Here is a 71287-nt window from a genome sequence, read left to right as displayed (position 1 = left end):
CAATTTACCCAACGTCAGATAGACGGTTATGTATAATAAGAAATCTATTTCAAGATATACTTGCTCAATGCTCCAAGCAAATTACCTTCTGCATTGGGACCCTCTGAGGCCTTTAGCAGCTCCTCTGCCTGGAGGATCCACCGCTGCTCCAAACAGCTTGGCCCAGCGCAGTCCACCGTGGGTGGGTCCTTCCGCCCGGATGTGAGGGTCTGTGGAACTCCTTCTGGAGGGTCCGGTCATGGCGTCCTCTCCGTCCAGAGCCCCCTCCAGTCCCGGGGCATGGTACTGCTGAGACCAAGCAGAGTATTTCTCTGCAGATCTGCAGTCCTCTTCCTCGATCACACCGTCCACGATGACGGGCTGTCTGATCCACCAGCCGGGGTGAGGGCGAGGCTGGGGGCTGTCGTCCCTGGCCTTGGTGTGACTCCCTCTCCCCCACTGCGGGGGGAAACTCTGGGGCTCCTGGGACAAGCCTGGGAGATGCAGATCGGTTTGATACAAGCTCCCGGTCTGCTGGCTTCTTGTACCGGTTCCTCTGGGTATTTCAGCCTGTAGTTTTGGCCATGTGGTCATCAGTAGAGTGGAGCAAGGTGTAATGGGGGAGGGGTTGGAACACGGCTCTCCGTGTCGGGACTCCAGCAGCAGGTTGAGGTCAAAGGGCAGCACGGACAGGGGCTGTAGCAGCAGGAGCAGCTCCTGGAACAGCGGTTGACACTGGCTCTGAGTGGTGGTCATGAACGCCCAGGAATGGTAGTAGGCTGATACCACATCTGGGAGAGAGGTAGGGAGGGTAAGTCGGGGAGATTGCATGATCAATTAATTGATGTTGAGATGTTTGCCAGCTATACAGCTGTTTATAAGCTCTTTGTCAAATGTTACGGCAAATCAAAATCCATTTCAATTCTCCACTCACCATTTTGGCTCTGAAGGTGACTCAACCAAAATTCCAGTGACCGCAGACTGAAAGAGAGAATGAAGGTCAATCATTATTCTAGCTTACTCTTATTCAACACTTATTCATAGACGGTATTATCGTCTGTCGACCGACTAGGTTCTTACTTGAGAAGGCCCATGAGGAAGGCTCTGAGCTTCATGCAGGAGTTGGTGAGCTGAGAACACTGAGTGATCTTGGACACCAGGTTGAGGAGCATGCGGCTGGCACGACCTGCAGAGGAGGTAAACAAACTACGATTTATCCACAATCCTCCAGTCTTGTGTATCTCAATGAACTATAATAACCTCAACCATAATGGATGTTGATCTGCTCAATTTGCATATTTAACAAAAAACATGCTGACTGAGAAATACAAAAAAAAGTTTAATGTAAACTAATCCAACCAAATCTATATGGCATTTAAATAAATGAATACATTACATTAAGCTCAAAACCTTTTATAATCATTTCATCTGTCTTCCGTTGTGTTCTAGGCGTACCTCTCTGTGTGGAGGCGTCCACCACTCTCCAGGAGTGGTTGCGTTGTTGACCGATGACCACATCTAGTTTGTGATGCCTGAGGCCGTCCTCCAGAATGTTCTGGATGGCAGGACACAAGTGTTCAAGGACGAGACCGGCTATGGTAGGACTGCTCCGGCTATTACCCAACCGCATCTGTGGGAACCAGAGGTCATGTCTTTGAAAATATTCCACACCAGACATCGTCATTGAAATCTATTTCAATTGAGTCATGCAGCTAAAAATAAATCAAGCACTATGTGATCGCGATTTGTGTGTTTTAACGTCCTTGCGATGCTCCGACTCTCTGGCCGCCTCATACCTTTTCCTCGGGGTCTCTGCTGCTTCCAAAATGAGCCATAATCAAATCCATGGCTGAGCTCACAGATCTGAGCAGACCTGATGAAACAATTGAACCAAGGACAGCGGGTCAGATAAGGTGAGAAGGCTAACTCCTTTAGATATCCACACTGCAATCGATAACGCCCCCTCTCCCCTCTCCCTGTAAGAGGACACCACACATAGCTAACATTTGGAAAACACATCCATTATGAATGAGGAGGCCATGGAGCTGGATCACACTTCTGTATAAAGGCCCTCATCATATGGCTAATGTTAATACGCATTGCAAGCACTTTCACCATCGATTGCGTTTTTCCCTCTCGTCTGTGCGCAGAGGGCCCCTTCCAGCGCCACGGTGGATTCGGGGCCCCGCCCCTCCGGGGGTCCACCTCATGATGCTTTCCACTCATTATCCTGTCTACATCTGAAGTTGTACACGGATAACCACATGGCTCCCTCATAATTAGCTACAATCATGAATTATGAGCACTGTATCCACGGTGCCTTGCTCTCTCTATCTCTCTCTCTCTCTCTCTCTCTCTCTCTCTCTCTCTCTCTCTCTCTCTCTCTCTCTTGCTCTCTCTGTATCTCTATCTTTCTCTCTCTCTTTCTCGCCCTCTATGGTTCTCTCTCGATGGTTCTCCTTCTCTTCCCCTCTCCCTCATTTCTGTCTTATTGGACCGAACACAGGCACGCTCACATTGGCCACGGAGAGAAGGGCTTAGCCAATCGTGTGCAGGGAGAGTTAAAAATAGGTCATGTTAGAGAGGAAGCCCCTTCAGGGTATTGCAGGCTCTGCTACAGCACTGAACGTCCCTGCTGCTGCTCTGTACCACTCACTAGGAGCTAGGCCAGGTAGCTAGGGGTCCAACTAGGTAACTAGGAGCCCCACTAGGTAACTAGGTGCCCCACTAGGTAACTAGGAGTCAATTAGGTAACAAGTAGCCCATCTAGGTAAGCAGGAGCTTAACCAGGTAGCGAGGAGCTCAACAAGGTAGCTAGGAGCCAAACTAGTTAACTAGGAGCTCAACCAGGTAACTAGGAGCCCCACTAGGCAACTAGGAGCTCAACTATGTAACTAGGAGCCCATCTAGGTAACTAAGAGGCTAATTAGGTAACTAGGAGCCTAGCTAGGTAACCAGGAGCCCAACTAGATGACAAGGAGCCCAACTAGGTAACTAGGAGCCAAACCAGGTAACCAGGAGTCCAACTAGGTAACTAGGAGGCCACCTAGGTGACTAGGAGTCAAACTAAGCCCCCATCTATCAATCTATCTGTTGATATAGTATATGTCAGGATAATCATATATTTAGCCAACAGTTAGCTGTAATGCTATTCATCACCTTTGCCGGTGGCCTTGCCTACGATTACCCTTGGTCGGCATTGCCTATACATCAAACGCGGTCAGCATTACGTATGCATTCATCTGGTCACATGACCCTCACCTCTCCTCTGAAGGTGGCTGATGGACAGCGACTCGTAGGACGCCTCCGAGGGGGAGAGGCAGAACTCTGCGGGGGGCCTGTCACTCAGCATCAGAGGCTCACAGGGCCCGCTCTGGTTCTGCTCCTGGCGCTCCTCCCGGCCTCCAGGCCCGGTCACAGAGACCTCCCACTGTGAGGAGGAGGTGGTCCGAGGGATCGAGGAGGAGAAGGGCTCCGAGAAGGGGCTGCAGGGGAACCGAATCCCCGATGGCTTTAACCGCGGGGCCCTCTGGGGGGGTGCCGAGAGGGACGACAGCAGACCGCTCTGCTGGGTGAGACTGGTGCAGGCCAGGGTGGGCGGGGTGCTGTGAGTCGACCCCGGCTGGGTGAAACCGGGGGTCTCGGGCTTCATGGCAGAACGCCGTCGTACCCCCGGGGTGGGCTCGGGGGTGAGGTCGATGAGGTAGTGGGAGGTGGGGGTCTCCACCAGGAGGCTTGGCTGGGTCTGCGGTGTGATGAAGGACCTCGGACTGTGCAGTCTAAACATAAAGTCGGATGGGGCCGCGCCCGAGTACGGCCCCTGTGAGCCTTGAGATCTACAGGGGCCGACCGCGCCCCTTCCGGAGTGGCCCCACGCCTGCCTCAGGCCGCAGCGGTCGGGACTGGGGCTGCAGGTGGAGCAGGTGTCCGAGCTGGAGGGAGCCTCCAGCAGGATGCGCCCGTAGCCGCTGGAGGGCGAGGGCTGGAAGCGGGGGAGGAGCTGGTGGGCTGCGGCTTTACACCCCGACCCCGGACGGGAGCCGCCGCCGCCGCTGCACCCGCTGCACCCGCTGCCGCAGCTGCCTCGCTGGGAGACGTACTGGTCCAACAGGGAGCCCAGGTGCTGGGCCTGGGGCTTGGATGGGGGCAGTAGGATGAAGGGTTGGATGGGTAAGGAGGTGGGTCTCTGGGCCTTGGTGTAGCGCAGCACCGGGGGAGCCCAGGAACATGCCCCTGAGGAAGAAGAACAAAGGAATACAAGTTGTGTCTGTGAGCTAGCTCAACGACCGCCACGTCCACCTGTTGTACTTGGTTCTACAGCAAGTATGTTCAGGACCGCAGAGTCGCTCACTATCTTCCGAAAAAGACTCAAGACTCACCTGTTCAGAGTCCACCTCGACACTGCATAAACACCCTCCCCCTTCTGGCCACCATTGTACACTGTATTGTGTTGTGTTGTATTGTATTGTATTGTATTATAGTACTTAACTGTGTAGCAACTGCAGTAGCTGCTATCATTGCTGTAACACGGGGAATGGGTTAGCCTAGCGATTGTTGTACTTGCACTTGGTTCTATGACCATCCTTTCTGTACCGACAGCGATATATTGATGCACTTCTTATGACAAATGTACTTATTGTAAGTCACTTTGGATAAAAGCGCTGCTAAATGCCCAAAATGTAAATGTAAATGTATATTTGTGTTTTTCTGCTTGTTACCGCCTCCAAAGCTGAAGCGAAACAAATGGTAAATGGACTAAATTCATGTAGCGCTTTTCTAACCAGTGGCCACTCAAATTGCTTTAAAATTATTGCCTAACACTCACCCATTCATACACACATTCACACAGCAACGGCGGTGTCAACCACGCAAGGCGACAGCCAGCTTGTCGGGAGCAGTTAGGGTACGATTGAACCGGCCCCCTTCTGATAGCCGGTCAACCCGCTCTACCTCCTGAGCCAAGGCCGAAACAAAAGCTGAGCACTGGTAGCTGCATCAGATGAATCCTCCTTACCGTTCTCCTGGGGCCCACTCCTCTCACCGGGCTGTGGCGTCCCAGAGGGCTGTGTGGGTACGGCCTTGACCTCACGGCCTCTAGCGACCGCAGCCGACGGACCCAGGGAGAAAGCAGACTGGACGGGGCACGCCCCAGAGGAAGCGCTGTCCGGGCTCTGGGTGTAATCCCAACGTGTTGTTGTCTTGCAGAGAGGACAATCATCCTGGTAATTATAGCACTCACACTTGGTGCAGCCAACACCGCTCCGAGAATATCTGCTGCTGTCGTCACTTTCCTGGTGGAAAGTACAGAAACAAACAAGATTGAGGTTTGTTGTGTTATTCATGTTGTTCTGCACGATTTGCACTCCAAAATAGAAACCCAGTAGAAATTGTAAATTATAAAATGGGTTTCTTTAATAAAATATATCATATTCAACAAATTTGGTTTGATGCCAAATCATGATGCATGATTTGGTAGTTGTATGTGTTACCCTTGGAAGTAAAATGGTGGTAAGCGCTTATGCACACCTTCCTGTCCCTCTGCAGTCCCCCCTCCCCTACCGGGACATAACCAGATGAAAGGACCGGGCCGGCTGCGTGCGGCCCCCCAGGGAAGCTCCTCCCCAGGCCGGGCCAGGCCGGGCTGGGCGTCTTGGAGGGCGGCTCGCAGCTCACCAGCTTGTAGTACTTCTGATTGGTCCCCATGGCGAGCGTCAGCCGGCCCTGGAGGCAGGCGGTGAGGTCCGACAGCTCCAGAGAGGACCAGGGCTCTAGTGAGTACAGGTTACAGTTGGAGTCCAGCGCCTGAGGGGACCAGCATGGGGCCGAGGGCACCACCGCCTCCACCACCACCTCCCGCTGCTCCGGTGGGGAGGGGGCCTCATGCTCGGGCCGACGGCTCGGGGAGCGCGGTCGGACCGGCTGGAGGTTCAGGAAGACCGAGCCGTCGTGGAGGGGCGCGGGCTGCGGGGGGGCGGGGCAGCCCCCCGGGTCCTGGGGCGTGGCGGGGTTGTTGCTCTTGCTGTAGATGGTGCAGAAGTTGACCAGGACGCCGTCGGAGCTGTTGCACGACGAGTCGCTGGCGGACTCGGTGGGATTAACGGGGAATGAGTCCCCACGTCTGAGCTGGCCGAAGTTGAAACCGGTTTTACTGTTCAAGTCTTGGACACGGGTGTATGAAGAGAGTGCGGCCGATTCTGTGACTCCCGGTTGATCTGTCGGAGGTGAATCTAGACGTCCTGTTTGGCTAGGGAGTCGATCAGCGCTGCTCTCTGTAGCCGACACGAGCGGCCTCTTCCCCTGCGCGCTGCCTGAGTGTCTGATGCCGTGGCTCACCGCCCAGTTGAAATTGCCATGCAACACGAAGGAGGAGTCCTCGCAGTATCTGTGTAGATTATCCCCATCGCCGTCCTCCTCTTCCTCCTCCTCCTCTTCATCCAGCGAGGAAGGAAGGAACACGTTGCGGGACCTGGGTCGGGCTGCGGACGTGGGCTGGCCGCCGCCGGGCTTCGGCACCTGCGGCGGCCCCTCCTCCACAGAGCAGCTGGAGTCCAACCTACCGCTGCTGTCGCTGGCTTCCTCCTCCTCCTCTTCCTCCTCCTCCTCCTCCTCCTCCTCCTCCGCCCGGTCCTCTTTGAGACTCCAGTAGCTGCAGGAGTCGAGTCGCTTCTGGTTGCCCGGGGCGACGGGCAGCTCTCTGCGGAGGACGTCCTGCTCGGGCAGGGAGACGGCCCGGATCAGCTGACCCGCGGAGCACGCGCCGGGCCGCCCGGGGGGCGACGGCCCTGGGGGGCACAGGGTCTGGACCGGGGGCTGCCAGGCGGGGAGCTGCACCCGGGGGTAGCGGTAGGAGAGCCAGGTGTCTCCCGAGAAACTAGACGTCCGGATCATCCTCTCTGCGGGACTCTGGCTTCATGGTCTGATGGAGACCCCTGGAGCCGGGAGGAGATAGCTCATAAACAGCAGAACACAGGAGGCTCATGACGTATCTGTAGGCTCACATTTAAAGTACCAACCATAATCATGATTCCTTCCTCATTTGCCACATTGAAGCGTTTAAGTGCTTAGCAGGTACCATTCCATGCAATGCATTATTCAGCCTTCTAAAGGGGATTTGTATTTGAATAACGAAGCAGAGATTTATAAAAGGCACCGTGAGTAGCCTGTTTCCCCCATGCATCATGCAGAAGCGCAGGCTTCTCCTCTAGTCTGTAGTCCTGTTGTCTGCTCCCAGGGTTCCGTCTGTCCTATCTGCCATGATTCAGTGAACCTTCCCCCTCTCTCTACCTAGGCCCAACACACACACACACACACACACACACACACACACACACACACACACACACACACACACACACACACACACACACACACACACACACACACACAGCAACACATGAGCACACACACACATACGCACACGCACACACACTCACAGACAGACATACACAAACACACACAAGCACACATTCCCACAGACACACACAGACACACACAAACGCACAACGTTATTCAACTGTCTGCACTGCAACTAGGGCAACCCCACTGCAAAGACACTCAGAGAGAAAATGTGTTGCAGCATCCATGTATTTGCTACCACGTTTTAAAAATGACTTCTTATACTGCGGCCTCTTATAAATGTTTATGTTAATTCTGCCGGCATAGGTTTAAAAATTACTAGAATTAATTTGTTTCAAATCTTAAATTAAGCTGACATTTCTAAGCCAGTTTCTGGTTCCATTAAACAGGCCACTGAAAAAAAAGAACACTAAAAGATGCATCAGAGGGAATTTTATGTGTGTTATGAAATCAGCAATGCAGTACATAAGCAGTGTATGAACTGCTGATGCAGTATTGCAGACAGATAGAAATATATGCTTTTCATGCATACTCATACACTTTTACATACATACAGTATGGAAAACCTCAACATAATTTCCAATGACTTCTATGTCTTTAAACAACATCTGCTGCTGATGTCCAATGCCATCCATGATTCTTTATACTTCTTTTACATCTTTTAATGTTTCAAACTATTGCATTGTGTTGGTATTTGCCTTTATTGTGTTGCTAACGGCAGAGGACAAACAACAATGCTAAGAATTCTACAGGCGAAGATAAGAAGTGTTGCTGGTATTATGTAATTGGGTTTCAGACCTACTGAGCGGCTGAAGACAGACGGGCTGAACACGCAGCTATGTAGAACGGATGCAGAGGAAACGAGAGTGCATTGGCTGAGACAGAATGGACGTGATTGGTCCAACTATTGGGCCTTTCTGCCACGTCAAATCAGTGTCCCCGAGCAAGTTAGCCTTCTTCTAAGGCTACTTGACTCTAGTATGAAGGGAAGATGGATTGTAAGCATGAGACACTCAGAGCCTCATCCTTGTAAGGAAAACCCTTTTAGTATCGATGCATATAAACATCTTACATTTAGAAGTTTGATTTGTATAGCCCTTAATCACAGGTACAGTCTCAAAGGAGCTGAACAGGCCATACATTTATGACAACCCCCTGACCCTAGCCCCCGAGAGGGAAAGAAAAAACTCCCTTAATTAGTAAAAAGGAAGAAATCTTGAGAAGGGACGCAGAGTGGTGGATCCCTCCCAGCAATGTTCAGCTACGTAAAAACATGTGATGTTGTTACTAGAAATCATGATAGATGTTAATGGCCTGGAGAACATGATGGTTGCTACTGGGCTGGAGAACATGTTACTGGAGAACATGAAGATGTGACTGGAGAACATGGTCGATGTTACTCGACTGGAGAACATGATAGATGTTACTGGTGACATGATAGATGTTACTGGAGAACAAGAAGATGTTACTGGAGAATATGTTACTGGATAACATGATAGATGCTACTGGATACCATGGTAAATGTTACTGGACTGGAGAACATGATAGATGTTGCGGACCATGAAGATGTTACTGGAGAACATGAAGACGTTACTGGAGAACATGAAGATGTTACTGGAGAATATGTTACTGGATAACATGATACATGCTACTGGATACCATGGTAAATGTTACTGGACTGGAGAACATGATAGATGTTACTGGGGACCATGAAGATGTTACTGGAGAACATGAAGACGTTACTGGAGAACTTGAAGATGTTACTGGAGAATATGTTACTGGATAACATGATAGATGCTACTGGATACCATGGTAAATGTTACTGTACTGGAGAACATGATAGATGTTACTGGGGACCATGAAGATGTTACTGGAGAACATGAAGACGTTACTGGAGAACATGCAGATGTTACTGGAGAACATGAAGATGTTACTGGAGAATATGAAGATGTTATTGTAAAACATGAATGTTACTGGAGAACATTGGTAGATGGGAGAACAAGGTTAAGATGACTTTCATAAGTGTATGGCCGAATGAGAACACCTTCACATTTATGCACAAGCAATGCATTTTGTCAGGGAAGGGGCAAACGTTAAAAACGTTAAGAACCAACAGCATGTCCAGAAAAACAAGAGCACGGGACAGCCATAGTAACGGATAATTAGCATATCAAAATAGCACAATGTAGCCTCACATGTAAAAAAACGCACAGAGCAGCATATAACAACTTACTTAAGAAGAGCGGTCGTTCAGCAGCATCTCTACATCCCTCCGTGAGACTTGCTTTAGAAGACACATCCTTACAAATGCAAGATTTCTGTAAAGTGCTGATCCCTGAATTCACATTGCAGAATGCGCGAGTCAATAGAGGAGGGTTAAATCCGTCCTATGAAAGCCCCTGACTTTAGAGCAAGGCATTGCGGCGCTGTGAACTGAGTGCCTCTACTAGGCACCAGTGGTCGGTTCGGGCTCGGAGGCGCACCGTGACAGCGGTGCTGCACGCGCCGCTCACAGCACCGGGATGCCTCGAGTGGTCGGCTGGAGTTAATGCGTCATGAATGCTTAGACCAATGATAGGGCTTCATTTATAGCAAATGTGTGTCAGTATGGGACAGCAGGATTCAACTATTGGTCATTCCAAGATATATTCACGTGACTAAGTAACTAGACAGCCACGGTATGTGGAGATTCCGTTATATGTGTGTGTGTGTGTGTGTGTGTGTGTGTGTGTGTGTGTTTGTGTGTGTGTGTGTGTGTGTGTGTGTGTGTGTGTGTGCGCGTGTGTGCGTGTGTGCGTGTGTGCGTGTGTGCGTGTGTGTGTGTGTGTGTGTGTGTGTGTGTGTGTGTGTGTGTGTGTGTGTTTTTGTGTGAAAACGTGTGCGCACACACACACACACTGACACACACGCACCCACATGCTATTACACACTTAATCGAGTTGTTTCAGAAAACGGCATTTGCTTCATTAACAAGATTCCTGATTTTGGTTAATGAAGAAACCATGTTCTTTAACACCATGTTCATTCAAACATCATTAATGTTCTTTAAATTAGGCAATGGAATTGATTAATGAATTATTAGTTATAGTTATAGTAATAGTTTAAACCCACTTAAGAACTGAATGGACTCCGGACTCCTGTAGCCAGAATGGGCTGTCCTACTGAGATAAGCAGAGACATCCCTTTATCATAGACACACTCCAATGATACGTGGTCATCTTGTTTTTTTATGATGCCTCAAATTCTGTCTTTAATTATTAAATGAGTAGCCTATTCATTATTAATTATGGTAATTAAGTGTAGTACATTTCTTTATGTACTTTAGGTTTAGATAAAGTAAATTGAGAAATTCTTCAATGGAATTAATTAAAACCATGGACATATAGTTGGGATATAAAACATATTATTTATATTATTATATACATATTATTATTTGCTGCCATGTTTTTAATAGGTTTCTTATATATGTGTTAATACTGCCGGCATATATTTGAAAATAAACAGAATAAATTAGCTCCACATCCTAACTTAGGCTGACATTTCTAAGCCAGTTTCTGGTTCCATTAAAGAGGCCATGTTAAAAAAGAACACTAAAAGATGTATCAGAGAGAATTTTAAGAGTGTAATGAAATCAGCAATGCAGTCCATAAGCAGTGTATGAACTGCTGATGCAGTATTGCAGACAGATATTTATACGTTTTTCGTACTCGCTATTACATGTATGGAAAACCTTGACAATCATTTCCAATGACTTTTGCGTCTGTAAACAACATCTACTGCTGATGTCCAATGCTATCCATAATTCTTTATGCTTCTTTATATATTTTAATGTTTCAAACTACTTAATTGTGTTGGTATTTGCCTTTTTTGTGTTGGTAATCACAAACAGGCAAAGGACAAACTAATAATGTTTTATTATTGAGCAGCAATAATATGCTCTCAGTCTTAGTTTTTCTGTTGTTTAAGTTTAAGTTGATGAAAACAGGGACAAAAGGTGTGCAGTAGCACTTATAGAAAATTGTATATTTAAATATTTACATTTTGTAAAAATACAGAAATATAATAAACATTATATACAAGGGAACATGGTTCGGTCACATATTCATCACATGAACATCCATTTCCGCTTATAATAAAAAAATATACTCATAAGACTTAACATGATGAACATTTGTATTTCCTTCAGCTTCCAATATTTTCCTTCATAATTGTTCTTTGTTAGGAAACAATACAACACATTTAAAGATTTTTAACATTGCTGCTGTTACAACTATTGAAATGGTTTTCAGAGGTCATGACCAGCATGTGAACCTCTCCATAACTTCATATTTACAGCTTTGTTTTGCTTAATGCCAAATCATAAAACTTATCATAAGATTGATGAGTTATATATTTACTCAGGGGTCAGCAGAGTCAGAAAATCAATTGAAATGTCTCTGAGTCAAGCAAGGTTATGAGACATTGTAAGATAAATCTGTATCCTCCATATTTTAGTGCTTATGAATTACACTGAATTGGTTTCAAATTATTATGTGTCTCATTGTGGTCAACATTGATGTAGTTCAGGAATGTTCTGAGTGGAACAGGAATGTTCTGATAGAGTGGAACCACAATGTTCTGGTTGAGTGGAATTAGTATATTCTGTTAAAGTCAAACCAGTATGTTCTGGTGGATTGAAACCAGAATGTTCTGGAGAGTGGAACCAAAATGCTCAGGGAGAGTTGAACCAGAAGGTACAGATGTTGTTTCTGCAAAGATAAGAATCATAGTTCAATATCATAACAGAAAAAATATTGATAAATGTTCACAAATTTTAAGCATTTCATTTTATACTTTGGGATTAGCAAAAAAATAAACAGTGATTGTAGACATTCTATCTTTGCAATGTGGTCAGATGATCATGCCACATTGAAAAACTTCTTCCAAGAATAAATGGTTAACTTTGACAAGAAGGATGATAACATGTGCAACTCTTCATACCCTCAGCCTTTCACCAAAAATAAAATCAAATTGTATAAATTGCATATTCAAACATGCTATTCCAACCCGGGATTGATTCTGTTCTCTGGTACAGCCCTATTGGTTGTACCATCTCTCTGTGATTCAGCCCAAGAAAAGATCATCTATGTAGACTACATCTGCAAACAAGGTAAGGATAGGCACCTGCTGCAGTAGTTGGTGCCACACTCTGTGTGAGCCCGACAGCTGCCCCCTACTGGTTTGAGTGTGTTCCAGCGCCACAGCAGGGAGCGTCTGGTCCTCTGGAGCAGACCATCGAGCTCAGTGGGCAGCGGCAGTCCCTGGACCTGCAGAGCAAAGAGGGATGCATGCCTGGTTAGAGTTATGTTGAAAACTCACGGTTCTGGTGTTCAATACGGTTCAATATGTTCTGCATTAAATGTAAAAATGAAGGCGAAAAAATTCCATACCTGAATGTGCTAACATGAAACCGTCAGTACACATGTGGACTATAGGGCCTACCCTGCTTAGTTGAACTCACACCATGTTGGAATTTTAGAATCACATAAATGCCAAAGCCCTAAAAGTTGTATGTTTAATAATCCTCTGCTTAATTGTGATATCACTAGCAAACCCAATGCTTCTTCTTTCAACATTAAGGATTGCTCTTCAAACCACAATTTAGCAAACCAGAATTAAAACCACACACATACACAACCACCACCTCCGACCAGAGATATCTTACCTGGAAGTCCGGCACCACCGACAGCAAAAGAAAAACAACTGTGATCTTGAACACCAGGGCCTGCATTCTGAAAACACTGAATGCCTGACTCAAAGTAAGTCTGACTTGTTGTTTTCAGCCTGTCCGTTATAAGGAACATTACAATCAGGGATTAGGGGCGGAGCAGTCACCGCCATCGCCAACCTGCCTCCAATAACATTTTACACCTAATAATTAGGGGGAAGTGTTTTCAAACCGTTAAAAAAAAAACTCTTCCTTCTGTTTATCAGTTTGATAATACCTGGCAGTGAGGTCAAAGGTTGAGTCTGTGAAAACTTTAGCCTTTGAAATGAGGACAGATCCACATCTTCACTTGGCTTGCTACAGCTCATAATACTAAAGTAGAATGAATACATGGATAACATGAATGTTAGCTCATGATTCATTTGTATATCTGTCCAACTTTCTGAAGTGTTAGTTATTATATGCATGAGCTCCCTTAACATGTCATCTTTCAGTTGTTGAAATATTTCAATTAATTCCATGACCTGTTCATCACTATGAAATGTTATTTTCTGACTAATCTAGTGTCTATTCGTTCCTTAATCTTTAATGCAGTCAAAAAATATAGACAATGTAGTTTATATCATTAATTTTTTATTATTGACATTATTAACAGTAGTGCACAGCTCAGTATGAGACATTGTAATAAGACATTTTTGAATATTTTGTTGAATGCTATCTTGTGTTCAGCTATAGAATACGTATGTTTTTTTTTTAAAGTGGTGCTCCACTTCTTTGTGATATAAAATAAGGACAAAACACAAAACAAGGAAAACGCATTGACACTTGATATTGATACTAAAAATATAAAGCACACAGCAATCCCATAATATCTGTATTAGTAGTGCAAAAAGCTTAAGAATGGCATGGAGACACATTTGATTTTGAAGTTCATAATTGTATTAGTTAGTGTGGTTGGTGTGGATGCATGCACAATGTTAAGGTTAACAGATGCTATATGTTCCTGCTATATAATCAGTTAGGTATTAGGAAAAATGAACTGCTGCATTCTCCAACTTCTTTTTTTTATCATGACCTAGCCAGCTTTGAAGGCTCATGTAACAATACCCAAAAGGGCGGGAAAATGGCTTCCTCAGTGGAACTGTCAACTACTTAATCAGTAAAAGCTTGTCTTGCATGACTACCATCAACCACCACTTCTCCTGTAAAGGTATATGGACATTTGAATGTGTAGTGTGGAGAAAGGAGTGGCTTGGATACCACATACTTGGTAATCAGAACATATTGCACAACTTTAAACAGTACATTTTAAAACATGTAACATTATAGTTTTGTCTTGAATTAAACCAGTTCCAGAAGTTAGTGCCACCAGCATCTTTCTCAAGTAACATTCATGAATTATTTCTCAAAAACGACAACAAAACATGTACCATCTCAGAGAGTCGGACCTCCCTGTTTAAGCAACTCACTGCTGTTCCTGTTTCGGCTTATAGACTCAACACATTAATATAATGGGATTTCTATTCGATTGGACTTTAATAAAGTGGCGATATAATAACTTCAATTTTGTCAAGTAAAAAAGTTGAATAATGCAAGTATGTTTCAAACTATAAAAAAAAAATAAGAGAAGAGAAAATATATTAAACTTCCATTTCAAATCGACCGAGTGGTTAAAGACACACGATAAAAGAGAAGATGCCATTTCCACTTCCACTAAAACAGTGTGTTAAAAGTCATATTAAAAGGGTGAGCTATGGGGTCGATGCAACCTTTAGGGGATCCGGGTGGCTGTGATGTTGGGTGTGGTCAGGTCGTTTCTTGGCCGTGCTCTCCTCTGCCGCTGCATGGGCTCCAGGGCTGGACTACGAGTTCAGCAGGGGCTGTCGCTCTGCCGCTGAGCTCTGAACAAACCACAAGTAGTAGATCAGACTGTTATACCAAGTACTGAATCTGATCAACGCTGTCCTCCCAGCCCTCAAACGCACTCTGATCTAATCTCATCATTTTGCCTTTTAGCAGCAGACGCTTCAATCCAAATTTGACTTTTGAAATTCGACTTTGAAGTGATTTTTTGGACAATCTAACTGGGAGAAATGGATGCAATGGAGCAATGGAGTATTACGAATGCCACGATTCTTAGCATCTGTAGCATTCTTAGCATGTGTATTTTATCAAGGTTACACTCAACTACCAGAGCTGAACCAGGGGAAGTTTGCTCTGGCCAGTGAGGAATGTATCTGCTTTCCAACAACCTGAAAACCTGCATCTAAAACACGTGCAGAGATAGGAATTCCACCGTCTTCCTCCAGGTCTCACCTCTATGCCCTTCTGACGACAGATGACACACATGAAGACCAAGCCTATGAGGATGCCCAGACCAATGAGCATGAACGGAATGTTCACCACCACGTTCCTCAAGGCGATGACAGCCTGGAGTTTTTGGGCCGACTCATCGTCAATGAGAACGCTCTGGAAAAGGAACCAGGCACACAATGTGGAATCAAAACATTATTATCACAGCATTAAAGTGATTAAAGTGTGTGTGTATGTTTGTCTCTCTGTGTGTCTGTGTATGCGTGTGTGTCTCTGTGTGTATTGTGTGTGTGTGTGTGTGTCTCTGTGTGTGTATGTGTGTGTGTTCGTGTATGTGTGTGTGCGTGTCTGTGTGTGATGCGTACCTCATTTAGATACGCGACTGGAATAATCACTGTCCTTACATTTCCCGTTTGCCTGGAAGTGAAAGGCAGATACAGGATACTGTCAGATACGTGGCAGCAGAAATGGCTAGGAAGTATGTCATAAATTTATCCTGAGATTAGCAGGACATTTATGCAACTATAAAACTCATGGGGTCAGGGCGTGCTGTCCAAAGTTCCAGACGCAACGCTGATGAGACAACAGTACTCTGTAGGTGACAGTCCCTGACAAATGACTGGATGAACATGTTTCATCCTTCATTCTAATGATCGATCTAGTGACCTAGTTAGTTATTCTAGAGGTCACACCTAGTGACCTAGTTAGTTATTCTAGAGGTCAGACCTAGTGACCTAGTTTGTTATTCTAAGGGGCAGACCTAGAACATTAATTCAGCCAGAAATACAATCTGTTGAATACTGTGACTGATTGGTATCCTGTAGTATATAAATCCTAACTATGTTTAATTAAGGTCAAGCTGAAGGTAGTGAGGTATATAAATATTAAAGTGTGTTTAGGTGTAGTTGACCTGAAGGTAGTTTAGTATATGCATTAAAAGTAGAGGTGGTTTACCTGAAGGCAGAGAGCTTCTCCACCATCACGTTGATCTGTAGCCTCTTAGCCGCCCGCATGACAATCCCAGTAAACTGAAAAACAAAATTCAGAACATATTCGATATAATGAATATAAACATTACACCTAACTAACTTATAATCCCCTGTAGTGTTTTAGTCGTGGAATTGAGCGAGAAAACACACATTTTCCTGCTTTTCGTGCACAATAACAACTTCATTACCGGACTTTGATATGATCGTCATAACATTCTCAGGGAGAAGGTTAAACTGACCTTTGACCTCATGCCCCTGGACGTCTGAAGTCCAGGTCGAATCAAAGATTTGTGATGAGGCCAATCGTGCCGCGATGTGGTTTCAGAACGTATTCATGGTATTTATTTACCCAGTCGGGTATTTAAACATGGTGATAACGGACCATAACGCCGTTCACTGTTATTTCAGACAGTTTGTGATATTAGTCTTAGTACCAGGCCTTTCACGTCTAACCACTTTGGCAGCAGATACGAGCAACAATGGTGTTAACGGTCTGAATACAGGGGTGCCATCACCCAGGAGCACTGGACACAGGGGGAGGAGGGAAGAAGCCGGGTCATACCGGGTTGATGTCGATAGTGGTCTGGTGCTGCTCTTTGTCCGGTTTCATCCCGAACACGTCATTCACGTACTGCTCATCCGCCTGGTAGAAGTGTGGTGAGGACATGATGATGGGAGCACCTGCGTAGACAAAGAGACAACATGACCGTATTCGTCATACTTTGCCTTCTGTAGTACTTCCTGCTTTAACCTATCTTCTACGAAACACAGTCCTATGAATAGGTGAATATCGGGCAAGTTGTTGTTCATTGAAGCTTATTGCCATAAAGGGAAGTCTTAACAACCCCAGACATCACCGTGGCCACCTCATAAACATGAGTCACCAACCCCACAGACCCGAGCGCTGTGGGGGCACAGCTCTCTCTCACTCCCTGATAACACAGGAGGGATCGTCATCTGTAGTAAGAGGACACGCGTTCCATTCAAGAATACAGGCTACTGCACCGCTCTAAGAACGCGGTCAATCCACTACCAAGCTGTCCTGCCACAAGAGGGCCGGAATACGCTGGGAATGACAACAACAGAGGATTGTCAAGGTGTGCCCGCCCTCATCTACGTAATGCAGAGCAAGCAACTATCCTACCATATGAAACAACAGGTCCCCTTCTGGGCAGCGATGCCATTGATGAAATAATGTCTACGTGGATAACTGACACTTCCCACACATATCCAGAAAGCTTCAAATAATACAAGCCCACCCAGGCTGATTCTTCTTACCCCAATTCACAAGAGTTGCGATTCAGATATCCGAATTAGATGCTCAGTGAAACCTTTGTGGTTTACATAACTTTGAATGACCCGCCCAAGTAAATCAGCCCAAAAAATGTGGAACTTTGAGTTATCATGCTTGCATAGAGTTGTGTGAATGAGGCGCTCAGACTCAACCATCGGGTGGGAATGACGGATGGGGCAGATTGTTTGACAGGAAATATGGAAAAGAAAACTAAGGGGGCGTAATGTTTTAGCTGAGGGGGCAACGCACCGTTTAGCCGCCTCTCGGCTCCGGGCCCCGGACCCTGAACCCGGTACAGAACCGGAGGTCCACACTCACCTTGTTTACACGCGCTGACGTTGAGCACCCCGGATCCCAGGCAGTTCCCCTTAGGGACACAGAACCCTGCGTTGTCCGGGTTCACCGTCAGGTTAGCGAACACACTGCTGGGCGGCGAGAAGCGGTACCCGGGGAGCTCCTTCACAGTTACGTCCTCAACGTACGTGGCATACATGGACCTGGGGAGGACAACGGGATTTTTGGTATAAACACAGCTATGTTGTGGTGTGATTATTTTTGTGATGCTTACACAGACTGAGGCTTAATTGGTCGTGGCTGTATTTTTAATGGGAAATATGATTGAAGGATTGCAAATGCAAGTCCACACTTGGACTGATTTGAACTGATTGCTCCATGTCCTTCCCAACACTGCCTCCTCCTGGTAGGAGAGTGGAACTGAATGGAGCAATGGGGCCACAATGTCTACAGACTAAAACCAAGCGAGTCACAAGACTTAAAAATGACCTTATTACATTGAAATGCATTCTTATTAAAAGTCTTGGCAGTAATTATTTTGTTGGTATTATCATTTCATTTCACCCTCACCTGATCTTGGCGTTGAGCAGGTTTTTAGGTTAAAGGTGAATAGATCGGGTGTGAGCTAAGAGCCAACATTTGCTTTGTACAAGAGATAGGCAAGCAGAGGCCAGCTGACTGAAGGGATTCAGGGCAACACTGGCCGGCACAACGAGCAGCGGGGCTAAATCTGGGTCCCTAATCCTGACGGCCAGACCTGAACCACGCTGAAGAAAAGGCTTATTCAGACTTTGGACATTCTTAAGATGACTATGGGAGAGGTGGGAGTAGCCGAACAAAGCTATGCTTACAGCGGCCGCATAAAAGGGCAAGAATCAGTGAAACCTAGTCATTCAATCTTGTGAGAATCTTGTGAGGATAAAGCAAAGTGAGAAAAAGGCAAAAATAAACTAATCCCTCCACAATGTCAGTCCCAAACAAACAATCAATCAAACCCCTTTGACAAGCACCATATCAACCCATTCGGATACATATGCTAAGCATCAGCCCATGGGTCTGTGTATTGCATTTAGTCATCTGAGACCCTCACGTGGGGAGCAGTGTTAGCTCCAGCACTAGCAGCTAGCGCTGAAGCTACGTCTAATCGGTCCCTGGCCCACCTGCAGAGATCGGAGGAGAACATGTAGAGCGTCTCGTCCTTGGTGACCAAGGGGTGGAAGAAGGCCCCGTTGGTGCCGTTGATCATGTTGCACTGGGGCGACGTCCACCAGTCCAGCTGCCTGCGGGCGGAGCAGGAAGCAGGCCCACACTCATTATGGGCTTCACTTGCAAACATAATACAATTGGTCTGATGAGGGGAAACAGTAGTCCAGTGGTTCAGGGGGTAAGACTCCCAGTTGAAATGTACTGGGCCTGATCCCAAATGTCCTTGGTTATTATCTAGATATTATCAAGCGTCTTAGAGTACCATATTAAGCGCTATATAAATTTCATTTATTATTATTATTATTATTATTATTATAGGCCTGTGTGTATGATTGATTGTGTATGTTCTATATTGTTTATAGGTCTGTGTGTATGATTGATATGTCATATTGTTTATAGGTCTGTACATCATTGATACAGAATGTTCTAATATTGTCTATAGGCCTGTGTGAATGATTGACATGTATGTTGTGATAGGGTCTATAGGCCTGTGTGTATGAATGATCTGTATGAGGTCTTCACTTTGTATTATCTTAAACCGGCCATCTTAAATGGACCAATGAGGGACAAATAACATATTTTTTATTTGATTGTCAACCTGTTTTACGACGACTTGAACAAGATGTGCACACACCAGCTGCACTTTAATGACATCCAGAAAACCAAATAGACTTAGAGTAACGTCCACGCTAGCTCCTGCCCATGATTATGGATGGGAAAACAAGGGATTTGACTCTGAATGAGGTAACCAATCAGGCTTCATCAACTTCTACTCTGAAACAGTGATGATATTAAGACCTAATCTGCTTCCATCCCTAGGTTTCCATCATTATCTTAAAGGTTTCCATAACATCAACAACTCAATCAGCACCACTGATTAAAAAAAAAAAAAAAATCCTCTCTCTTATCACCAATTCCTAAAAGGAAAATAATCTGATTAAATTTACCTTTCATTCTTCCACGCATCGACTCTAGCAAAGTCAGTGTAGTTTGTTTCACCAGTGAAGAAAACATATTGTCCATCATCAGTAGCATTGGCCTGTGGGAACAGAATTGCACACTTTAAAACAAAAAAGACGGTTGAGTAATTTACTGCAAAAACGTATCTAAAAAATATATACATAAAACTCTCAGAATGTTCCCTTGCTACATTTAAATCATAGTGATCGTTTCTGTTATTAATAAGGGACGAACCTTTCAGCTAAGGGTCAAACACTCTTACCACTCCATTATTCTGTCCAGGCATATTAGGAGTTCATATCAAAAGAATATGAAAGGAGGAGTCAAAAGACTCGTCCTTCATCAAGATCAGTGGATCCAACAAAAATGTGTAGATGAATATATTTCATGATAAAATAATATTTACATGAATATATTTCATGTTCAAATAATATCCTCTATGAATACAAATCATGACAGAACAACATTACACATGACTATAACTCATGATGAAATAACATAACACATTACTATAACTCATGATAAAACATCATTACACACGACTATAATCCATGATCTGGTCCTCTACCTTGTAGAAGAGACCGAACATGTCGTCCAACTCGGGTACGATGGACTTGGCGGCCTTGAGGAAGGCGTCCTCGTAGCCCCACAGCAGCTCCCCCACCGTGCGCGTGGTGAAGAGGCCCTCGCCGCTCGAGACCATGAATGCCGAGATCAGGTTCGCCAATAGGCTGTGCTTGAACTTCTCCATTACCGTCTGTGTGTGGGCGGGAGGAGAGAAAGCGAACAGGAGATGAAGACACTCAGGAGACTATGAACACACATGTCTGGACGTTGGGTCGTGGTTCTCCCATCGTACCACGGCCGGGATGTTCACCGTCCGGATGAGGTCGCTCTCCGGGCCTATGGACATGTTCGCCTGGAAGATGTAGGTCTTGGGGTTGACCGCGGACACCTTGGTGCCGTTCTCCAAAAAAAACACTTCCTCCATGGGCCGGTACTCTCTGTGTGAAAAGAGATGATTTACTACTGACATTTAGCAGCTTTTATTATAGTTCTCTGCAGTTGTCAAATATTAACCACATAACCCCTGAATAGTCTACGTTCAAAAGGTCTACACACACACAATCCAGTGAGACCCTGATTATCCTCCTGATTGCGGGTTTGTTGCCCCAGAACGCAAATGAAAGTTCAGGCAGTGGAATAGTTACAAGAGGTCCCTGCATGGTAGGGGAAGTTAATGAGTAATAGGAACAACTGCTAAACAATAGGTGTGAAGTGGGCCTGATGTAAGAGTGCAAAATGTGATGTTATCCATAGCAGTCGGGATAACCTTAATGCTGAGTACTACGGCGGCAGGCTTACTGTTTGTAGGGTTTTACATGGTTGGAGAAGTGATCAAGTGATACGAGCGAAACTGACTGACCGAGGAAGTAGGATCAGTGAGCACATGACTGACATTGCTAAATGATGTTAACGACTGTTCACACACTCTAAAAAGACACAACCAGCAGATAAATCACATGGCAATGTCTGGGCGGAACTCAGCATCATATTTGTTGTAAAAACCTAAACAAATAGATATATAGGACGATTTTACATTGTATTTCCAAACACCTCCAACATAACTGCGACGGCTTATTTTTAGTTGAACAATTACAGTTGAACATTACTGGAAACCAAACTTCTGCAAATAGAATAAAATGTTATACTTGGAAGAAGAATCATTAAATTCAAATAACACTTAAAATGGAGGCATTTATGTGGGATGACGCAACGATTCTAGCTGACTTAAAGTGATTTTCTCTACATCACAAACCATATTGTGAGTTGGTATATTGGCATCACAGCCATATATACCCACATCCATAATGACATGAAGCATTTATGAAATAACAATGTGGATTATATGCAGACCAGTAATTCAAACAGACACAAAATCCTTATTTTTCTTTGTGCAAATGTGTACATGTGTATATAATATGTATGTATATCTGTAATTGTATGCTTGTGGTCTGTATAAATATATGTATATCTATACCTGTATGTGTATGGTCTGTTTGTTTAATATCTGTACGTATTGTCTGTCCAAGTGTATGGTCTGTGCTATTGTTTATCTATACCTGTATAAATGTATATAATTACGTTACCTGTATGTGTATGGCCCCCTCTCAATAACAGCTGGCCTGTCCCCATCCAAAACTTCGAGGGGATTTGTCAGATTAAAGAAATAGAACTGCATGTAAACAGGAGGCGGTGGATTCTTCCAGGCTTCAAATGAGTCAGTTCCATTCTTCAACACCACTTCCTGTGGGGAGAGATTATCCTTATAGATTACTCATGAACCATCAACAAGACATACTGCTGGAGATGAAATTATTGGTCGTTATTGTGATGACGTAAATATAACGTTAATCGCATACTTTGTATCATTCTTAACTGATCATTTGATATCGTTGTGACGTGCGCAAATAAATCACAAACAAAGCATGCCTTAAGTCTTCACAAACTACACAAAATCGCTTGTTGTTTTACATCGTGGAACATGACTTATAAAGCTACCATCAATTATGAAGACACGATCGTTAAACGAGTCCACCAACTCAGTATTTTTATACAAATAATATATGACATCAGCCTCATATCAGAGGATTGTTTACCTTCTTCACCATCGAGTTGAGGACGTTTGGAAACACACTGGACAAAACCAGAGAGATCCCTGCAATCAGGATAAGAATGGAGAACAAGCCCAGGCTGTAGGCACAGCAAGACCTCAGCATTTTGTCGATAAAGTAAGTGTGACACCGAGAGATTAGGGCTAGCTCGCTTAGCAGCAGCAGCAGCAGCAGCCTTGCTGATGTAAAGTATCGAGGCTTTTTGTTTTGCTGCTCTGACAGCAGGCACCGCCTCATCATCTAGCCCCGCCCACTCTTTTCCGGTTGACGTCATGCTGGACCGTTGCCGCATGGCCGCTCCTAGAGTGGGCGGGGTTAAACGGGGCCTCGACGTTGATAGGATTGTTCAGCTGCAGATCGATTTTAAATCATTTAAATATTTTTCGATTGATTTGCTATAGCTAATATGTGCTGTATATGCCCAACGCCAAGTATGGCTTTATTTTACACATTATTCCCTGAACGCTAATTGTAAAAACTCAAATTATAAATGTGTGCTGCAACTAAACGGTTGAATCGTGTCTGACAGACATACTGTTAAACACAACGTATTTACATTTGTACATAATATTTACAAATTGTGGCAACCCCGATCCAATTGGAGGGGTCGAATCACACCAGCACCGGGGGCAGCGCCCTCTCCGCGGACATGTCGTCCGAGGAAGATATGTGCCGTTCAGCGCGGCGGCGCGGGAGCGCGCATCAAGCGCACCCGGGCAATCACCGACATTGGGATCACCTGGGGGCAGGGGCGGCCCCAGCACATTTGGCGCTCTAGGCGAGATTGTTGACGGGGGGGGGGAGAGGTATGGAGCGATTGTTGACGGGGGGGGGGGGGGGGGTACATAAATGTACATAAATGTAACAACATCCAAATACATTTTTGAGGAAAATTGCAAATCTTTTTTAAATTAATATATTTATGGATTTATATTACCTTTATTTAAAACAAGACATATTTGTGTGTGGATCAGAAATATGTTTGTGAAACTTATTTTTGTTTATGGATTTATTTTACATTTATACATGCCGATATCCATTTGTGTGTGCATTGAAATGTATTTGTGAGAAGAGAGTAATTTATGTATAAATCACAAAATACATTTGTGAATCCTTCTCTGTGCATTCATTAATAATGAGACTGTTCTGACTCCATACTTTTTACCCCATAAGAGGAAGAACTTGTTTGAGCGTCTCCTTTGAAAAACTCAGCCGCCGACGATCGGGGTTGCCACAAAATGTAAATACGTTGTGTTAACAACGTATTTCCATTGTTATGGCGAAGTCACGCCCCTTCCCGTAGAGCCTATGAGATCGAAAAATATGAATGGGTTTCAATGGAGAGAACGTAATTATTTTTCTGGTCCCAGCCTTATTTATGCCCTGGATTACACACAATGTTGTTTGTGGATTTAAATGATAATTTTTCATGCAAAGAAAACTTTCGGAAGAAGTTTGACGATGCTCGGTTTTGTGTGAGGCCGCTTTGTGAACTACAGCTCTTCGCTGCTCTCGACGTGAATGATATAGGCTTCGTCACCACCCGCACTTGGAACTCATGTCGATCTCTCTGCTCCACTTTTCCAAGGGGAGGATAAAAGCATCGAAAGAGGTGAAAATCATTATAAGTCGGGGCATGTGGAGAGTTTCAGATAGGCAGATGGGAAGATTGTCGGTCTTGTCCATGCCAGTCGCAGGGAGCGTGACGTCACATACAAGACATGTAGTCTTTCTCATTGGGTTTTCTCTACAGCCTTTAACTGAACAATTGCACAATACACGGTCAAACTCTTGGCAAGAAAGAATTATCATTTAAATCCACAAACAACATATGTGTAATCCGGGGCATATAAAGACTGGGGCCAGTCCATAACAATAAAAATATGAATGGGTGTCAATGGAGAGAAAATAATTATTTTCTGGTCCCAGTCTTTAGATGCCCTGGATTACACATATGTTGTTTGTGGATTTAAATGATAATTTTTCATGCAAAGAAAACTAAAAATTTTCGTGAAGAAGTTTGATAATTTTAGGTTTTATGTGAGGCCGCTTTATGAACTACAGCTCTTCGCTGCTCTCGACGCATATGATATACGTCACCACACCCGCACTTGGAACTCGGCACAGAGATGGCACATAGAGATGGCACATAACTAAAACTCTCCACATGCCCCGACTTATAGTGGTTTTCACCTCTTTCTATGCTTTTATCCTCGCCTTGAAAAAAAGTGGTGAAGTGGAGCAGAGAGCTCGCCATCTCTGTGCCGAGTTCCAAGTGCGGGTGTGGTGACGTATATCATATGCGTCGAGAGCAGCGAAGAGCTGTAGTTCACAAAGCGGCCTCACATAAAACCTAAAATTATCAAACTTCTTCACGAATATGTTTAGTTTTCTTTGCATGGAAAAATTATCATTTAAGTCCACAAACAACATATGTGTAATCCAGGGCATATAAAGACTGGGAACAGAAAATAATTATTTTCTCTCCATTGACACCCATTCATATTTTTCGATCTCATAGGTCCCATGAGCTCTACCGGAAGGGGCGTGACTTCGCAACTCTATTTAGAGTTTTTAATACCGCGGTCATGTCCTCGGTATTATTTTTCCTTAAGTTTCGTTCCTGCAATAGCGGCTCATAGGGTAATTAAAACGTGTTAATCCGCTGGTCCACCACTAGGTGGCATACTGCTATTGACAAAACTACTTCAGTCTCCAGATGTGGATATCATTTGTGGTTATGATGAAGGAAGGAAAGTGGCTGAAGTGACTGCCATGTATAAACAAGCACTGGAGACTGCCAGCACCATTTTTGTTACCCCAAAAAAGAAGAGGATTACCGTGAAGCAGCAACATAGAGGCAATTTTATCCTTATATTAAATTCATCCTTTGCATTTACCTCACATTGCCAGTGACCCCATGCTCGTGTGAGAGGTATTTTTCGGCTCTATGCCGCCTAAAAACATGATTAAGGTTATTATTATTATTACATTATTGCGGGTGAGAAGCTTTCTGGCCTTGCTCTAATGAATGTGCGTAGAAGATTTCCCCTGCATCCCATGGGGGTCCTCCAGAGATGGGCTGCATCTGGCCAAAGAAGAATTGTCACTTAGATAAGAGGTAAGACTTATTGTAAGCTATGGTATTACTTATTGTTACCTATTTGCATTCTTTATTTATCTACAGTTTTGAGAATTGACATGGGTTAAATGCGTATTCAATGAATTCTTTATATCATTGCAGAACATTGAAGAAGCCTGAGCAGGATCTCCACCTTTCTAATCTCTTTGTCTCACTCACTCATTCACCAAAGTCTACCAACACTTAATGTGTATAGAAACAGATCATCTTAGTTGCAGTTTTTTGTGACACACACACACACACACACACACACACACACACACACACACACACACACACACACACACACACACACACACACACACACACACACAGTTATACTTCAGTTATTGTTTTATATATATTTATTTTATGATTACAATCAACACACTCATATAAAGACACACGCTGAACAGTTTTGCCTAAAATAAATGTTTAAGCAACACTGTGTTGTGTGTGTGTGTGTGTGTGTGCGTGTTTTATTTGTATATACAGTCAAAATGGCATAACAAGACGTACGAAATTCATTGGGACTATATCACAGTTCATTTTTTAAACAATAAGTTAAATGTTAGACACCTATATATTTTCTACTTTCTTGTTTTTTGTTAGTGTGTATCAAAACAGGTCACTAGATGGGGCCTAGTGCTTAAGGAACCTAAAGCGCTTTAGAGGCAGTGAGTGTCCTGCTGCAGAATAAGTACAGCAGTCAAGTTGAGCCCATGGTAATGTTTCGCATGGTAAGCGAATCATTGATGATAACGTGCAATGTGTAGAGTTTAGTTGTTTTGTAGTTAGGTGCTAACATTTAGATGTTTAGCTTATGAGTAAGGTACAGTATAACTGCTACATTGAAAACGGTTTGTTGTAAACCATTTTCCTTCATGTGTGTAAATAGTGTGAGGGGTACATTTACCAGTAAGTTACTCACGGTAAGGTGGTCTATTGAGTGGAACTGAAGAACAAGGAAACAGTTTTCAATGTACATATTACCCATTATTAAAAGTATTTTCTGAAGATATTGTGGAATCTCCTACACTTTAAATACTGAACTTTGTTGATTACCTTGAGAGGTTATTTGTTATGTATTTACTATTTTGAGGAAACCAGCCACCTACCAGGCTATGGGGGCAACAATTGTGGGGGTTTGTCCGGGATAAGCGCCTCATGGTGACAGGTGCTAATCAACCAAAAACTGCGGGATCCTGATTTCCTGTTTCCTGAGCCATTGCATTGAGTGAAAGACTTCAGGTTTCCAGAGATGGCTGCTCCATGAAAACTACAAGGGGACATCCAGCAACAGGTTCATCAGCTGACCAGCTCTGCCAACACAGAACTGCTCTATAAGATTGCAGTATCAGTCCAGACGTTTACATTTACATTTACATTTAGGGCATTTAGCAGACGCTTTTATCCAAAGCGACTTACAATAATACATTTGTCCTAAGAAGTGCATCAATATATCGCTGTCGGTACAGAAAGGATGTTCATAGAACCAAGTGCAAGTACCACAATCGCTAGGTCAATCAATTCCCTGTGTTACAGCCATGATAGCAGCTACTGCAGTTGCTATACAGTTAAGTACTACAATACAATACAATACAATACAATACAATACAATACAGTGTACAATGGTGGCCAGAAGGGGGAGGATGGCTATGCAGAGTCGAGGTGGACTCTGAACAGGTGAGTCTTGAGTCTTTTTCGGAAGATAGTGAGCGACTCTGCGGTCCTGAGAGCGGCAGGGAGCTCGTTCCACCACTGAGGTCCCAAGACCGAGAAAAGTTGTGACTTTGCTGAACGGCAAAGACGTGGGGCAAGAAGATTTGCGAGGCTAGGTTTCGACTGATAAGAAACTCTTTGACTTCATTGTTGACTTTTTGAGAAGTGAACAACCGAAGAGCCTTGGGGACCGAGCAATGGTTCGCCTGCTCGTCTTCTGTGAGCTCATTGATGAACTGCAGACGCCACAGACAGATGTTGCACAGCAGCAAGCATCTGATGAAGAGAACTCAAAGTCTTTGTCTGAGACTGAACCAGTAGAAGTATTACGTTTTCCCACAGCCCCAACCTCAGTGGTTGCTGATCAGGTATCAGGTTTGGTTAGGTTATCAGGCGTAGCGGCGTCACAGCCTCGTAGAGAATTTAAGATTCATGCTGGTCAAATGGCTGAATTTCTATTCAGATTTGAGTAATAGCAATCTCATGTAAGCAAATTGATGAAGAGCTAGCAAAAGGTTCAGAGACTGAGCTCATTAGAACAGGGCTGAAGATAATTAAGCCAGTATCCATTCCAAAGGAAAATTGACATCCACCAGTTAACTTAGACCATCTTCTTGAGTGTGTGTAGGAGGTTATACTGTAAATGCTCCACGAAGAATCTGACGTGTTTACTTAAGATTAGGGGGACGTTGGCTACATTGCCGACCCGAAGCTGAATATCCACACAACCGATCACAGTCCTGTTCAGAAAACAAACAACTCCATTCCCAAACTCCTGTATAATGAGGTAAAGGAAATAGTAAAAGATCGTCTTGACAGAGGACAGGCCAGGAAATCGGTGTCAGCGAGTTCTTCCCCAGTGGTTTGCGTGCACAAGCCGACCAAAGCCAATTGCTACAGTCAATACATTAAGACATAGACATAGCAAGATAGTATGTGTCTGGAGGCTTTCTTAAAACCAGGGGAGGTGTAGGGTAAGAATTCTGTCTACCAGACATAAATATGCATTGAGTGTAAAGGGTTAAAAACAATGCCCATGTCATGTGAAAAAATTAGGACACCCCATGAAATATGCAGTTCTATTTTAGGAAATATGGGCCTATCAATATTTGATCTTCTTTCTAAGAATAATATAGATAACGGTGATGTAATGGAACAAAAGTCAATGAGGGTGTTACTTTGTTACAATTTATTTAACAAAAAATTAACAAAAATGCCAATAGAAAAAAGTTAGGACACCCAGTGCCCTAATTGCTGGTTTTGCCCCCTTTGGCTGAAATTACCTCACTTAGACGTTTCATGTAACATCAGTTTCTGACATCAGTCAGGAGAAATTTTATTCCACTCCTCCATGTAGAATTCTTTCTGCTATGTGATGTTGGAGGGGGGTCCTGCATGCATGACCCGTTTCAAATCACCCCACATTCTCTCAATAGGATTAAGATCCTGGCTTTGACTTGGCAATTCCAGAACTCTGCACTTCTCTCTTTTGACCCATTCCCTGGTGCATTTACTGTAATATTTGGGTCATTGTCATGTTGCATGGTCCACATCCCCTTCAGCTTCAATTTTTTTGACAGATGGTCTCAAATTTTCCTCAAGCACCCTCTGGTACAATAAATAATTCATGGTGGATTCAGTGATGTTGAGCTGGCCAGGCCCTGCTGCAGCAAAACAGCCCCAGACCATGACATTTCCAGCCCCATGCCTCACAGTTGGTATGAGGTTCTTGTGCTCAAAAGCTGTATTTGGTTTGCGCTAAACATGCCTCCTGTTACTGTACCCAAATAACTATATTTTGTATACCGTACATCTGTCCAAAGCACACTGTTCCAGAAGTCGTTTTTTTTTCTCTAGGTGTTCTCTGGCAAACTAAAGTCTAACCCTTTTTGAAAAGCAAGTGTTTCTTCCTTGCAAACCTCCCATGCAAATCACACTTGTGCAGTCTATTTCTAATAGTATATGCATGTACTTTGACATAAAAGTACATGCATCTGGGACTTCTTTAAGTATCTTACAGTCTGATCTTGGGCTGACCTTGCTAGGATGGCCTGACATGGGCATGTTGACAATTGTCTTAAACGTCTTCCACACGTAAATGATTTTCCGCACAGTGGAATGGTTGATTTCTTATTGCCTCACTGAGTTAGCGAATGGCATAAAGAGATTTTCAAAAGTTATTGGGACTATCACAGTTCATTGTTGAAATAATAAGTTAAATGATAAAAATAGACACCCATTTGTATTTTTTATTAGTATCACAGTTTTAAATCTAACAAGATTGAGGTTATTATCCCAAGGTTTCTCTGACAAAGATTAACTTGAATGGCACATTGGTCATGATGGATCCCATAGGATCCCTCTGTGGGACATTGGGACGTTTGTTTTAATGCAAAAACAGCTCTTTGTCACATGCCCCATGTCATCATGCAAACTCTTCAACACTGCAGGTTTTAGCTTGTCAGGGAGGACCAGTTGTCTGTTGCCCAGTCTTACGGTTTAGAGTACTCCAACATTCACCTCCAGTTTATTCCACTCGTACAGTAATCGTCTCGTCCGTCTCCCCATAGTTCTTTCCTCTCTCATTGGGGGTCGTTGATTTTGAGTTCCTTGGTCACAACTTCTTTGATCGCTGGATCTTCATGTTGCACAGTTCTGATGTTTTCTGGTATGACAAGAAACCCTATCTGTCAACACAGCATCTTTAACCTCACAGGTGAGTAGCAGTGCACCCCCCCAGGGAACATCCATGTCCTCGATTGTTGCTTCCTTGCAACACTGCAGACGCCTCCTCTGGAACTATCGTCCTGGTGTGTGCGTCCATTTGATGTTGAAGGTTTCCTGGGTATGTGGAAAAGAATATCGACATCCGTTTTCTTCTTTCCCGGCTTGTTGTCCAAGAGGAAGTCTGCCAACTCCCCTACCCATCTGTGTCCCATCCATTCTTGCAGTACTCAGAATATAGGTCAGAACACCAGAGTGTGTTGTTAAGGTTTGTATAAATGCTGAGTACAGCTCCCATTCTGGCCTACCCTGTTAGGAACTCAAGTTTACTGGAATTTAGGTGATCATTTCTCTAAGCAGGTGTTAAAGTCCTGGACCCGTTCCAGAGGACACGCAGTTTGTTGCACTGGTGTTTTTATGATACTGCTCCCAGACCTTCATTTGACTCATCCGGGTGCAAAACAAATGGAATATTGAAGTTCGGGTCAGCCATAATGTGAGGGTTAGTCAGCCTTTCTACAAACCTCAACACCACACTCTAGGGTTCTGCTCTCCAGGTAAGGTCACAGGTGTAAGAAATACAAACCCAGCAGATAATGTCCAACTGATTTATTTGAGGCGGAGCGAGGCTTCAGCTCTATCAAAAACAAAATGAACTCTCGCCTCACAGGAAGAATCCCAAAACACAAATAAAGGGCAAGAGACCACCATTGACTTAAACAGGGTAAAAAACCAAGCAAAAGAAGAAAAGCCAGTTCACCGTCGTATTCCAGGGGCAGGCAAAGTTCAGAACAGCAAAAAGCCAAAACAGGCAGGAACCAAACAGGCATGGATAATACAGGGCTGTGTGAACTGACTATGGTGAACTAAGAACAAACACAAGAACAATCTGTCAAGGTGGCACTAACAGAACAGGGTATAAATAGGCTGAGTTAATAGTTAACACACAATGTGGATGGACACAGACACATGGACTGGACAGTCAAAATAGACACATGGTGGACAACAACCAAATAACCAGCAGGAGGCCGCAAAGTCACTGAGTCCAAACAGGTGCTGACAGGTAATGGGTGGAGGGGGGAGATGACCTGCAGATCTCCCTTCTTCATCCAACCATTATCTTTGATTTGTTTGGTGGCCTTTCCACTGATCTCATATAGTCACCCATATATATTAATATAAGATCATATAAATAGTTCTAAAACTTGCATGTGCTACTTATGTTTATCCTTCTAGATGTATTTTTTTTTAACTTGATGTAACTTTTCTTATAAACATCTTGGGACAACACTATTGAGTACGCTTATTCTCCTTAAAAGACTTTCCTAAAAATAAACACTGTAAATAAATAAAACACTATCACTAGTCTAGGTCTAGAACCGTATGTCTGTTTTCTACGATCTTGCGAATCTTGTTTTAGTTGAAAAGGTTGAGAGATGTTGTATCATAGGCCTACCTTTAAAGGACATTGACGGATCAGCGGTGAAAATAGAACCTCTCCACTAGATGTCACTGTCGAGAAATTCGGCAAGTCCACCCTAATGTCCCTAATGCAAGAAGATGATATTCAGAGAGAACTGATTGGATAGGTTTGGCTATTTTTAGGTTAAATATATTGACAGGGGTCTTATCAGAAACCCGTAAATATGTGTATTAATTATAATACAAATGTAATTACACTTAAATAAGTCCATTAACTTAAATTAATTTGTGCTGTATTGTAATCCATTCTACTATGATAAATTGTAATGTTAGGTTTAAGAAAATGTCTGTAAACAATGCTTTAAACAACATGCGAATGGGACAGAAGAAGACCGCGGAGCCCGGGGCTCGATCACGGGAGCGTTTTGACATGTGACGTCACCCTCCTAAACCGGGTATCGAGCTCGCGAGTGCAGAGCGGGAGGCAGGATTCCCGAATAGCTCAACTTTTAATTCTTCAGCCCGGTCGGGACGTCGGTGTAGAGGGCGCTCAGTGGTGTTCTCCCACTTCCTCTCTCAGTCCTGTGGGTTATAGCCCTCACACCAGACCACTACTTCAGCTCGTTGTACCTCAGGCTTACAAATCTTTTTTCGCTAAACCAGCGCCTCTCTTTTGGGCTGTTTCTACGACTTCCAACTTTGAAAGGTGAGTGTTCCTAAGCTGAAAGCACGAAGTGGTTGATGACCAGTAGTAATGCTATGCTTGTTTGAGTGAACCCGCTGCCTGATAAGTTTGTTGTTTTTTAACGTCAACAAACAACACCTTTTATTTCGGTGTGTTGTGGTACACTGGTACTGTGGTGTTTGTGTTAATACAGTTCACTTCAATGATCCAGTGTTTGTGTTAGGACAGTCCACTGTGATTGTCCTGTATTTGTTAATACAGTTCACTACGAGGTTCCAGTGTGTGTGTTCAGATAGTACACCTTGATTGTCCTGTTGAGTTAATACAGTTCATTACGATGATCCAGTGTGTATGTTAATACAATCCACTATGATGATCCCGTGTGTGTGTGTGTGTGTGTGTGTGTGTGTGTGTGTGTGTGTGTGTGTGTGTGTGTGTGTGTGTGTGTGTGTGTGTGTGTGTGTGTGTGTGTGTGTGTGTGTGTGTGCTTATTTTTCCAGTGAATGTTTTATACGAAAGGTCTGAGGGAACACATGTTTATTGTTTCAAACCAAAAAAGGTGAACACTCTTTGCAAAAGTACGTGAATTAGCTGAATCCGATTTTTGGGAAGTCATGCAAATATGCACAGACGATTAGGCAACATGCACTTTCATTCTCCAGGATGGTAGAGATAACTTACGGTCTGTCTGTTCGGGTATGCACCAAGGAAAAGCCTTTAATTATCATTTATATGGGCTCGGCTACCTACCTAACTCATCGAACGTATTGCAACTATGTTATTACACTGCACAGTGCATTCTCCTTTCTCGCAACACCATACAAGGCAAATCACTGCTTTTGCATTCAGACATGGCAAACCCATTGTTGCCCAAAAACCGATTTTTATTTCTGTTTTCATAAAGAGAGGGTTAGAAGCACTGAAATCGTAACTCCTTCCTGTATATGGGTTCCTAGAAGCCTATAACAATGCTGTAGTTTATTTGGACTAACGTCGGCGCATCTGTGAGCTGACCCTCGCTCTGTTTCTGTGGTGATCTGGTGCGGTAGGAAGTCAATTAACTATCAGTCTTGCCCTTTTGTTCCCAGCCTCTCCCTGCATGGACCAGTTGGAACATGAAGAGCCTCAAAGCCAAGTTTAGGAAAAATGATGTAAGTTGTTTACTTTCGGTTTGTGTTTCTATGTTATTTACTGTCTGTAACGTTTCTATGTTGATCTCTGCTGTAATGACAGCTGAGTCTAATTTTGTCTTGATGTTCTCTCTTTTTGCCGGCAACCTCAACAGAAAAGGGAACCAATGTTAACAGTTTTTTTGAAGCAGATATATAAGTGTTTTTAAGTGTGTAGTATAATTCCTTTATAACAATTTTTTATGCTGATCATAATATATTTCCTCAGCACCTTTCCTTACTTGAAAGACAATGACAAAGACATTGGCGTAATAAAGACAGTCAGATACATACACACTGCTGCCGGTGAACTGGTCATGCGTCTTACTGTTGAGTAGTCGTCTAGACTCTAGGCAGACAGAAAGTTGAGTGACTGTAGCGTGTAACTAGCAACCCTTTCTCCAGCTAAACATGCCTCTAAGCTGTTCCAGACATGCGTTGGATGTTCTCGACTATGAATCATGAGATTTGGTTTGAGTTTTTTCCATGTTGAAGTCATCCATTCATTCCCTGCGAGGTTCCCTCACAGGAAGTGAGGCGTCTACCGGGTGTATGACTCATCTGTTGTCACGGTGACCATGATGACACCAGAGGCAATTTGTAGGAAAAGCCTGGTGGGGCATCTTCCAAATAGGACAGTTTGTAATGTTGAAGGCAGAGAATATTAACAGAAGGGCAAAGATAACGCATTTTGCAACATTTGGGTGAAACCTGGAATGAGTCGTATGACTTTTACACAAAGACTGTATGACGTTTGGCATCTTTAACTGCAATGGACTGCATGCATCTTAATGACTACTGTTAGAGTAAAGTGGATCCCAACATCATAATACATTTTACACAATACAAGACCACGGTGCTCTAATGGCGCTTGACGCTATGCCAGAGAAGTAGAGTGCAAAGACTGACTTTACTCTGCAATTAAAATAATGCAACCACAAATCAACCTTTGAGCCGGTTTTAAACATGAAATAATGATGTTTATAGGAAACAAACCTGTTTCACACAACCCAGCCCAATCCAGCGTGTTTCTGGGCCAGGGAGCTGATTACATTCATTATGCCTCCACAGCCCTTAGCCTACCCTCCTACACTCTCCTACACACGGTGGCCTGAAGCCGGGATCACAGCCTCGCTCCGTGGGAAAGTAAACACAATATGGACCTCGGATATTACGCCCATATCAGAGAAAAATGACATGCGGATGATTGCGTTGCTAGGCGATGAAAGTATTTGAATAAATGGCCTTGCTTTGTATCTATGTGGTATTGACCGACCTGCATATGGGTTTATAACCCCGGGGGTGGGAGGGGGAGTGGGTGGGGGTCTTATAGCCATGCAGTTCACATGGAGGACCTTGGAGTGGAGGCAGAGAACAAATGCGCTGAACGGATGCTGTTGGGACAGGAGAGCCTCCGTTGTGCGTTGGTGTAGCGCGGGGGTGTTGTGGACGAGGCACAAAGATGTGATATCTGGATGTGATTGTTGCTTAGAAACTAGACTGATCACGACTGTATCGCAGACACGTATCTGACACACAACTCTGAAACACTTTGGAAACATTATCATTTTTGTCTTGCATTTTCAGAAATGAGGTTGGTTTTGATATGCCTAGTGTAATCAATCTGAAAAAGGGTTTTGCAGTTGATGACTAGCTTGTAGTAGCTAACCTCCAATCAATGACAGAGAAGTGGATTACATGCCAATCCTGTTAAACATGGATGTTGTATAGTATTCCTGACGGGTCAATGCTGTGTTCTAATTCCTCAAGGGCATATGGCCCTCCTGGGCCATGGGGAGGGTAATGATTATGGACTGATCCATGACCAGTGTATTGCACTAGCGTGCTGTGCAACAGCACATTGTTCGCTATACAATGCCTGTGAGCATTTGAATTTCAATTATCCACCTTTCCCTTTCCAATATTTTATGAGTTTCTGTGGTTACACAGCCATGCATAAGCAGAAATACCATTTAGCAAATCACAACAAATATGCCTATAGCTGTGGCTTGTTTCTCTCGCAGTGCAACATGTTTTTATACAATCGTTTTTATTGCATTTATTCTAAATCAAGAAAAATTGTGAGAAAATATTCCCTGGTTTCTATTTTTGAGTTATGAGTCTCAGTGATGGATTGCAGAGGAATGCCCCCCCCCCCTCCAAGCTCTCCCTTATAAAAACCAAGCCATCCAAACATACAGACATTAATTCTTCACAATCACTGGAGGAGAAGCAAACCTCCTTATAAATAGCCTTTTTGTGAAGTCATGCAGTTGCAACAGCCTCCTGTCATGTTCTAGCCGAGGTTTAGGGGCATTAAGTGGTGTCTTATCTCTACCCAATCTGACTTGTTGTCTTGATGTTCCTCCAACCCAGAGCACTGCACAAAATCAGTGTTTTCTGGATGTTCCCCAAACTCCAGTGAACTACACACAATACCCTGACGGCTCTGCACTACACAACTCACCTCAGGCCTTGCTAACTTCTACTCCATGTTTTAAACATGAGCCCGGAGCAAAGAAGGCTTTCCCATTACCCGGGGAATGAAAGGTTGGTATTTTGGTCCCACAAAACTGAGGCTGACGATGTCCGGGTTTAAGGCCTGGCCCACTCTGGACACACTCTTATTTTGACCATTCAAAGCATTCAAACTAGGGGTGTCCTTTATGAAAGAACCTACATAATTAATGATTAATACAGAAGTTGTTTAGGCAATACTATGATTGACTAGAATGACTAACGTGCGCTTAAGCAAGGTTTAATGCCGAGGTGCTGGAAAACCTGGAATTCATGGAACGTGACCTGATCATGATAATACCCAGTACTGAAATATACTTGAAGATAAAAAGTTTTATAAAAGTAGAGTGAAATAACCATTTGGATTCCCCTATTCTGATCATTGGGTAAGCAAAGAAAAAATAACATTTTGAAAGAACGTACTACTTTACGTTTGGTAAATGTACCTCACATTAGAGTGTCATGAGCATCCCAAATATAAAATGTTTATCTCGAAACCTGACTACATCTTCTATGCGTCTGCACAGAGGTAAGAGCTCTCAGTGAGATGATAAGTGCTGCCTCAGAGGACCCTGCCCATGTTTAATCAAGACACTGTGAGCAGGTGCTGTCATACCAGGTCATGGTGAATCAGAGTGTGTGTGTGTCTGTGCGCGTGTGTCTGTGCGCGTTCTGCTGTCTCTAGACAGCAGCGTCTCAGCCTGTGTCTGGCTGGACGTGGAATCCATTGCTTTTCAGGGAGGGCTATACTTTATGGATTACTTAGGTTTAAGCATGCAGGTTCTTCCACCCATTCATATAAATGTGTGTGTGTGGTAGGGGGGGGGGGGTTTGGGGGCTACTTTAGGGGAGCAATGTTCACAAAATGTTCAGAATAGGTATGCTGGGTCTCTGGGAATGTGCTTGGCCATGGCTGCAGCGGAGAGACTTCCAGGCTCTTGTTAGATTGTAGATACGGCCGGCAACCTCTCCCCTGCCAATCAGTTGTGTGTCTGGACCCAGTTCTGTAACGCGATCCCCCCACAGGTCTGGCTGTGTTTTCTGTTTCAGTCTAAAACACTTTTGTTCCGTACCGAGCTGTAACAGTTTGAATGGTTTCAGAGCACTATGTTGTTTAACTACCCTCATCCCTGGGTCATCTTTGGATCACTTAAATGGAAGTCATGGGCTTTTCTCTGCTTGTTACTTTGGTTACTTAGTGATACAAGGTTTAAAAACTCTTGGGAGTGCATGGAGGGAAACCTAATGGAAATGCAGTGATTTTATTTATTTTTTCACCTCGTCGCGTTCTACCTGAACACAGAAACTGAACGGTATTGTTTATATTTCAAAAAGCGACGTTCACCACAACCCACATCTTGTTCCTGAGGATTATCACAAAGAAAAATTAAAAACATTTGTTTTGGCACTCAGAGCGGCACAGACCTCCTGCCATGGAGGTGTTTCAGTGCCTGGACACACGCAGCAGCAGCAGCAGCAGCAACAATGACAAACAATGAAAGAATTCATTTCCAGTTCACTTGTGTGGTGGAATTTCACCTATTTATGCAGTCTGGTGAGGTCATGCCCATTTTCATCTGGTCACATGATCAAAACCAAAACATCGACAAATGGAAGATAAAGCCAATCCATTAGCAATTGTAAGGTTTTGTCCTTGTATTAGAAGGTTTTGGTTTTTTCTCTAGGTGTATGTTTTAAGGTAACACATTACAGCTTGTACAAAACAGATACTTGACTCTGATTTTCTACACAATGAACACAGACCTTTGACTGCGTAACAATTCATTTTTTTAGTATTAATTTTCCGCCAATCGTAAAGTATGCTAGTCTGTGTTGCTTTAGAAAAATGTTGCGTTCATGAGGAAATATACTGTTTTGCAGAAGATGGATCTTGATTGATTCATAAAATATAAACAATGAATTGCGGCCTCTCTCGGCTTATCCCTTAAATAGGCAACTCCACTGTGGAGCTGAAAGGCATCATTTTAGTTTATCATCTGTCGTTGCTATCAAGCACTTTGTGCAGATCCAGGAGATGCAAGCCATCCCATAGAGCCAGGGGCTCCTTGCCGGCCCTCCGCAGGACCCCTGGTCTGAGAGGTGGTTGTCTCCGTTCCAGAGAAGTGATACTGATTGACACGACTTCGGCATAAAGTCACATGAGGATAGTTCACTCAGGTCAACCAGAAACCGTTGTATAATGATACCCTTAGATATAATGACATTTCCTGAGCTGTTTTGGTGCCCGAGGAAGGGTTGTAAGACTTGGTTTTTAGGTAGACAATATAATGTTTAGGCTGACACAATTGAGCTGTGCGATGCGTGTCAGTCCTTGGTCAGTCAAGAGTCGTGATTCTGGAGACCTTTGGAGAGGGTCTGTGTTCTGCTGTGGTTGATTATGTTACTCACACACACACACACACACACACACACACACACACACACACACACACACACACACACACACACACACACACACACACACACACACACACACACACACACACACACACACACACACACACACACACGTCTCTCCTCTCTCTCAATATCTCTCTCTCTGTCACTCTCCCTCTCTCTCTATTTTTCTATCTCTGTCTCTCTCACTCTCTCACTCTCCTTCTTTCTGTATGTCTCTCTCTCTGTCTCTCTCACTCCAGCACACATACAGATCTGCACTCTGACATACTTTCATCCAGTGGTATGACTTCTGTGTGCTCCATTGTAGACTCTACCAGTATTACCCCCCACCCCCAGGGTACCCTACTTTACCCAGTTCCCCCGGCTGCTGGGCTAAGCAGGATTACCTCCGCTTGTATACCAACATGGGCACACACGCAAACACACATATAGGCATGCAGGCACACACACACACACACACGCACACGCACACACACGCAGGCACTCATATACAGGCATGCAGACACACACACACATACTCACTCACACAAACATAAACACACGAGAAAATATGTATATTGCCACATGCACATTATTATACTTGGAATGCAGCCACACACACACACACACACACCAACCCACACAAAAAGAAACACACACACATCCCCCCACTCCGTATAAAATTGTCTGTGTCTAATTAATGTGCGGATTATGGTCCGTGTCCTGTCTGTCCTCGACAGCTGTTTCCAGGGTTTACATGATCTGGGTTACATCCCGACACAGAAAACACCTATCAGACCGAGCCTTCTGCGTGTGTTTTCTGACTCATTGAAAGCTTTTCACAGGAATGTTACATGCAACCTGATTGGTCAGCTCATATTGCCCGAAGGAATTCCTTTATGTGGCCAGACGTTGTTAAATGTGCCCTATTTTTATCAAAGAATGATTACATAAAGAAAGTGTTTCTATTCTCAGCCTGAATATGTTATCTCAGCCTGTGTTGGGGTTATTTTTCCATTCCCTACAACAGCACTGGGAGGACTATGCTGTAGAGCTCAACGCATACCGATAACAGCATGAGACGCAATCCAACAAAGTCCCAATTGGCTTTCAACCCGTTCTATTATGGGATTTCCATTCAATTTCTTAGTTGTGTGGGTACAAGATAAAATAAACTTACAAAGGCTTCAACATGCTAGAATATTCAAAAGAGGACCTCTTCATTCATTTTATTATGAATGAAGTGGGTTGCTGAAGTGCATTCCGTTGGTCTCTGTGTCAGTATGTTACAGGACTATGGTCTAGCTTGATGTATTAAAAGGGATATTAATGCTGAGAGGGACCGTAAACCTTCTGGAGTAGGACAGCTCTAATCTTGCAGTCTGGAGGAGAGACAGCACATTTTCCCCCTTGTGTGTGTGTGTGTGTGTGTGTGTGTGTGTGTGTGTGAGTGTGTGTGTGTGTGTGTGTGTGTGTGTGTGTGTGTGTGTGTGTGTGTGTGTGTGTGTGTGTGTGTGTGTGTGTGTGTGTGTGTGTGTGTGTGTGTGTGTGTGTGTGTGGGCATATGTGTGTGTGTGTGTTTGTGTGTGTGTGTGTGTGTCTGTGTGGATACATGTTTATATATCTTAGCAGAAGGGGTTAAGAGCTCTGTGTGTGTGCATGTAGTTGTGTGTGTGTGTCTGTATTTATGTGTGTCTTTAATTGGCTGGGTGGGTGGGGTAGGGTCTGAGTATCTGAGTATCGCTCTGGACAGATGAAGCCATGTTGGACGTTATAATGGCATGGATTGAAGTTGTTTGGCTCTTAAATGATTCTGGCTGATCGCTGGTGGTTGAACTCGGTCAGGCTCTCTCTAAACAGGAGGCTGATGGGAACAAAGACAGCACTAACCAGCCGCTCCGTGCACAAGACAAAGGGAAGTGGCCCTGGGTTTGTTTAGAAATGGATCCAATTAAAGCAGGAACAGCCCAGGCCGCCTCTTCACTCCCTATCTCCTGTTTACATGAGGCACATGCAAGAAGGGAAACACACCGTCAGCCAATAGGGAGACTTCTCTTAGTGTGTGTGTGTGTGTGTGTGTGTGTGTGTGTGTGTGTGTGTGTGTGTGTGTGTGTTTGGGGGGAGTGTGTGGCAACATGGCTGCCTGTGTAGGTACACATTGCTTCACAGGGCATAACCACCACACCTTGATGAAGTTATGCCATTTATACGTTCGGATCACTGATCGCAAAACAAGGGCATCGGTTTAGAGAGGAAGAGGGAGGGATGGAGGAATGGAAGGGAAGGGCGGGGGGGGGGGGGGGGGGTGATGGCAGCTAAGTAAAGGAGGGAGGCGGAAGGGGGAGTGGGAGAAGTGAAGGGAGATAAGGGGTAGGATGAGGAGGAAGCCGGGCAAGAGAAGGGAAGACTTGGGAGGAGAGGACAGTGAGAGCCAGGGACTGAGCTAGAGGGAGGCAGTTGGCCGCCGCCCCCCCCCTGTCTCCTGCTGGTGTTTGGCTGCCGAGGAGCCGCAGCAACAGGCATGCCGAGGAGGAGCGTGATGGAGAGGTCTAGCCACAGACGTTGCCGTGGAAACTAGACACTTTGTCGTCAGGATGGCTACATGTTTTCGTCTAATCGTCGTTGTTATGGTTTACAAATATTGGACGTTTTGAAATAGTGCTATGGCCGTGGGAGGATGTTTTTCTCCTAATGTTTCTAACATATTTGTGTGTTTGTTTTTGGAGCGTCACGTAACCAGATGTACCATAAAACACTTTGACTGCCGAAGGACCGGGGAAAACATAGAAGAGAGAAGAAGTCCGCTATATTATGCAAAGATCAAGTTCTTCTGAAAATGGTCTTTCGATGGTCTTGATTTCAGGAAACATTTCCTCCCAAGAGTGCATCCTATTGTATTCACAAATAACTCAAAGGAGCATCTTTGCAAACTTTCACTTCATCTTTGCAGATCTGCAAAACAAAGTGAAATTTGTGTATGTGTGTGTGTGTGTGTGTGTGTGTGTGTGTGTGTGTGTGTGTGTGTGTGTGTGTGTGTGTGTGTGTGTGTGTGTGTGTGTGTGTGTGTGTGTGAACTGCTGAAATGTTAACGTGCACGAAATGCCTCGGCCCATTGTTCCAGAAGAACCACCAGATCTAGTAAAGGAGTATTGCACCTCAAGCCGAGCCCGGGCTATTAATAGGAGCAGGAAGGCTATTTGTGTCAGCAGGAAGCCTTGCCAAGTCTATTTTCTTCCTGAGCCCTTCAGCAAACGGCCTATCCTGGAGTCACACCGGGGACGTTACGGCTCGAAGCAGTGCTTCGCTGACTCCATTCTGAAAGATTGCATTTTTCAATGCATGCATTTTTAACCAATAAGCATATTCAGTGTTCTAACAATAGACCGCGGACCACAGGGGACCCGGACACTGGAGACCATATCGGTCAGCTACACAATGTACTGCACTACGGTACAACTCATCTCAGATACCTAGTTCACACCCTCAACTGCACCAAGGAAACAGCCACTACACTATACGATATATATCTGCAATGAAGTGGCCGTCTGATGAGACAGCATCCCCGTTCCCCCCAAAATACCCTCCTAGGAAATAGTTCAGTAATACATCTCAAATGAGAGGGATCTTGTTTCGGTCTAGCAGAACACAAAGAGGATGTAGCTAATGGTGGTGTGGTGAGAGTTTGGTTGCGATAGTAGCTGGTAAGAGATGACCTGGATGTGCACTACTGTTCTCTTCGTTTGGCCTTCACTCTGCACTTTGTAGTTTAAAACACAGCATCCTTCCTCTAGGGGACAAAAGTCTGCTCTTTGTTAGACATGGAAATTGGGGGAATTGAGAGCAGCATTGTGAACAATTCTGCTCTCTCTTTCGCAGTTTCCAGGCCTGTAAACTAGGGTGTGTGTGTGTGTGTGTGTGTGTGTGTGTGTGTGTGTGTGTGTGTGTGTGTGTGTGTGTGTGTGTGTGTGTGTGTGTGTGTGTGTGTGCGTGTGTGCGCGCACAGAATTTTGTGTGTGAGTGGCTGGAGGGGGCAGTAACCAGCTCCAGTTCGGATTCTAGCAAAAGGGAACCATTGTTTGGGGATATTCGAGCATCTGCTTTGTTGCAGATAAGCGGCATTGAAGTCACCAACTGTTGCTGATCAAAAGACCCTCACTGTAGATCTCTCTCTCTCTCTCTCTCTCTCTCTCTCTCTCTCTCTCTCTCTCTCTCTCTCTCTCTCTCTCTCTCGCTGTGTGTCCTGTCTACTTTCTTTGTTGTGTTCCCTCGTTTTGTTCTTTTTCCTCTCTCTCCTTTCTAACCACAACGTTTACTTTTTAGCATTCAGTGGCGGCTCGCTGTCCTTTCATCTCGCCCGCCCATTCATCGCTCTCCTCCGCTTATGCTGATTCGTCCTTCGTTCTGCGCTGCTAACACACCGTCTGAACAGAGGACGGAAACATAAACACACAATCCCCCTTGTGTATGAAAGAGATATGATGTGCATGTGAACTCAATAAAGAGACCAGGAACACGACTGTTGTGTCATTTGACTTGGTTTAGTGAATGTTTTCCTTTGGCCTACTTGGGGTATTTGTTTTATTTGCCCACAAACCTCATTTTTAATGTTGGTCTTTATTGAACTGGTGTAACATTGTAACATTCCTCATAAATACTTATTAATGAATGAAATCCCAAGAAGCCCGGATAGAAACGTACGATTCGGTAACATCACTTTTGTCACAGTTGAAGCTCGATGAAGAACTGTTGGTCCTCCATGTACCCTCATATGTTGTGTACAGCTCCATGAGTTTTGCACTTGAGAAGCTGTTGCTCTTGTCTCTCCGTCATAAAGGCTGTGGTACCTTCATCTCTGGTCTCTCTGTCTGAACGATTGTGGTACTTTCATCTCTGGTCTCTCCATCATAAAGGCTGTGGTACCTTCATATCTGGTCTCTCCATCAGTGGTACCTACATCTCTCTCTCCATCATAAAGGCTGTGGTACCTTCATCTCTGGTCTCTCCATCAGTGGTACCTACGTCTCTGGTCTCTCCATCATAAAGGCTGTAGTACCTTCATATCTGGTCTCCATCAGTGGTACCTACCTACATCTCTCTCTCCATCATAAAGGCTGTGGTACCTTCATCTCTGGTCTCTCCATCAGTGGTACCTACGTCTCTGGTCTCCATCATAAAGGCTGTGGTACCTTCATCTCTGATCTCTCCATCAGTGGTACCTACGTCTCTGGTCTCCATCATAAAGGCTGTAGTACCTTCATATCTGGTCTCTCCATCAGTGGTACCTACATCTCCTGTCTCTCCGTCTGAATGGCTGTGGTACCTTCATCCCTGGTTTCACCGTCTGTGGTACCTTCATCTCTTGTCTTTCCTTCTAAACGGCTGTGATACCTTAATCTCTTGTCGCTGTCTGAAAGGCTGTGGTACCTTCGTCTCTGGTCTCTCCATCTATGGTACCTTCATCTATGGTCTCTCCATCTCTGGTACTTTCATCTCTTGTCTCTCTTTCTGAACGGCTGTGGTACCTTCGTCTCTGGTCTCTCCATCTATGGTACCTTCATCTCTGGTCTCTCCATCTCTGGTACTTTCATCTCTTGTCTCTCCTTCTGAACGGCTGTGGTACCTTCATTGAAGGAGCCCGTTGGAGAACCCCGGTGTTCTCTTCAGGAACATTCCTTTGTTAAGTGCGAGCCGGTTTGTGTAAATAGCTGTGGTATTCAGGCCCTTGCATGCATCCGTTTGCACACAACAGCTCTTGACTCACTGTGGAGTGAGAAGCTGTGTGTTCTGCATGGGAACACCAGTGTTGTGGCACTGGTTTAATCTGTTATTTATGAATGTTTTTTTATTGCAGGCCGTGTGACTCAGGTTTCGCAGAACTGTCGAGTGAGGTTTGATCAGAGAATGTTATGAATCATTCATCATGTTATGAATTCAGTGGAAAATATACACAAGGAGTTCTTGAGCATCGAGGACTACCACGGTTAATGAGATTAAATAGCTTTTTAATGACTTGGGTTAAAACTAGTTAAAATGTAGGGCTTGCCCATAGTTTTTTCTCAATGTATCTCGATACGATTTCAATCAACAACAAGACATCAGTCAAGATATATTAGTACTTTATTTTAATACACATTGATTTGGCACTAAATCAATACAAATATATCTACTTTGTAGGAGTTATGTATTAATTTGGCTCTTGCTGCTTCAGCCTATCCAGGATGCAATCAAATAGCGACTAGCGGCGCCTCACATAACACAGATTGATTCGGTCTCATTTAGAAAGGGAAAACAGTGGAGTCTGGAACACAAATGTTTTTCTATCGATATAGATCTCCCTGAGTACTCTAAGTCTACAAACACGCCGCCTGCCGATGGAGGGCTTGCTGTGTCCCGCTCCCAGGACTGTTGTTCTTGGGAAGGGCCCTGGAAGAACAGCCTCTGGAACGCCGTCGCAAATAAGGAAAAGGTCTTTGCATAGAGAAAATAACGAAGTCTGCTTCTTGCGTAATGGGATGACACATAAATGTGCAGTCCTTTTGAATTTCTTCTGACTCAGGAATTTCGGGAGAATTATATAAAAGGGAACAAAGAAAACTCTATTTACAGAAGTATGGCGAAATGGACACCAAAATACATGTTTATATTGCATAGCACTTTAATGACATGGTGATACCATCTATTTCACAAATTACAGGAAATTGTTCCTGAAGACCAACTTGGAAATATTTCTGTTCCTCCCAATTTCAGTCTGTTTCTTTTTTTCACTCTCTCCTGCCAGGAATATATTTTTGTATTGTTGCAACATTGTTGTAGACTCGTAGCCATTATTTCCAACAAAAATCCCCTAATTCACACACCTCTTCACTCTCTTTCGCTCCTCCTGGTTTCCATTGTGTTCTTGTGGGCACTGCTGAACAGGAAACACTTGAAGGTCCTTATCAGCCGGCTCTCGGTGTGTCTCGACGAGTGTCCTGCCGGTGACGAGCACGGGAACCGACCAATCCCGAGCGGCCCCACCCTGAGCCCACTGTAAACACCCTTATCGTAGACGTCGTTATCTCAGATCAGAGGCGGAGAGAGGCTGCAGCCTTTTGGGTTGAAGGTGGCTCTAAACGTACAACGGGATTAGTGCGACCCTCACCTTGGGGCCAGCCGGGCCCCCGTGGCCCTGAATGACCCCCGTGCATTAGAAAAATGTTTGAAAAAGTTATGCAAAAATCGACTTATCTCGAGACATCCACTAAGCCTTGATGAAGCCAGAGTTCAGGAGTTGTGTGACACATGGATTAGTCATGCATTTGCTTAAAGAAATTATTACTTTATATTAAATGTGGGGCTTTTCACCGGAAGAAAAAGCTTGGGACTTATGAGGCATAGAGGTCATAACCATTCCTGATAATAACATGCAATACTATTATTGAAACACAGGGCTGACATAATATGTTCTATGAAGGTTTGGATAATAGATGAGTTTGAATAGCTTGAATGAAATGGGTGTTTCGCTCGGTATTAAAGGGGTTGAAGTAGTGCTTAATATTGTTTTAAAGAACAGCCCCTATAATGATATGTGTGTGAGAGAACACAGAATGAAAAAGCTCCCAAGCGTTGTGTTGTCGCTTCACGCTGCGGTTGAACTGGCTGTCACCAGGCTCCTCATCATCATTGTCCACGGCGATGTTACCAGCTGTGAAGGGGTTGTTCGGGAGAACAGGAGCAGGGCTGGTTTCTGCTCTACTTAAACCTGTCTGTTGGAATAAGGTCCATAACCATGACGCGCGCCTCTAGGCTGGAGTCTTGGTGCAGTAGTGGTAGAAATGTTCAGCGAGCTTCGAAGCAATGGTGGGAATTTAATTTCGGTTCAGAGTGAGATGTTATGTGTCTGAACAAGCAATTAGGGCTAGCGTCTTGAGCCACTTTTTTGCTAATGTCATGTTGAATCCTATTGTGAGAACATAAATGAAGGGAGAAGTGGAGGGAGCCCGCGTTGCTGAGTGTACGGCCTTCTAGGATGCACCTATTCTGGGATGGTGTGCTGGCCTTGGCCGGGCTGCCACCTCAGCCTTCTCCTCATGTTTCACCACGTTCTAATCATAGTGATAGACTCTGTACCGGCCTCACGATCTCTGCTGTGCTACTGCTGCATGTGCTGCGTTTGGGCAGGAAACGCACACGCAAACCCAGTCATACACACACGCGCACACACAAAAACACACACAAGCATGGGCACACGCATGTCCACACACACACACACACACACACACACACACACACACACACACACACACACACACACACACACACACACACACACACAGGCATGTGCACACAAACACACACACACACACTCATGCACAAACACACAAACACGCTCATGCACAACCACACAAACATGCTCATGCACACACACACACACACACACACACACACACACACACACACACACACACACACACACACACACACACACACAAAGACAAGACACACACAAAATGATTTTCATCTGATGCTGACCTTTTTATGCTCTGGCCGATCTTAACATGATCACGGTGTCTTGGCTCACGCTTTTTTCCATCTCCCGATGGGTGTCCTATTCGCCGATGTTGCTGCTTCTATATTGAGTAGATACGCTTCCTAGCGTGGCTTCTGCGATGATTATCCTCTTACATTAGAGGTAATTACTCATAGTTCCTTTGCAAGAGGTATGCCAAACCATCATGCATTAATTCTGTATCGCACTGCATTGTTTAATCTCTATCGCACTGCATTGCCAGTAGACAACTGATTCCGCACTGCATTGCCAGTAGACAACTGAATCGCAGTTTTCTACTGGTGTCGGGTCATGAGGTTCATTCGTTGACTCCTTCCTCACCATTCTATCTTGTTACTATGACCTTTGACCCCTGCAGCGAAACACCCCTCCCTAGCTTCTAATGGGAGGGAGATTGGCTTTTCTTCTTTCCTTTTTCTTTCTTCAATAGCCCGGCATTATTTTTCCACCAGCCGTGCGAAAACAAATCACAGCGATAGCGGTAGCATATATCATGCCACAGAGGCTATTTGCATCTCCGGGCTGGCTCCAAACCGCCCTAACATAACTTACAGTACGCCAAGGCCGCTATTCCAGGGAGCTGGGGAGTGGAGCCCTGCGTCACGGGCAGGTCAGTAGGCCAACGGGTCAGATCTCACATCGCTTGGCCTAATATGTCCACAGAGAGCTTTGTCTGGGTTTCCCCTTCCTGCAGGATGAGTGTGTGAGAAGGTGACAGTTTACTGCCCTGCATGGGTTCAGATCCCCCCCCCCCCACTGCTCATACCGATGGCGTTACATGGGAGAATGAAATGTGAGGCTTCTGAATGTCAGCCGGATGAGATTAATCAAGCAATACCGATGTCTGTGTTTCTCTCTCGGGTGAACATTATAAGACAAGTAGGCTTATTGCATCGATGATCTGTGCACAAACAGACTCCTCTCATTCGATTGGGTATCTCGACGCCATCTTGTTTTCCAGTGTTGGGTTCGCAGCAGCAACAAAATGGATAAAACACCATAAAAGCGCTTGCATGTCTGGTTTAGAGACATAATAAACCGTTCTAGCCAAGATGGTTTCCATAAGGTTTGTTTTATAGTCACGGTTTTTGCTGTTCATGGTTTGGCCGCAGCGATTTACGGTCTGTGGTAGCGCGATTTGTTTTTTTCCCAACACTGATGAGTTTTCAATGTGCTGGTAAGGTGGACAAGGCTGGACACTGCATTAAAAACTGTACTGTGGTTGTGTTGCAGCTCTAAGACTGCAGATCGGTCAGGCTTTGCTGTCGTGTAAGCCTAACAGCTGGGCTATCTCTAGCTGAGCTGGCTGTGTCAACGTACACATCAAGACTCATTAGTTTGTTGTTTCCACCCCTTGCCTGTCTCCATGCACTTGCCCATTTAGATTATCCCTGTGTGAGTGGTTTACAAGCTCGCGTTTGCACTTCCGTACGGTTGTAAATGTGCCTTCGCAAAGTGTGTGCGTGCGTCTCCATGCTACATGTGTTGTACATCAATGTGTAACCTTATAGTGGGGCATTGTTGTTTTATCGCCACGGCACATGTTTTGCATATGCACATTCATAAATGCATTCATTGTTGTTTGGCGTTTAGTTATCACCGTGTCTTGTGTCAAAGTGTGTGTACATTTTGGTGTGTGTGTACACATTGTGGTGAGTTAGTCATGCATGTCCTACACAAGCTCCTTGTTTCATTATGTGTCATCTTGTAAAGCGAAACAATGTTCATGGTCCCATCGATCCCCATTATTATCACAATGACAACAGGCCTTCTTGCTCAGAACACTTATTATGGGTCTGCTCCTGCTCTGTTCCAGAACAGGGGTAGCGCACTGGTGAGGATAGATCTATTAGCCGTGCCCTGGTGCATAAAGGAGCAGAGTCTTTTGTTGTTCTGAGCTTGAGATAAGATCAGTGTTTGCTTTTTCATGCATGTTTTTTTTCATTATCAACATTTTATACAGGACAAGATCAAATTAATTGTATTCTTTCCTTTGTCACTCTTTTTTCCTGTCTCTCTCCATCTCTGTCTCTGTCTCTCTCCCCCTAACTCACCTCTCCCCTATCCAAAATACCTCCCTCTCCTCACATCCCCACACTCACCTCTCTCTCCTTCCCTCTCCAACATCTCTCTCTCCACCATCCAACATACTGCTCTCGCTCCCTCTCCCCCCCTCTCTCACGCCCCCCTCCCCCCTCTCCCCCCTCCCCCCTCTCCCCCTCCCCAGGTCAACGAGTGGAACAAGAATGACGAGCGTCTCCTGGTGTCCGTGGAGCACGGCGAGGTGGAGAAGGTGGCGTCGCTGCTGGCCAAAAAGGGAGCCAGCCCCGTCAAACTGGACAGCGAGGGCAAGTCTGCGTAAGTCCCCCACACCACCCAGCCCTGACCTCTGTGGGCTACTGGCTGTTTACACCACCCAGCCCTGACCTCTAGGCTACTGGCTGTTTACACCACCCAGCCCTGACCTCTATAGCCTACTGGCTGTATACACCACCCAGCCCTGACCTCTATAGCCTACTGGCTGTATACACCACCCGGCCCTGAGTCTGTCCTCTGTTGACTACTGGCTGTTTACACCATCAGATGCACCACCTAATGGGTATTTGCATAGAAATCATGCTGTGGCATGCATTTCTTTTGTAGGGTTATTCGTAGCCCTGAATCAAATATAGTCCCAAAGTGCTTCACAGGTCACATTCCTCAAAAAGGAAACAAACAATGAATCAATTATTACTATGATTAATAAATAATCTCCAGCTTATTCCAACTTGCAAAGCAATCGTTGCTTAACAGCCTAGGGTATATTTCTCACACCTATGAATGAATGATATTAGGATTAGTTAAAACCTCCACCCTCCTCTGTGCTCCTTCCTCCGCGCACCGATGGCTGCGTGTCCGTCTGGCAGCAGCCCAGAGCCAGGCTGTTGCTCAGGCCTCAACAGACGCATGACGTCGGTGTCATGGCACGCCGCTTTAATTCCTCCTCACAGCTTCAGAGCGAGTTTGGTCCCCAGAGGGAGCGCCAGGACACATTAAACTGTAGGCCGCTTCCTCTCCCCCGCCGGGCGATGGAGCGACACTCAGCGGGGCGCTGGCGTTATGTCCGGGCCTTGTGTCCGGCCGCACGCTAACCAGTCGGTCTAGTAGCTGGTTAAGTTGTACGTTCAATGGAAGATGTACAAAAGCGGGCTTTAGTAGTCGGCTGTTGACTGACTAAAGCATTTCAGTTAAAAGATCATCTTCCGTAAATCCTTTCATTTATGTCTTAACAGGTTTTTAACAAAAAGTGTTGCTATAGTTGTGATTGGCTAAGGAACACAATATCGGGATTGTGTCTTTGTGTCTTTAAATGTAATATTATTTAAGTTGTCATAGCTTCATACTCTACCTGTTGTGTTATAATTCCCCTTCCAGTTGCACACTGGAGCCAACAGTGCAATTTGCCAGTAGGCTCATTAAGCAGGGTGTGAAGAACAACAAAAAAGAAGTGTTGTTGTTTATTGAATAGAGGCTTTACGTACTGGCTGCTAAATAGTCCCGTACCAGTCCGTTGAGTCACTCAGGAGGAGCCCATGGGGTAGCACAGGCAAAGGGTGTGTGTTGTCTAATTACCTCCCTCATTAAAATGTTTTTAATATGGAACAGGGGGGCCCTGTTCCAAGGCCATCTGTAGCCCACCACAATCCCACCAAGCGGCCTAATTAGCAGCATTGTTTTAACAACAGCGAGGGGCTTTAGAACAACACATATTCTTAGAAAAGACAACGAAGAGTCGGAGAAGGAGACTTGAGAATGGAAGTAGGATTGCTGCGTTGTGTCATGCAGAAGGAAGCTCTTACTGCTACTTTCACTTTATGGCGCTCACTTCTCTATAAGGCCGAGCCAACGGGGGAATGCGGGGGTGTATTATTTTAATGACAACGTAAATTCTTCCCGCACTCTCTGAGATCATCCCGTCAGGGGTGGAATGTACGTCTGGGAGCCTTACGTGCACATTCATGCGTGTTCAAACACCTGATTGCAGCCCAATAAAAAGGTGTTGAAGGTGATGTTAAAAACAATAAAAACACCAGCCGAACATTCTTTCTCTGGACCCTTTTCGGAAGCAAAAACGTTGTGTTTCTCATCTCTTCAGACCATTCAGCTCTTTGTTTCCAGAACAACAGGCCTTTATCGGTCCTGTGCAGCCCACCTCAGGCCGGTGAGTCAGCACTAGTCAGCGGCAGAGTGTCTGAGGGGGGATGACTTGGTGACTATAAATGCGTGAGCAGAGACTCCAGCCCAGGCTGACCCCTGCTGAGAGTGGTTCATCCTGCTGGGTCAGGTTGCCAGCGCGACAAAAGAAGCAGCCATTCCCCCCCCCCCCCCCCCCCCCCCCCCTTCTGTTCCGCGGTGCAGTCTTTTAGTTAGTGATACTTATTATAAATTTGAGTTATCTTAAGTTTGATTCCTTGGAATCAGCATGTGTGTTCATTCTATGGCAACGCATGTATTCTTGGGGGACTGTTTTTCATGACTCCAGTGCATTTTATGAACCCACTTTACGCAACTCCACTCTGTAAGTGCGGTCTACAGTAAAACATACTCATTTTCCACGGCAGCGTGTAAAATCCCCCTTTATGCCCGTTCTCTAGCGCTGCCGTCTCCTTATTAGGACCACAATGATGCCAGCGTGACACGCTGGTTCTCTATGACTAGACTGTCATGATGGCCTCTCCAAAGAGCCTTCTCCAGGCCACTGAGGTCACCAAAGTCCAGCCGTAAGATCGTCAAATGAGTTTGAGTAACACAAGCTCCGTAAGAGCTACTACTGTTGTACAGGAGTCAGAGGGGAAGGTTTAAAGGGACAGGCCAGACCGCTGATGACCCAGACCCACTGTTAATAGCTGACCTCTACACTCTTGTCACACGACCCAGGGACTTCAATGTGTCCCAAATGTGTGCTTAAATGTAGCATCTCATGCACACACACACACGCAGACACACAGACACACACACACACACACACACACACACACACACACACACACACACACACACACACACACACACACACACACACACACACACACACACACACACACACACACAGGCCCTCTTTGCACAAGTTGTTCCTATCCTTGACCCTCTGTTGCTGTGCGACTAGGTAGCAAAGACACACACATATGCACACACACACACACACACACACACACACACACACACACACACACACACACACACACACACACACCTTTGTAAAGAGTGATGGATGTGTGGGTGCTGAAGGTCAGCCTCGATACTTCCACGACTCTTTTCGTCTCAACACAAAAGGGGCGTGTATAGCTTTTCTACAGTGATACAATTAAACTGAATGGCGCTCGTGTGTGTGTGTGTGTGTGTGTGTGTGTGTGTGTGTGTGTGTGTGCGTGTGTGTGTGTGTGTGTGTGTGTGTGTGTGTGTGTGACTGAATTGGACATGTTCACAACATAAGGCCCTTTGGTTTAAACTCTGGCAACTTCAGATTTTCTCTGAACGGCTTGCCTTGAGCTTACGGGCAACCCCGCCCTGTTTCTTGGACAACTTATACACGTAATTGTTGTCAATGTTTTGTCGTTCTTTCATTGTGTGTGTGTGTGTGTGGGTGTGTGTGTGTGTGTGTGTGTGTGTAGTCTCCATGTAGCGGCGATGCGAGGACTGACCGACTGTCTATCAGTGATCCTGGCCCATGGAGCAGACCTGTCCATCACAGATGCAGCAGGTATGTACTGAACATTATCATTACATTATCATGATGAGTTGGATTATAATTATTATTAAAGTTAAGGCAGGCAATGTTGAGCAACCAGCAAGAGCAAACTAAATTTAGTATCCAACTGAAAAAATCCCATACCTCCTTTCAGACCTCCCTCCAAGCCACTCCCCCAAAACCTGACTAGCTCGCTAGCTTTAGCAATCGATCTCCCTAGCCTTCTGGAAGACACCTTGCAGTGAGTGCATGTAGAGTGTACAAAGGTAGGTAGGTAGACCGGTAGGCCATTCAATCATTTCATTTGTGGCAAATGAAATGATTGGACGAGCTTATAGAGCTTGTAAGTCCGCCCCTTCCGTTAGACCCCCATGGGACCTTTGAGATCATAAAATATGAATGGGTTTCAATAGAGAGAAAGTAATTATTTTCTGGTCCCAGTCTTTATATGCCCTGGATTACACATATGTTGTTTGTGGATTTAAATGATAATTTTTCTGGACAAGAGTTTGGCCGTTTATTGTGCAATTGTTCAGTTAAAGGCTGTAGAGAAAACACAGTGAGAAAGACTACACGGCTCGTATGTGACGTCACGCTCGCTGCGACTGGTGTGGACAAGACCGACAATCTCCCAATCAGCACAACTGACAATCTACACATGCCCCGACTTATGATGGTTTTCACCTCTTTCGATGCTGTTATCCTCCCCTTGGAAAAGAATGGTGAAGTGGAGCAGAGAGATCGCCATGTCTGTACAAGAGTGGTGGTGACGTATATCATTCGCGTCGAGAGCAGTGAGGGGCTGTAGTTCACAAAGCGGCCTCACACAAAACCTAACATTATCAAACTTCTTCGTGAATCTTCTTTGTTTTCTTTGATTTAAAAATTATAATTTAAAATCCACAAACAACACACGTGTAATCAAGGGCAAATAAAGACCGGGACCAGAAAATAATTACTTTCTCTCCATTGAAACCCATTCATATTTTACGATCGCAGAGGTCCCATTGTGGTCTACCGGAAGGGGTAGACTTATGAGCTCTATAGAGGCCTGCATGCCACTTATCTTTTTTTCCTTTTATTTCCTTGTTTTTTTTAATTATTCGATTTTAGCATCAAAAAATGCTTCTAAAACAGATTGCCTACCCTAGCTTTAATGTTAAGAACATCTGACTCTTTTAGATTGTGCCCATACACCTTAAAGTGATTCAACAACACAGGTTAGCCCTGTCTGAGTATTGCTGGGTATAACACAACAGAGACTCTGCACAAGCTTCCGTCAGGCTTTCAAGTCAACCGCCATGTGTCTAGGCCTGTTCGCCTCGCATCACCAGGTATCACCGGGGAAGTGTCGTATCTGGGCGTATCCAGGGAGTGTCTGTGGTGAACTACCACCTTGGTAATGTTCACACCTGTATTTAGGGGTTTTCATGTAAATTGCAATAAAAAAATGACTTTATTCTGCTTTATTGAAAAGTATGCCATTTGACAACCATGGTCAGCTGATATGGCGTGGGTTGGATTGTGTGTACGTGTGTTAAGAAACAATAGTCCTTTAGTGTTGCACATTAGAATTTCCAAACCTAGTCCAGTTTCAGAACTGATTTTCAGAACAGAAGAACGCTGCTTACTTTCCCTTTTGAGGGAGAATCGTTTTTTTCTAGATTTAAATGGGAAATGCATTAGGGCCCTTAAGATTTGCAAGATTCTTCTGCACTCTGGAAGAACCAATACGTTTCTGAAAGAAAATAATAATTGTACTTCCTTTGTTTTCTCTTAGGCTTCACTGCTTTACATCTCGCTGCCAAAAACAACCATGCCGAGTGTGCCAAGAAGCTGCTCCAGGTAGTGTTATCCTGCTGCTGGAGGGACATAAGCCAGAATCACTTGAACTCCTACATGTTTAATCTACATTAGTGTATAGGACTGTGAATACAACGGTAGAAAGACCATGTTCAATGGGTCTGATTTAGGCTTGGACCAGGTACCACAAACAATTCTGCATTTCTGGGAAGCAATACATAATCCAACGTTAATTATGACTTGCTTTAATAGAAATACATTAAACAAACGGTATGTTAAAGTTATTTGTGAAAGCCGTTTTATTGTAAAGATGAAGAACAGGAGAAGTTTCTGGTTCATTGGGGAGTTTGTTTAGAGAGGCTTCATGGAAACAGAGAACTCTGTCACGTTAATGGAAGATGTCTTGAGTTCTAAATGATTTATAAGATGTTTCACATCCCCAAACAATCCAGGTACACACACAAACACACGCGTGCACACATGGTGCGCACACACACACACGCACACACACACACACACACACACACACACACACACACACACACACACACACACACACACACACACACACACACCCCAACCACACAGACGCACCACACACTTTTCACAGATACTTATCACGCAGCATATCATCAGATGTATAAAAAGCAGAACCTGTTGAACCCGTTGTGATCGATTATATCTCATGAATGCAAATTCCATGTGATGAGGAAAATCCCGCCAGCGAACGTACTCCCAAGTGTCTACTCTGTCTTCCCTCTACTTTATAACACTGCGTTTCTCCTGCAGAGCAAATGTCCAGTCGAGGCGGTGGACAGTTCTGGGAGGACCGCGCTGCACTATGCAGGTATGAATTCACAACCACGCCATTATTACAATCATCGCAACACATGAGACGTCCAGTTCTCCTTGTTATCCTTCAGAAGCGAGCCGATGCAGTGAACTAGACCAGGGCTGCTGTATTCTCCACACGACAAATGTCTTGTTTGACTCTGCGTCGTGTGTGTTAGATGCATCGCTAAGCGATGCATGCATCGGTGTATTGATCTGCTCCTCAGCTGCCAGTGGGAGCGCTCAGACCGTGCAGCTGCTGTGCGAACACCGGAGTCCTGTCAACCTCAGAGATGCGGTATGTACTCCAGCACCCGCCCACGCTGTCCGTCACGCTGCCGCTCGCGTCCTGAAGGATTTTCAGGCGTAAAGTAAACACATTACAGGGTCTGTGCCGGTGGATTATCACATCTACTGGTGGATATTCAGCATCTCCATGAGCATCCGGCCACAGTGTGAACCCTTTGGGAGGCTGGGGAAATTAACCGAATAACAGAACATTCACCATGAATGCTTAACGTAATGAATTGAGGTAGCAGTGATTGGATCGCTAGTCACCGTGCTAAAGCTAGCCACAAAGCCTACACTAGATATGATTAGTAATTGTTTTGCCGACTGCATTGAGGTAGACGGCTGAAAAGACAATCCATTGTGTTTCTGATGTTTTTTAATGGTACTTTACCTCAGAATGAGTCGAAAACATGTGTTTTTTGTTGATGTTGGCAGAAGAGATATTACATTGAAGAGATATTATTCAGCTTCGAATGAAACGGTAAAAATCACGGACGCTGCAAAGTGTGTGCAATTGATTTTGGAAACAATAGATTGAAGGCAGGGTCGGATCTGAGTAGAACCCTCACATGGTAGGGACCAAAGGGCCAATTGAAGCGGCTCACTGCAGAAGGAAAAGTTCAGTTCAGCTTCAAAACATGCAGGCGCTTGATTATTTATCATGATTATTTGTTTACGAATTATCTTTTGGACCTTCCAGGGCAATCGATCTGTCATGTCGAACAGATTTATACCTGGAGTCTCCTCCTCCTTAAACATGTGAAGAGAGTCTTCCCAAGCAGAGGCAGAAAGACTGCAAACTGAAACATGGAGAAGTCGTTCATGTCCGTATCCTAAAATAGGTGCGGTATTCAGGGATATGGATATTCTTCTCAGAAGTACAAGAACAAATGTTCTTACTCAAATGTACTGTTATTCATTTTAAAAAAGATATGTGCGTGTCTGTGTGTGTGTGTGTGTGTGTGTGTGTGTGTGTGTGTGTGTGTGTGTGTGTGTGTGTGTGTGTGTGTGTGTGTGTGTGTGTGTGATTGTATGTTTGTGTGTGTGTGTGATTGTATGTGTGTGTTTGTCTGTTCATGTGTCTGTATGTGTGCGTGCGTTGTATGTGCGTGAGTGTGTGTGTGTGTGCTTTTGTGTGTGGGGTCAGTGTACTGTGGGAACTCGGTGCTCAGCCACAGACATGTGGTTTCCAGTCGAGAGCCGTCCATGCCTGTGGTTTCTGCCCAACGGGTGTGAGGCAGAAAAGGAAAGGGGGGAAATAAATGAAATTCTACCAAATTGAAAAAAAGAAAGCAAATTCTTTTATTTATTTATTTTGAACTTGAATTGTGATACAGACGCACACGACGAACAAACGCAGACGCCCGCCACGCACGCACACACACACACACACACACACACACACACACACACACACACACACACACACACACACACACACACACACACACACACACACACACACACACACACACACACACCCAGTGTCCTCAGTGTGTAAAGTGAGGTTGTGCAGAATGTTACGTGTTCCTCCATTAAACAAAAATGCAGTTGTCCTCGTATTTGCATTTTATCAACACGAGGAGGGGAGGTGAGGAATGCCTCACTGCGCTCCAGATTGTAGAGTCCAGACTCACAGACACGCTGTGATACTGAAACGCTTTAGGGGAGCCATGGAAGGAACATCGGATGTTTTAAATCATGTTTCAACTCCATGACTGCGGGTTGACCATTGACCAAGATCTGCTTCTGCGTGTGTGTTTGTGTTTGTGTGTGTGTGTGTGTGTGTGTGTGTGTATGTGTGTGTGTGTGCGTGTCTGCGTGTGTCTCTGTGGGTGTGTGTGTGTGCATGTGAATGCGACATCTGTGCTATAGAATGACCACTTCTCTCCACACAATCTGTTGTGCACGTGTGACTGTGCATGCGTGTGTGAGCGCATGTATGTGTGAATATAACATCTGTGCTATAGAATGACATTTTTTCCACACAAAATGGGAATACATATTTGTGTGTGTGTGTGTGCGGGTGCGAGAGAGGGTTCATATGCAGCACGGTGCAAGCTGATATCTGGGTACACACCCGGGCAGTGGTTCGGCTGGCTGGAGTGCCGGCGGTTAGTTGACATGTCGATAGAGAACCGCAGAAAACATCTGGAACGCATTTCCCCAACATCCAGCCTGTATAGTCTGTAGTCTGCAGTCTGAACACTATAGTCTATAGACTATAGTCTATTATCTATATTCTGTAGTCTATAATACATAGTAAATGCTATGTTGTCTGTAGTCTATAGTTTATAGTCTATTATCTATATTCTGTAGTCTATAGTATATGGGCTGTAGTCTGTAGTCTATAGTCCATACTATAGACTACAGACCATTTACTATATACTATAGACTCTATAGTATATAGTATATGGTTTGTGGTCTGTATTCTATCGTCTATAGTAAATGATCTGTAGTCTGTAGTGACCTATAGCCTATAGTGTATAGTCTGTAGTCTACAGTACATAGTACATTTTCTGGAGTCTATAGTCTATAATATGAAGTCTATAGTATATGGTCTGTCTATAGTATATAGTATATGGTCTGTAGTCTTTAGTCTATAGTCTATCATCTATATTCTGTAGTCTAAAGTCTAGTATCTATATTCTGTAGTCAAAAGTCTAGTAGCTATATTCTGTAGTCTAAAGTCTATCATCTATATTCTGTAGTCTGTAGTCTATTATCTATATTCTTCAGTCTATAGTCTATTATCTATAGTCTAAAGTCTGCAATCTATTGTCTATCATCTACAGACAGGAGGGTGAGGAGGAAAGGCCAGCTTCTCAGCACCAGGCGATCACGTCTGTAAAGCGTACTTGACTTAAGGAAACACAGACAGCCAAAGAGAAGAGAACGTTTGTGTCTCGACGGTATCTGGCCCATAATGGGATATCAAAAGCATTCATGATGTTGTTTTCCTTTTAAAGTGGTGCTTAAACTAAGGATTATTCCCAGACTACAGTCCATCGAGTGGGGACATGCTGTCCTTTAGTCATTATGGTTGAGTTTTTTCAAGATACTGAGAGTCATTAATCAAAGCTTAGTGTCTTTATTGTCTGTTTTTGTGCCATGATTTAAGTGAGAATACACAGCTGGGTCGTATTTTAACAATTCATATGAAGCAACAGAATCCAACCAACACCCATCCTGAATGCTAGTCCACTACAATAATCCTGCTGAAACCCTTCAGTGGTCCGACCGTCCGTCCACACCGTGATCCATCACCCTCTCAGAGCCTCTCCCCCTGTGGAGAAGTTCAGCGAGAGGATTCGGTTCCAACAAGGTTTAGTTATGCAAACAACCCAGGAAGAAAGTAAAAGGAGAAAACTCTTTCAGGGTCCGAGCTCTCGCAGAGAGCGAGCGGCCCTCTGCGGGCCGGGGCTGCTGAAGTCTTCCCCAGCGGTCCCCCCAGACCACAACATGGCCCTGCACCGCCAGACCCGCGGCCTGCCCAGCCATGTCGTATAAAAGCCTAAGCCGCGCTGACATGTTTTACTGGGGCGCTCGGGCCACTTTGAACGTTTACGACGGTGGTGTTGGTTTGAAAAGGAGCCGGCGTACAGGACGAAGAACCGTGCATGGGAAACACTGGGAGAAGTGACGCAGGGTCCATTCCTGGGACATCTTAACTTGATTTATTTAGCCGAATGGCTGTAATTGTTTTCATTCGTCTCTCAGCGTTTATTATCCACTCGTTGCTTAATGACACAACTCGAGACTGACACGCATATCCTGTTTTTCTGGGCACCCGTCTGTTCTGTGGACGTGGACGCCTGCTTCCTTATGTGTGTGCAGTCTGAGTTCTATGACCACACAGGGACATTGCCCTGCTACTGCAGCCATCATTGGTCCGTCTGTCACATTGACCTGCAAGACCTGTGTGTGAGAGGGTTGTTTCCTGTGTGTGTGTGTGTGTGTGTGTGTGTGCGTGTGTGTTAGTGTGTGTGTGGGGGGAGGGTTGGAGAAGGGGTTTATGAGTGACAAGAGGAAGTGAGGAGTGTCAGGGGGTGAGTTTCTGAATGAGTGAGGCAAAGTGTGTGTGTGTGTGTGTGTGTGTGTGTGTGTGTGTGTGTGTGTGTGTGTGTGTGTGTGTGTGTGTGTGTGTGTGTGTGTCTGTGTGTGTGCGTGTGTGCCGTGTTTGTTAGTGTGAGGGGGGGGGGGGGGTTGTTGGAAATGGGTTTGTGAGTGAGAAGAGGAAGTGAGGGGTGTCAGGGGGAGAGTTTCTGAATTCTGAATGAGTGAGGTAAAGTGTGTGTGTGTGTGTACCGACCCAGTTGGTATTAGATGACCCTGTTGTTTTCCATAGCATTCATTCCGTTTTATTGTGGGACAAAAACCGCCCCCCAAAGACAGACTTCCCAACTCCCTGTCACACTGAATGTGTGTGATCCCAGTCCTACGTCCTGACGTGTTAATGTGTGTCCCCCCCCCCGCCCCACAGGACGGCTTCAGCCCGCTGCTGTTATCAGCCCAACACGGCCACACCGAGGCCTGCGCCGCTCTGCTAGACTGCAGCGCTGACATCACTGCATCGGATAACAACGGCAGGTATGATATGAAGCCAATCCAAGCCAATTCAAACACGCCCACACCCACAGGCAGGCACCACCTATAGGCCCGGATCCCTCCCCACACAAGCATTCACACGGTGACTACCCAGCCACTTAGCAGGCACCACTGTTCCCAAAGCCACTCAAAAGTCCCTTACATCCATACTATGATGGAGCACACAATGGTAGAGATTCTGCTCAGGGAGGCCAACGGCCCGGCTGCAGACATCTGGGATCGAACCTGGTACCTCTGGGCTTGGAGTCAAAACACCCCGACCACTGCGTTATCCTTCTACCCCTCCCTTCTCATACACACTTTATAGTAATGTCAATGCAGCAGTTATTGGCCAGAGAACAATGCAGATCACCAGCAAGGACAATAACATGTTGGCGAGTTCACTTGTTCTCTACCCTTGTGTTACTGTAGTGTTTGCTATTTTCTGATTATCGTGTTTGTGTGTCTGTGTGTGTTTTCTGTGTATGTATTGTGTGTATTGTGTGTGTGTGTGTGTGTGTGTGTGTGTGTGTGTGTGTGTGTGTGTGTGTGTGTGTGTGTGTGTGTGTGTGTGTCTCTCCTGCAGGACGGTGTTGATGCTAGCCAGCCAGAGCAGCGGGGGGGCGCTGGTGGACCTCCTGCTCAGCAGGGGGGCTGACCCGTGGGCCGTGGACTCCCAGGGCCACGACGTCCAGCACTACGCCCAGCTGGCCCCCAGCCCCGAGACCAGGGCCTGCCTCACCGCCGCCCTGCAGAGACACCAGGGACCAGGTGAGACACACACACATACATACACACATACATACATATATACATACATACATACACACACACACACACACACACACACACACACACACACACACACACACACACACACACACACACACACACACACACACACACACACACACACACACACTCACACACACACACACACACACACACACACACACACACACACACACACACACACACACACACACACACATACATGCATACATATACAAACACACACATACACACACACTATGCATGCATCCATGCATGCATGTATAACTGTATCTCTAGTAGGGATCAAATTTGACAGTTTCTGTCTTGCTGTGCTAATGGTTGAGTTACTGTATATTGTATTATAACTATGATAGAAGTGGCTTCATTTCGTGGTACAAGCTGGTATTACACCTATTAGGGGTTCAACACTGCCACCTTCAGGACATGTACTGTATGCAAGCTCTCGCTGTATTTTTGTTTCCACTTATGTGAATGTGGATCACATTCACATCACATCGCCATAAAAAGCCACACTCTTCCAAACTGTTGGAAATTGCATTAACGTCAAATATAAGCTTTCATTTTCGAATTATACAAAACTATTATTGTTGTTTTTATTCACAGAAACAAGATCTCCTAAAAGCCCCCAAGTAAGAAGCCTTCTTCTTCAGGATAACGTGACCACTAATGTTCCAGATGATTCTAGCAAGCAGGATCACAAATCTGCCATCAAAACTCTCATATCTCTTCTTCATTTAAATTGAAGTGTGTCTGTTGTAGTTACACTCACTCAATCGTTCAAATCCTATATATGTGTAGTTCAATATATGTTTATAAACATGTGTAATCAACTAAATATGTGTCATTAAAGGGAAACATAGTAGTAGGCTACACCATTTAATGTCTACAGGAAATCTCTTCAGATCAGCCTGAAAACACAACCACATTATTTTCCAACTTCAAGCATACCCTTCCTTCACTAACCACTACTAAAATACACTGCCTTCTCCTTTACCTTGACCTCCGTCCCCTTCCCCTGGTGTCCCCTCCTCCTCCTCTTCCTCCACTCAGCATGATCAAGTAGCTAAGCTAAGCGATGATCGGATCACAACGCCCAAAAAGCGAAAGGCCCCTCCGCCTCCCGTTAGCTCACGGCAGGTAAACCTTAACGCTTCACCCGTTCACACGCTCACCCACCACACTTGGCACCCTGTCCGTCCTAGGTGTGTGTCTGCACCAGCTGTTTGTGTGCATGTGTGGGTGGTGTGCGGGCCAAGTGTGCATCTGTGTGTGTGTGTGGGGGGGGGGTGGTCTGTGTATGTGTGTGTTTGGGGGGGTTGGGAGGTCTGTGTGTGTGTGTGTGTGTGTGTGTGGGGGGGGGGGGGTGGTCTGTGTGTGTCTGCGGGGGGGAGGGGGTCTGTGTGTGTGTGTGTGTGTGTGTGTGTGTCTGTCATTCTCTACCGTGATGTTTCATTTCCTTCGATACTTGTCTTTGATACTCTCAAACTAACCCTGGAGATGTATTGTGGTCCAATTGTTTACTCTTGGTTCTTATTAAGTAATCAAACACAACTAACTATCCAAAGTGAACTTCCCTCCGTAACTTTGATTCTATCTCTGAAGAACTCTGAGACTTCCGCCCCCTCGTCTCCCTTCGTCACCATATCTCCCGGGCCCAGCCAGGGAGACGGCGGCCAGCAGTTCCCCGACAAGGTAACCCCTCTCGATCGCTGTTGGGAGTTGGCTTCCCACAGTGGGGGGGGGTACTGCAGCACATGCGCCCCGTGTGTCCCGCACATACATGTGTTCCAGGGTTCATTTCTGACGTGTATGTTGCAGCAAGGCCCCGATGACCTCAACCCCTCTGCATTCCTCCCTTCTCTCCCCCGTCGGCTGGTCCGTCCCTCTTTCTCCTCCTCCTCTAATTGCTATGCTCCTCTCACGTCCTCCCATTGCTACCCCTGTCACCCTTCATCTCCTACACTGCCCCTCCTACTCCCCTCCCACCTCTCCTGCCCTTATCAACACACCTCTCCTCTCCTTCCCTCCTCCCCTACCCCCCCCCCCCCCCCCCCCCTCTCACCCCCCCACACATAACTCTCTCCCCTCCCCTCTACAACATACCCCTGCTCTCTCTCTGTCTCTCTCTCTCTGTTCTCTGTCTCTCTCTCTCTCTCTCTGTCTCTCTCTCTCTCTCTGTTCTCTGTCTCTCTCTCTCTCTCTCTGTCTCTCTCTCTCTCTCTCTCTGTCTCTCTCTCTCTCTGTTCTCTGTCTCTCTGTCTCTCTCTCTGTCTCCTTCTCAGGAGGAGGAAGAGGACGCATCTCTGAAGGAGCAGGTGGAGAAGCTGCAGGAGGAGAGGAGCCTGCTGCTGGAGACCATCGAGGACCTGAAGAACGTGGTGGAGCACGCCGTTCCCGTGGCGACCGACCCCGGGCGGGGCGAGCAGGTGAGCCAAAGCAAACACGGCGGTCGTGTCGGTATGTTCATCACACCGTGGTCACACACGGTGTGTTTTACAATGACCGTTGGCCCCGGGCCAAAGGAAGAGAGGGCCAAGGTCCACGGTGGGAACACCCCAGGAACAACGGGTTGGGATCAGTGGCAGTGTGGTGTGTGATGTAATCATTAACCGCTAGAAACCACAGGGATACTGGAGAGATTCACACAGTAAAAAAAACAAGGTTTCAGTCGAAATACATTCATGTGATTCTGCTCTTATTGGTGAAACAAACATAGGAGACTGTAAATAGATGGCTGTCCTGGCCTCTGTTGGCGTCTGATCAAATCTGCAGAAAAAGGAAGAACTAAAGAACAAAAACCGTCTCCCCTCCTGCCCTTTGTGTTCAGCTTTGGCGGCTCAAAGCTACCTGGGCTGTTTAGAAAACCTCCCAAGACACGGCTGGGTGTTCAACAGCCATTGAACTCAGCCACCATTTGCATTCTTGGCAGATGCTTAGCCTTCTCTTAGACCTGTCACGACTCGCTTTGTTGTTCAGCAGGTAGAGAGGGGTCCCAATCACCTCTTTTAGGCCCCTGTGTGTGTGTGTGTGTGTGTGTGTGTGTGTGTGTGTGTGTGTGTGTGTGTGTGTGTGTGTGTGTGTGTGTGTGTGTGTGTGTGTGTGTGTGTGTGCGTGTGTGCGTGTACATGTACATGTGAAAACGTGAGCAGTCATACGTGTGTATGTGTTGCACACGCATGCCGCAGAGACCCATCCCACTCAAACCCCCTTCTCTATCCCGTGGGTTTTCTAGAAACGTCCGTCCTTCCCAGCAGCGGAGGCCCTGACCGAAAGCGGCCGCCCGGGGAGCATGACCTCCAACGCCTCCTTCCACTCCACCCAGGACATGGACACGGAGACCCCGGACCCGTCGTACGCCCGGCCCCCGGTCCTGGAGGGCCAGGACGCGGGGGTCCCCGAACCGGGGGACGGCGTCGCAGCGATGGAACAGGGTGGAGGAGGAGGAGGAGGAGGAGGAGGAGGGGGCCAGGAGGAGGAGATCGGACTGCTGAGGCAGGCCCTGGAGGGCGTTCAGACCAAGCTGCTGGAAACGCGCAAGGAGAACCGCTCGCTGCAGGCCCAGCTGAAGCCGGGCGGGGCGGCGGGGTCGGAGCGCAGCCGGGAGAGGGAGAGGAGCCGGGAGGAGGACCTGCTGGAGAGCCTGGCCGAGCTGCAGGCCAAGCTCACCGAGTCCCAGGAGAGGTTCCACCGCGCCATGGAGGAGATGGAGGAGATGAGAACGCAAGGAGGAGGAGGAGGAGAGAGAGAAGGTGACATGATGATTGACAGACAGGAAGACCAGAGGCGGAGAATGTCACTGGAACAGGAAGTGCAGCAGCTGAAGTCCCACCTCGCCCAGTCAGTGAGCGAGCAGGAGAGGGCGGGACAGCGGGTCAGACAGCTGGAGGAGGTGCTGAGGACCAACATGGAGGAGCAGGCCAGCGGGAAATGGGAAGAGCAGGAAAGGAGGCGCGTGCACATGGAGGAGTTGTACAAGGAGGCGCGGGAGGAGATCAGAATGCTCCAGGTAAACACAAAAGAAGAATGCATGTTGGCCCGGTAGGAAAAGTGAAAAATGACTTCAAACATAGCGACTTCAGGAAACTGCTAAAGGGGATTTGTCACGCTTCACTATTTTCCAATATAAGGGAGCGTTGCTCGATACGCCTCTTGTGAAAACAGTAAGATGAGCAACATCAACTCTGTTCCCGCCGCAAAATTGCATAAAAGTTAGCCAGTAGCATGCCCGTAGAAAGCTATGAGTCCGGACCTCTGTGATTATTTATCAGAGATAAAAAAATAATTTGTACACAAAATCAGCGGTTGAGAACTGCTAAATTCAGTTGAGACTTGTTGACCTCACTATTTTTTATACCCTAGCTATGGCCCCGGCCAGGACTGGTCTTTTTTTAAGTATACCATACCTCATACCATGGCAAGCGCAGACAACTCAAAACAAATATTCTCACAGAATATTTATATCATGGCACGCACTAATCGCTGACTCTACGCTTGTCCATTTCTTACACAGCACTCAAATAATAGCTCTGAAATCTCACCCGAACACCTTTTATATTGTGCACATTTCAATCAAATTCCCTTTTCCCCCCGTATCATTTCCAACCCGCTATCCCGGCCGCTGCCTGCAGGAGGCGCTGCGGGGCACGGTGCCCGTGGAGGAGGCCGCCAAGGACTTTGAGCAGATGAAGGCGGAGATGAGCCAGGTGATCGCCGGCCTGCAGTGCCGCCTGCTGGAGCTGTCGCACGCCTACAGCGACACCAAGAGCCAGCTCAGCACCGCCCAGAAACAGCTGGAGGACTCCTCCACCACCGCGAGCACCACCTCCCCCACAACCTCCCCTTCATCTGAACAGCAACAGCAACAACAACAACAACAGCAACAGCAACAGCAACAGCAACTACAACAGCAACAATTACAGCTAGAGCAGCAGCAGCAGCAGCTGCAGGTGTTAACCAGCAGAGTACAGGAGCTGCAGGCTGCGTTGGAGGAGACGGAGAAGAGGCTGTCTGCGGCCAAGCAGGACTCGGCGGCGCTGACGCAGGAGGCAGAGGTCCAGGCCCAGAGGTCCGTCTCCCTGGACGACCACTCCCGGGTTGTCTCGTCGCTAGGCAGCGCCATCAAGGAGCTGGAGAGCCAATCGGAGGGCCTGAGAGAGGAGCTGTCCCAGAAGAAGTTGCAGGTGGATGCCCTGCAGAACAGGTGTGTTGAGAGAGAACAACTATTATTCACTTCAGTATCTTCTGAAACTGTTCCCTGCACTCGGACGCGAGCTACTCATCTGGGTTTCCATTCAGCAACACATTGTGAGACATCACAAGGGGCCTCTGTTCGTCTGTCTTCGACCACTGCTTTGCCATCTACCACACCAGCGATCGTACAGGAAAAAACGTACCGAAAACTGATATTTTTTCTTTACAAGCGCCTTAATGTACAAAAGATGTTCCGCAAAGCTACATATTGGAGCGTTTTTTTTGTATTCCTAGCAGGAGCCAACATCTTTATATAATCGTAACACGTCGGGCAATCACGTGTTCGTACGAGCGGGGGGAAAGAGATGCTGGTGCATTAACAGCTCAACCATCAAGTCCCCCTGTTGGCCCCTTCTCTCTCTCTCGCTCTCTCTCTCTGGCTCTCTGGCTCTCTCTTTCGCTCTCTCCCTCTGCGCTCGTCCACATGTGGAAGCACAGACGTGATTACGGCCTGTGGGTCCGTTCTGACAGGGCGGCCCGCTGTGGTCGGGCCCAATATGTTTGATATTAGGCCCAATATGTACATGTGTGTGTGTGTGCGTAGCGTACAGAGATAGGTTTGGCTCCTCGTAATCCGTGCACATTAATCATCTACACGGCTGGATGTGTCGTTGGAAACCATACTTTCCCATGGGGCGAATGTTCCTTTATACTGTCGCCACAGTAATCATGTTGAATGTGCTTTAGGCAGAAGCTGGTGCTGTTCCAGTAGAACAAGGATCTGCCAACGCTCGTCTCCTTAGACAGACTCACAGCTTTGGTTATTCTGTGATTATTATTTTTAGTTGTATTGTTTGTAATGTGTAAATCTACACTATAAACGTTTTGCCTGCAACAAGTAGACTCCCCCACCAGACACACACACACACACACACACGCACACACACACACACTCCCCCATACATGGATTTAAAGAGACTAAAGATTTACTGGAAGCATGACACACAGCTGACCCGTCATAGGCCCGCGTCACATGCCGATCCTTCCCTTGTCCTTCCTCCACCACCAGGCTGTCCGCAGAGAAGGAGCTCGCCCCCGAGGACTCGGTCCCCCGGCTGCAACACGAGGCCACGCGGCAGGGCCTGGAGGGCGAGGTGGGCCGCCTGACGCAGCTCCTCCAGGGGGCCCTCAGGAAGCAGGACGAGATGGCCTTGGAGGCTGCCGCCGTCTGGCAGGAGGTAAGGGGGAGGAGGAGGAGGAGGAGGAGGAGGTGGTGAAGGAGGAAGAGGCGGAGGAGGAGGAGGAGGAGGATATTGCGGTGGAGGAGGAAGAGGCGAAGGTAGGACGAGGTAGACGGGGTGGAGCAGGTAGAGGGGTTGCGGGAGGAAGAGGAGGAGGAGGAGGTGGTGCTGGAGGAGGTGGTGGAAGATAAAGCGGTGAAGCCGGAGGAGGTGGTGGGGGAGCAAGAGGTGGAGCTGAGGAGGATGACTCAGATCTTTTCATAGAATCCTCCTATTCAGTAAACCACCGATGACAGCCCATGCTATGAAACACTGTTGCCTAACAACTGACACTGCGTGACTTTCTCAGAGAGGCTCTATTCAACACGTTGTGGGTTGTGATTATGTTCATCTTCATCCAAATGGAGACGGAATGTTTTCAATGGAGAGAAAGCGACTGGGATGTGAAGTTGGGGGAGAGGAGAAGTGGCTGGCAGACGGAGGTCATGAGGAAGGAACAGATACCGTATACCATAAAGCTTAATACCTTACTTCCATGTCATCCCAATGTCGTGTCAATATAAAACTAGTGCAGCATAAGCACTATACTTCACATTCAGTCGCTCCCATACTTTCCCCTAACCTGTTTGAACACTTTACACTTACACTTTAAACTTACGCTTTACACCTTTTGTGAGCTATTGATGCTACTTATTTGTACATATTTTAATTTTTACTTATTTTGTATTGTTGCTGCTATGTGACTTTGGAAAAAACCAACCCTAAGATGTTGCTCTTGTGTACTGTGATCAATAAGAGGATTGAACAAGGTTCTGATTCTCACTCCCCCCCCCCCCCAGGTGCGGGAGAGCCGGGCAGAGCGGGAGGCGCTGACGGAGGAGGTGGCGTCCCGGGACAAGGAGAACCTGGGGCTGGGCTCCAGGCTGGCGGAGGCCCAGGACGGCGTGGCCCAGCTGAAGCAGCTGGTGGAGAACCACCAGTGCTCCGAGAGGGAGAAGAACAAACGGGTGGGTGGATGGGCGGGCGGGCGGGCGCCGCCAGCAGGACGCACCCGGGCCCCCTGCTCTGGTGCCTGGCGGGGGTGGGGACTGTTGTCGTGGTAACGGCGGACCCCCTGGTTCAGTGAGACCTGAAGTGGGCGTCGATGGACAGATCTCCTCTCAGCCCTGCTGGGAATAACGTTATAAATAGCAGTTGTGTCACATCTTGTTCTTGTTTTTTTTGGTCATGCGTGACTCAATATGCAGAGGGTTGTGTTCGTTTTTTTAACTTCTTTACTTGAAGTGTTGTTGTCTATACAGCACTGAACACAACTGCTTGCATGGATAGCTAATAGTATTGTTATTTTTTTATTCCAGATTGATGACCTGTCACGGGAAGTAGGGAAGTTGAAGGACGCCTTGAACAGCCTATCACAGCTGTCCTACACCGCTAGTCCCGCCTCCAAGAGGTTGCAGCAAAACCAACAAAACCAACAGATGGAGATGTTGCAGCAGCAAATAAAACAGCTCCAGTACCAGCTAGCGGTAGGCAGAACTTCCTGAGCAGAGTTGTTGGTTAGGACAAACGACTCGGTTCATGACTTTTGCTTTTGGATTGGACAAAAACGACCAGTGATGAAACTATTCCCTGTGCTTTTCCTAGGAGTCCAAGAAGCAGCACAACGAGATTGTGTCAGTGTACAGGATGCATCTCCTTTATGCAGTTCAGGTACACACACACACTGCACATTTACATACACACGCATGCACACACGTACACACGTACACACACACAAGTACACACACACACACACTGCACGCACACGCCAAACACACACACACTGCGCACACACACAGACATACAAAAACCCAATTGTGCACACACCCACATACGCGCACCCACGCATGCATGCATGCATGCACACACACATACACATGTTTTTTCTTTTTAAATCAATTGGTCTGTTGAGAGTGTTTGAAGTGAAGTGGCGAGTTTCATCTGAAGCAGGTGCTGGATATACTGTGTATGTGGGTTCTGATTGACCCTGACTTGTGTTGGTGGCGGTGCAGGGCCAGATGGACGAGGACGTGCAGAAGGCCCTGAAGCAGATCCTGATGATGTGTAAGGTGCCAAACCCGGCCAGGGAGACCTGCTGAACCCACCCAGCACCCCAGACCATCCCCTCCGTGTTCTCACCCTAACTACAGCGTGACTTCAATCATATCCTCGTCATCGTCCATCACCCCATCCTCTTCACTTTGACCATCGTCCTCCAATCACGTCCTGGTCGGTCCCTGCACATTGCCCTGGCAACGAGGTCCGCCCACCATCACGCCGACCCCAAGGGTTCACAGGGTGTCTCCATGTGTTGCTCAGGCCACTCCTGACCCTCCACAACAAAGGCAACACAAATCCTCTTCAAACGTTACATGAACATGGCTTTGCACCGACATCAGTACTGCAGGAGCTTGCAGGTACACACTGCACCAGCATAGCACGGCATGAGACCGGCATGTTGGGGTTCACTGAGGCATGAGTGCTCCTCAAGACGTCCTCTCCACGTCTAGCCAACAGCGGGCGGTCAAACGAGACAGCACAGCCAATGCCAACATAAAGGATCGTCTCACTTTACACTAACGTTGTTTTCGTCTTATGTTTTTTTGTTACTGTGCTTGTCGAGTTCAAAGCCTCCAACCGAAATGCCATCTGTTTGATCCGACAGTGTTACTGGTCAAAGTGCTCAAAGTGGTCGTGTTCAATTGATGCAACCTAAATAATTGTAACGTCACCGATCAACATTGTACCCGAGTTGTATTTTCTGGCTGCATTTCTACCGACGAGTTGAGTACAGTGTTTCTACAGAATATTTTGGTATGAGCATAAGCAAGCATTTACATATGAATATATTAAAACACAAAACGTTGAGGTGTATTAGCATGTGTTTTTTCAATGTTATGGTTTTTCAACAAATGAACAATGAAGATATTTCCCTTGTATTGATTGTTGTTGTTGTGACATTTCTAGAAGTTGAGCAACACACTACAATGTTGCCTTTCCTCTCCTGCCTCACCCCTCCCTTGCCTTTTCCCTCTCATCAACTATTCTTGGTATTATAAGTTATCACTTTAGTGTTAGTTCTGACTGACATCACCGTGCACCCGTTCTTTTTGCCTTCTCCGTTTCTTTCTCGTGTTGGCCTGACAGTATTTGGCGAGATTCATACTTATTTACATTGGGTACATTTCGACTGATCTTCGCTAGTCGTCGTTGGCTTTCATTGTTCTCGAGAAAGAGGGTTAGTTGTTTTTCCTGTGTCTGCACTATTTCTCCGCCTTGTTTCTCTGGCTCTCACCGGTCTGAATAAATAACGATGGGAAACGTTTTGAATTGAACCGCAGTGTTTGATTTTCTTTGGTCCTGTCGTGCATCTTTTATTCTGCCTGTTTGCCGCGTATCAATTTATATCTGTTGAGGTAAGCCTATTCTAAGTAGCTTTCTCACTCCTGTCTTGCCACTATAGATATTACCATTTGGTTAATTGAATTAACAGGTCTCTGAAGCAGATGATGGACTGAATCTGAATAAATGCATCTTGCTTGTGGATGCAGAGTTATTTGTTGTGTGTTACACGACCAGCATTACTCAGAGAAAAGGATGTCTATCGTCATTTTATGTCTGCGTTCTCGGGTGTTATTTTTTTAGAGCAACTTGCTGCAGACTGTAGGGCTTATAATAGCTCTCATTAAATAGGACAGAAC

At 45.7% G+C, this 71287-nt stretch overlaps 4 protein-coding genes across 5 annotated transcripts in view; 1 reads left to right on the top strand and 3 right to left on the bottom strand.

Annotated features, from left to right (window-relative positions):
* Positions 1–9995, bottom strand: part of LOC115542002 (iporin) — an 11328-nt gene extending 1333 nt beyond the window's left edge. The window contains exons 1-9 of the mRNA XM_030354006.1: positions 9569–9995; positions 5506–6908; positions 4994–5270; positions 3241–4212; positions 1776–1852; positions 1435–1609; positions 1060–1165; positions 914–960; positions 86–770 (exon numbers count right to left, since the gene is read on the bottom strand). Coding sequence (XP_030209866.1) covers positions 86–770; positions 914–960; positions 1060–1165; positions 1435–1609; positions 1776–1852; positions 3241–4212; positions 4994–5270; positions 5506–6867 — 3701 coding nt within the window. The 5' untranslated portion in view covers positions 6868–6908; positions 9569–9995. The remainder of the gene's footprint in view (positions 1–85; positions 771–913; positions 961–1059; positions 1166–1434; positions 1610–1775; positions 1853–3240; positions 4213–4993; positions 5271–5505; positions 6909–9568) is intronic.
* A 1499-nt stretch (positions 9996–11494) lies between these two features.
* On the bottom strand, positions 11495–13209 carry LOC115542005 (liver-expressed antimicrobial peptide 2). Its single transcript, XM_030354009.1, has 3 exons — positions 13040–13209; positions 12499–12641; positions 11495–12083 (listed from the first exon to the last, which is right to left on the bottom strand). The coding sequence occupies exons 1-3, from the start codon at positions 13103–13105 to the stop codon at positions 12047–12049; spliced, it is 246 nt and encodes an 81-aa protein (XP_030209869.1). The 5' UTR covers positions 13106–13209; the 3' UTR covers positions 11495–12046.
* Positions 13210–13658: 449 nt separating this feature from the next.
* Positions 13659–23023, bottom strand: scarb2c (scavenger receptor class B, member 2c). The gene is made up of 12 exons (XM_030354007.1): positions 22759–23023; positions 22249–22406; positions 20958–21102; positions 20667–20855; positions 20086–20177; positions 19093–19212; positions 17957–18135; positions 16907–17025; positions 16310–16383; positions 15721–15772; positions 15359–15511; positions 13659–14943 (listed from the first exon to the last, which is right to left on the bottom strand). Exons 1-12 carry the CDS (start codon positions 23011–23013, stop codon positions 14905–14907), a joined length of 1575 nt encoding a protein of 524 aa, XP_030209867.1. The 5' UTR covers positions 23014–23023; the 3' UTR covers positions 13659–14904.
* A 9205-nt stretch (positions 23024–32228) lies between these two features.
* rai14 (retinoic acid induced 14) lies at positions 32229–70921 on the top strand. 2 transcript variants are annotated; one of them, XM_030353854.1, is made up of 20 exons: positions 32229–32468; positions 33536–33598; positions 49309–49439; positions 52733–52821; positions 54590–54654; positions 55402–55459; positions 55671–55741; positions 60218–60324; positions 60908–61092; positions 61720–61745; positions 62167–62253; positions 62719–62808; positions 63399–63542; positions 64349–65122; positions 65745–66316; positions 67376–67544; positions 68387–68554; positions 68906–69073; positions 69192–69257; positions 69599–70921. In XM_030353854.1, exons 2-20 carry the CDS (start codon positions 33563–33565, stop codon positions 69683–69685), a joined length of 3093 nt encoding a protein of 1030 aa, XP_030209714.1. In that variant the 5' UTR covers positions 32229–32468; positions 33536–33562; the 3' UTR covers positions 69686–70921. The 2 variants fall into 2 exon arrangements, with proteins under 2 accessions (XP_030209714.1, XP_030209715.1); XM_030353855.1 differs by lacking the exon at positions 62167–62253.
* The last annotated feature ends 366 nt before the right edge of the window (positions 70922–71287 follow it).

This window comes from Gadus morhua, chromosome 4, assembly GCF_902167405.1.
Source record: "Gadus morhua chromosome 4, gadMor3.0, whole genome shotgun sequence".
Lineage (NCBI taxonomy): Eukaryota > Metazoa > Chordata > Actinopteri > Gadiformes > Gadidae > Gadus > Gadus morhua.
Note: the sequence above shows the minus strand (reverse complement) of the source record. Positions and strands in the feature narration are given on the sequence as shown.

Bases quoted from the DNA above. Each gene is read 5' to 3' on its own strand.
- LOC115542005 (XM_030354009.1), bottom strand. From the start codon at position 13,105: ATGCAGGCCCTGGTGTTCAAGATCACAGTTGTTTTTCTTTTGCTGTCG. The intron at 12,642-13,039 runs GTAAGATATCTC...TTTGCTCTGCAG, and splicing joins CGGTGGTGCCGGACTTCCAG to GTCCAGGGACTGCCGCTGCC. The intron at 12,084-12,498 runs GTGCCTATCCTT...TTATCTTTGCAG, and splicing joins GGCACCAACTACTGCAGCAG to AAACAACATCTGTACCTTCT.
- scarb2c (XM_030354007.1), bottom strand. From the start codon at position 23,013: ATGATGAGGCGGTGCCTGCTGTCAGAGCAGCAAAACAAAAAGCCTCGA. The intron at 18,136-19,092 runs GTGGGCCAGGGA...TGTCCTCCCCAG, and splicing joins TTCTCCTCCGATCTCTGCAG to GTCCATGTATGCCACGTACG. The intron at 17,026-17,956 runs GTGAGTGTGGAC...TTGTCTACGCAG, and splicing joins CGTCAGCGCGTGTAAACAAG to GTGCTCCCATCATCATGTCC.
- rai14 (XM_030353854.1), top strand. From the start codon at position 33,563: ATGAAGAGCCTCAAAGCCAAGTTTAGGAAAAATGAT. The intron at 54,655-55,401 runs GTAGTGTTATCC...TTTCTCCTGCAG, and splicing joins GTGCCAAGAAGCTGCTCCAG to AGCAAATGTCCAGTCGAGGC. The intron at 69,074-69,191 runs GTAGGCAGAACT...TGCTTTTCCTAG, and splicing joins AGCTCCAGTACCAGCTAGCG to GAGTCCAAGAAGCAGCACAA.